The 72089-nt window shown below is 48.8% G+C and overlaps 4 protein-coding genes across 7 annotated transcripts in view; all 4 read right to left on the bottom strand.

Moving 5' to 3' along the window:
* LOC130339673 (disintegrin and metalloproteinase domain-containing protein 15-like) overlaps positions 1-8109 on the bottom strand; it is an 89194-nt gene extending 81085 nt beyond the window's left edge. The window contains exon 1 of the mRNA XM_056554053.1: positions 7912-8109. Within this exon, the coding sequence (XP_056410028.1) occupies positions 7912-7936 (25 nt within the window). The 5' untranslated portion in view covers positions 7937-8109. The remainder of the gene's footprint in view (positions 1-7911) is intronic.
* Positions 8110-17772: 9663 nt separating this feature from the next.
* On the bottom strand, positions 17773-31840 carry ENTREP3 (endosomal transmembrane epsin interactor 3). 4 transcript variants are annotated; one of them, XM_056554059.1, is made up of 13 exons: positions 31082-31840; positions 29984-30923; positions 28080-28136; positions 26467-26577; positions 26266-26391; positions 25790-25897; positions 25552-25712; positions 25376-25475; positions 25214-25298; positions 22114-22659; positions 21894-21962; positions 20711-20955; positions 17773-18394 (listed from the first exon to the last, which is right to left on the bottom strand). In XM_056554059.1, the coding sequence occupies exons 2-13, from the start codon at positions 30200-30202 to the stop codon at positions 18221-18223; spliced, it is 2001 nt and encodes a 666-aa protein (XP_056410034.1). In that variant the 5' UTR covers positions 30203-30923; positions 31082-31840; the 3' UTR covers positions 17773-18220. The 4 variants fall into 4 exon arrangements, with proteins under 4 accessions (XP_056410034.1, XP_056410035.1, XP_056410036.1 ...); XM_056554062.1 differs by lacking the exon at positions 29984-30923 and having other exon boundaries at positions 17787-18394; XM_056554060.1 differs by lacking the exon at positions 28080-28136 and having other exon boundaries at positions 17774-18394; positions 29984-31840.
* A 120-nt stretch (positions 31841-31960) lies between these two features.
* SCAMP3 (secretory carrier membrane protein 3) lies at positions 31961-53761 on the bottom strand. Its single transcript, XM_056554063.1, has 9 exons — positions 53664-53761; positions 40473-40550; positions 37085-37222; positions 36855-36975; positions 36220-36348; positions 35990-36149; positions 33803-33904; positions 32727-32847; positions 31961-32585 (listed from the first exon to the last, which is right to left on the bottom strand). Exons 1-9 carry the CDS (start codon positions 53700-53702, stop codon positions 32442-32444), a joined length of 1032 nt encoding a protein of 343 aa, XP_056410038.1. The 5' UTR covers positions 53703-53761; the 3' UTR covers positions 31961-32441.
* A 5033-nt stretch (positions 53762-58794) lies between these two features.
* Positions 58795-72089, bottom strand: part of LOC130339680 (complexin-3-like) — a 26177-nt gene continuing 12882 nt past the window's right edge. The window contains exons 2-4 of the mRNA XM_056554066.1: positions 70446-70662; positions 59309-59393; positions 58795-59231 (exon numbers count right to left, since the gene is read on the bottom strand). Coding sequence (XP_056410041.1) covers positions 59049-59231; positions 59309-59393; positions 70446-70612 — 435 coding nt within the window. The 5' untranslated portion in view covers positions 70613-70662 and the 3' untranslated portion in view covers positions 58795-59048. The remainder of the gene's footprint in view (positions 59232-59308; positions 59394-70445; positions 70663-72089) is intronic.

The raw sequence follows: 72089 nt of genomic DNA on the forward strand, positions 1-72089 counted from the left end.
CTCACCCATCATTGATCTCCTGACAGGGGTGGAGTTAACCCATCATTGTGCTGCTGACAGGGGCGGAGCTCACCCATCATTGTGCTTCTGACGGGCGGAGTTTACCCATCATTGTGCTGCTGACAGGGGCGGAGCTTACCCAACATTGTGCTGCTGACAGGGGCGGAGCTCACCCATCATTGGGCTGCTGACAGGGGCAGAGCTCACCCATCATTGTGCTGCTGACAGGGGCAGAGCTCACCCATCATTGTGCTGCTGACAGGGGCAGAGCTCACTCGTCATTGTGCTGCTGACAGGGGCGGAGCTCACCCATCATTCTTCTGCCGTCAGACTCAGGGAAAACGAACTATCTAAACCTTAATCTATAGGTATGTGTGAACCAGTCTCGTCCATCAGTTCTCACCAGTCCTGGTCCATGCTCTGTAGCTGCAGATGAACCTTCTTACAGTCCAGGGGTTGTTGCTCTGAGTCCTTGTAGAGACTGAGAATTGTTAATTTTTAACGTAAATTTGTTTTCCCTTAGTCCTAACAGCAGCACAAGTAGGGGGTTCTGCCTCTGTGAAGCTGACAGGACGGTGGAATTTTTTATTCCGCCCAAGTAATTAAAGGTTTAATTAGCCCCCCATATAAGGCCTCCTCCCTTAGGCCACATTGCTTAATAACAAGTAAAATAAACAAAAAATGACTGGCGGGAAATTTGTGTGCTGCTGTTAGGACTAAGGGAAAACAAATTTACGTTAAAAATGAACGATTCCCTTACATCCTAACCAGCAGCACAAGTGGGGACTTAGCAAGTAACAACACAAATAGGGAGGGACTATGGCAGAGTGGCACTTAGGATTGATTGCCCAAAGGCCAACTCTTCTGATCGTTCGGCATTAACCCTGTAATGACTAATAAATGTATTATGCGTGCCCCAGCACAGATTTGTTCTAGAGGAACAGCTTTTCTTACTGCAAAAGAAGTAGACACTGCCCTAGTGGAATGGGCAGTGACAAAGGCAGGAGGAGTTAACTCCTGGGCTACAAAAGCCTCCCGGATTGCCTCTTTAATCCATCTACTCAGAGAGGGTTTAGAGGCTTTAAGACCTTTGTTCTTCCCTGAAAAGGAAACAAGAAGGTGCTCCGATCTTCTAAATTCTCCAGTTCTTGAGATGTAGATTCTGAGAATTCTTGAAATGTCCAGAGTATGAACAGCAGCTTCCTCGGGAGAGGATGGATTAGGACACAGAACTGGAAGGGATATAACTTGATTTATGTTGGAGAACGTCGGGACCTTAGGAACAAAGGTGGGCAAATATCTCAACAGGACTCTTTCCTGGAGAAAAACCGTATAAGGCTTGAAAGCCGAAAGGGCCTGAAGCTCGCCCATCCTTTTGGCTGAGGTTATGGCCAATAAGAAGGTGACTTTAAGGGACAAATACCTAAAGTCGACTTCTTCCAGAGGTTCAAAGGGGGGCAAGCATAACCCCTTAAGAACAATAGACAAATCCCATTTGGGAATGGGTCTGAGAACTGTAGGTTTAAGTCTTTCAGCTCCCTTAAGGAATCTTCTGATTAGGGGTTCTTGTGATAAAGATCTGCCTAAAAAGGCAGAGAGCGCTGAAACTTGAACCCTTTAAGTGGATGGGCTAACACCCTTGCCAAGGCCATCCTGAAGAAACCGTAAAATTGCAGAAAGAGGAGGATCTGTGTTTACTACCTCTTTCGCAGCACACCATCGAAGGAAAATCTTCTATATCCTAGAATAGACCTTGTTTGTAGACTCTGCTCTAGAGTGTGCAATGGTTCTCAAGACCTCCGCAGGAAGCCCACTACTTAGTAGGGTCCTGTCAATCTCCAGGCTGTCAGATTGAGTCTCCTCAGATCTAGGCAGGAGCCTGTGTTGTGAGACACAAGGTTCTGCATTTGGGGAAGCCTCCAATAACACCCCTGACTCATCCTCATGAGTTGGGTGAACCAGGACCTCTTGGGCCAGAATGGTATGATGACAATCATTGAGGTCTGGTCTTCCCTGACTTTCATCAATACCTTCGGTATCAAGGAAAGTGGAGGTAATATGTAGGCCAGCCTGAACCTCCATGGAATGGACAGAGCGTATATCGCCACTTGATTGTCCTCTTTGTAAAGAGAGCAAAACTTGTTCACCTTGGCGTTCAGACGAGTTGCCATGAGATCTATCTCTGGCATACCCCACCTTAGGGTTATGTTCTTGAAGATGTCTTCGTTCAGGGACCATTCTCCTTGGACTGGAAGCCCGTGACTTAGACGATCTGCCACTATGTTGCGATCCCCCTTGATGTGGACTGCAGAAAGGTGGGTTAGATTGAGCTCTGCCCAAGAGAGAATTAGTCCGGTCTCCTTGAGGAGCACTTGGGACTTTGTGCCACCCTGTCTGTTGATGTAAGCCACCACAGTGGTGTTGTCTGACCGAACTCTTATCGCTTTCCCTAGAATAAGGGGTGTGAAATGGAGAAGAGCTAGACGAACTGCTCTCAGTTCTCTCATGTTGGAAGAGAGAAGTCTCTCCTGAGGGGTCCAAGTACCCTGTACTGGATTCTTGTCCAGATGGGCTCCCCAGCCCAGAAGGGAGGCGTCCGTGGTCAAAGCGATCCACTGAGGTTGAATCATGGACTTCCCATCTGTCAGATTCATCCACCATCTGAGAGATACACGGACTTCGGTCGACAGGGTGCATCTTTTGTCCAACCCTCTGGGGTTGCGATTCCTGACCGTCAAGACTTGATCTTGAAGAGGCCGGAGGTGCCATAGGGCCCAGGGAACTGCCTCTGCAGACGCTGACATATGACCCAACATCTTCATTAGAGTTTTGATGGGAACCTTGCGAGGGACCATCAAAAACTCGGCTGCTCTTATGACTCGATCTTTTCTCTCTGGAGTGAGAGACAGAGTCATCTTAGAATCTTAGAGGAGTTGAGAACAAACCCCAGAAACTTTCTTGAGGTGTATGGGTTGATCTCGGATCTCTCCCAATTTATAAGCCAGCCCAAGCGCTGGAGAAAGTCTAGAGCCAGATGAAGATGAGACTGTAGAACGTCTAGAGTAGCGGCTTTTAGAAGCCAGTCGTCTAGATAAGGAATGACCTTTTAGTCTGAGAGCAGAGACCACCGGAGCCACCACCTTTTGTAAAGGTGTGGGGAGCGGAAGTGATGCCGAAAGGCAGAACAGCAAACTGGAAATGCTTTACCATACCCTTTATGGTGACAGCAACCCTCAAGAATTTCCTGTGAGCAGTAAAAATAGGGACATGAAGGTAAGCATCCTTCAAGTCGATGGTAACCATGAGATCCTAAGGGTCCAGGATACTGACTACTGAGCGAATAGTTTCCATCCTGAACCATCTTTTCCTTATAAACCGGTTTAGAATGCGAAGATCTATGATCATGCGCCAGTCGCCCGATAGTTTTGGCACCAGAAATATTGGGGAATACACTACTGATCCTCTTTGATCGGAGAGAACTTCTTCTAGTGCATGTTTCCCTAAGTACTGGAGGACAGAGTCCTCTAGAATAGTCTGTCTTGGCTGAGGGAGTAACTTTGTTTAAAACAAATTTCCTTGGAGGAGGGGAAATGAAATCGATTTTGTACCCCGACTGAATAACATCTAGAACCCAAGGATCCTGGATTTCTTGCATCCAGGTTGACAGGAACAAACTTAAACGTCCTCCGACTGGAGGGGGATTGGTAGATAGCTTCTCTACCTGAACTTCTGGAGGAGAAGGGAGAGGGGAAACGTTGGTGGACCTTAGAGAAGAGTCATTGCTCGGCCTTACGGTCTTTACCTCGGCTGCGTCCTCCACCACGCTTTTGGTTAGACTGGCGCTTCTGGGATCTGGAAGGGCCCTGGAACTCCCCCCCCCCCCTCCCCCTCTGGCTCTACCTTTGCCACGAAAGGACTGTACAGGCAAACATTTCCCCTTTTTGTCCGCAAAAACCTCCATAATTCAATCTAACTCAGACCCAAAGAGCCAGTTAGGCTCAAAGGGCATCCCACAAAGATTGAATTTAGAAGTGTTGTCCGCTACCCAGGGACACAACCTCAGGGGGGCGCCTGCTTGCGGATGAGAGTGCCATGGACTTGGCAGCAAGTTTAAGGTGCTGTTGGGCTGATTCACATAAGAAATCCATCCTGAGAAGTAGCGTTTTGAAGCTGTCCAGGATATCCTCCCTAGCAATGTTATTTTCAAATTCGGACTGAATGCGTAGCACGCGTTCCTTGACAAAGTCCGTAACTTCACATGAGGCAACAGCCACCGAGGCAGACACTGAGGCCGCATAATAGTTGCGTCTTAGCAGGTAGTCCACTTTCCTGTCAAGGGGGTCCTGGAGGTTACTGCCACAGGAACTAAAACTCTCTTAGAGAGCTTGTTAACCGCCATATCTACCTTTGGCGGAGGAACCCAGGAATCCGACTCAGCTTCTCAGCTTGAACCTCCGGGTGACAACAGCAGGCTTGTCTGGGTGCTTCCACTCGGCTTTCATCAGTTTTTTAAGTGTGTCATCCACTTTGAAAACCCATGGTCCTCTAGAGGGGGATGTTGAGGCTTCCCCTTGATGGATATGAGCAATCTTTGCGTCTTTTCCGCGGAAAAAAGAGGTGGAGAGATTACTTCCTCTACTGACTGTTCCGATTGATCCCTTACGGACATAACGGAATCTTCAACAACCGAAGGAGGACCAGATTCGGTCCTAGGCCTCTTAGGAGCGAGGGAATTTTTGATTTCATTGATAGAATTTCCCATGAATTCTTTCATCCAGATAAACATGTCATGGACCTTTCAGGTTCAGCCGGATTAGCGGGTGGACGACATCCAGGGCATCTGTTGTACTCGTACGAATCAGGCAGCGGAGTACCACAGTCAACGCAAGTCAGATGGCGTTTTTTAGAAGCGGACTTGCGATTACCAGAATGCGGATCACTTGACAGAGGAGTAGACATAGTTCTGGAATTAGAAATAATGGGTTAGAAAAAACATCTAATCCGATCTAGTTGCAGCGCAACCGGAAAAAAAGTACCTATTGTAAAATAGACACGCTCTTTACTATAACCAGATATGACAGGAACCACACAAGCGTAGTCAGTCTAGCTAGGCAGCAAGAGGCCAAATAAAGGCCAATGCTGCCTTAAATAGGGGAGAGGGTGCCAATTTCAAAATAAGCCCCGCCCCCCAGGAAGTTAGAGCACCTGGAAAACTAATTCTCTTAATTCGTTTTAAAACTTTAAAGTTTTACTCTGAGCCCCTTCTACTCCCTGGAAGGGGCCACCACCTAAAATTTCTCATTAAAATTCTAAGTAGAACTATTATAATCAGCGCTAGAAGACGCCGCCTGTTAGAAAAAACTAGCTGCTCCATGATCCCCGAACGAAGTCCTGGGTCATAGAGGAGCCATAAAAAGTTTCAGCCCGGGCAGCACAAAACGCCGCCCAGGCTGACGGAAAAAAGGACGGCAGCTAAGCTGAAGCCCTCAGTATAGAAAAAACAACCCCCTCCCCACAAAAAAGAGAGGGGAAGGGGAATCCATGCAGACTCTGTAAAAAAAAAAAAAAAAAACAGAGCCTGCACCGTCCTGCAAAGCAATGTAGCCTAAGGGAGGAGGCCTTATATGGGGGGGGCTAATTAAACATTTAATTACTTGGGCGGAATTAAAAATTCCACCGTCCTGCCAGCTTCACAAAGGCAGAACACCCCCCACTTGTGCTGCTGGTTAGGACGTAAGGGAATTCAAATTCGTGACACCATCTGTGCGAGAAAAGAAAATTAACTAATTGGGGGATTTATCATTGTTTTTTTGTCTTTATTTTGGTGTAGAACAGTGGTTTCAAACTGTGGCCCTCCAGATGTTGCAAAACGTCAACTCCCAGCATGCCCAGATGTTGTCCTTGTCCTTGTGTCTTCTCTGTGCTATGATAATGTGTGACACTAGATGGCGCTATATGACAGCAAATCTGCTGATCACCATGTCGGCTGCGTAATTCCGGTGAATGCTCGTGGAATCAGAACTGGCACTATTTCCGTAATAATAATCATTATTCTTTATTTTTATAGCACACAGATCCGCAGCGCTGTACACCCAAGTTGGTTCCTGTCCCCATTGGGGCTCACAATCTAAACCTTTCAGTACATTTTTGAAGTAATGGAAGCAAGGCAGGAATAAAACCCTTGAAATCGGCGCTGCTGACTCTTGTAGAAAGGATAAGGCAATGCCAGAAGTAGTAAAAAAAAAAGTCCTCAGCAGGACATTTTATTAAAAAATAAAAAAACGGACAGGATTACGCATTTCGGGAGGATCCCTCCCTTCCTCAGATCAGGGTCTCTGAGGAAGGGAGGGATCCTCCCGAAACGCGTAATCCTGTCCGTTTTTTAATTGTTTAATAAAATGTCCTGCTGAGGACTTTTTTTTTTACTACTTCTTGCATTGCCTTATCCTTTCTACAAGAGTCAGCAGCGCCGATTTCAAGGGTTTTATTCCTGCCTTGCTTCCACTACCTCACTCCAGGACGACTTTGTCTTCTCCTGCAATTCTTTGGCTCAGCAGCAGCTCGCACCATCAGTACCCCGATTTGATCATGGGTTATATGCACATCTATTACTATCACAAGGTGAGCGGCCATCAATAAGCTCCGCGGGGCTGCCCCCCACTCACCACTCTTTTTGCCTCAGGGTAATACACGAGGCGCTGTCCGTCGTTCCTGTCTTTTTTTATCTCCACAGAATTTTTGAAGTAAGTGCTTCTTACCCGACGTATCTAAGCTTGTGATCTACGGCTGTCAGTGGATGCCGACGTTTGCTTTCAGACTTCAGCTGTCCCCCCTTTTGGGTGATTCTCCATCCATGGGCCTCCCGTAGCCCTCCCGACCACTGCTCCCTCTTGATGACGGGCAGGCAGCAGCTCAGCCCCCATAGTCTTCTCCAAATCAGGTCATCTCGATGCCATTTGTTTTTCCATTTTGTGAAAGGCGTCTCCTATCTTGTCAATGAGTCGGTCAAAAAGGCCGTGGCCCTATATAGGCAGGAGACGCACCAAAATTGTGGACCACGATTCTGGTTTGAAAAGGAGTAATAGCTGGTCTAGACAGTGTTCCGATACGACAGAAGGATCGATCCGCCTGATACACTGTGACGAATCTGCTGTGTATTCTGACCCTGCCATCTCCATATATGACCTGTGAAGACCTTTCCCGAGTCGTCTAGACTGTCACTGACCCGGATTGTTGGCTCTGAGTTGACTCTTCCTCTGCCTGTTCTTGGTTTACCGCGCTGACTCTCCTGTGTGTGACCTGGCCAGCTGACTACGCCTCTTAGCCTTACCGCCTAGTGCCACGTACCGGCACCATCGAGTCTACTGGTCCAGCCGCTACCATACAGGGCTGATAATTATTTATTTTTTTAGCTTGGGTCGTTGTGGACATGGCCAAACAAAATATTTATTTATTAATTTTCTTCTTATTATTATATGTTTTAAACATAGCTTATACTATATAGTGCCAATACAAAACATAAAACCTACAACCCAATATAGCAACTTTATTGACACCAATTATAATATTACGACACAGAGAGCCCACCCTTGGGAAATATTATAATTCGTGTCAATAAAGTTGTTGTTTTAGTATTGAGTGTCAGTGGTTTGTAGGTTTTATATTTTATACAAAAATGTAAGTTTTAAGGGGAATTTATAAATTTTTATTTTTTTTTCATTAGCAATCTTCTGCTCGCTCATATAATGGACTGTAGTACCAGTGTATTATGCCTCTGGCATGGCTTTGCACACATATGGCAGGCCCCAAGGGCCTTCAGAACACCCCCAGCTGCTGCGAAAATCCAAAAGCGAAAAAGCACCCTACAATCCTGCTGCCAATGGGGGTCGCAGAGCCAAAAAGCTCACTTACCGAAGTCGTGATTTGATGGCAGCATGTAAGGGGTTAATCTTCCAGGATCAGAGGTTTCTCCTGCCGTCCACTCCAAACGCCTCCACCACTAGGTGGAGCTCTGTGCCTACCAAAGGCAAAGGCTGTCAGCGCATGCTGGGAGTTGTAGTTTTGCAACAACTGGAGGCCCCTGGTTTGGAAACACTGGATGATTCCTACTGTTCAGGATGTCTCATGCTGTATGATCAGTCTATGGATGATCCCTACTGTTCAGGATGTCTCATGCTGTATGATCAGTCTATGGATGATTCCTACTGTTCAGGATGTCTCATGCTGTATGATCAGTCTATAGATGATTCCTACTGTACAGGATGTCTCATGCTGTATGATCAGTCTATGGATGATCTCTACTGTTCAGGATGTCTCATGCTGTATGATCAGTCTATGGATGATCTCTACTGTTCAGGATGTCTCATGCTGTATGATCAGTCTATGGATGATCCCTACTGTTCAGGATGTCTCATGCTGTATGATCAGTCTATGGATGATCCCTACTGTTCAGGATGTCTCATGCTGTATGATCAGTCTATGGATGATCTCTACTGTTCAGGATGTCTCATGCTGTATGATCAGTCTATGGATGATCTCTACTGTACAGGATGTCTCATGCTGTATGATCAGTCTATGGATGATCTCTACTGTTCAGGATGTCTCATGCTGTATGATCAGTCTATGGATGATCTCTACTGTACAGGATGTCTCATGCTGTATGATCAGTCTATGGATGATCCCTACTGTTCAGGATGTCTCATGCTGTATGATCAGTCTATGGATGATCCCTACTGTTCAGGATGTCTCATGCTGTATGATCAGTCTATGGATGATCCCTACTGTTCAGGATGTCTCATGCTGTATGATCAGTCTATGGATGATCCCTACTGTTCAGGATGTCTCATGCTGTATGATCAGTCTATGGATGATCCCTACTGTTCAGGATGTCTCATGCTGTATGATCAGTCTATGGATGATCCCTACTGTTCAGGATGTCTCATGCTGTATGATCAGTCTATGGATGATCCCTACTGTTCAGGATGTCTCATGCTGTATGATCAGTCTATGGATGATCCCTACTGTACAGGATGTCTCATGCTGTATGATCAGTCTATGGATGATCCCTACTGTTCAGGATGTCTCATGCTGTATGATCAGTCTATGGATGATCCCTACTGTACAGGATGTCTCATGCTGTATGATGGGTTGGTCAGTCTATGGATGATCTCTACTGTTCAGGATGTCTCATGCTGTATGATCAGTCTATGGATGATCCCTACTGTTCAGGATGTCTCATGCTGTATGATCAGTCTATGGATGATCCCTACTGTTCAGGATGTCTCATGCTGTATGATCAGTCTATGGATGATTCCTACTGTTCAGGATGTCTCATGCTGTATGATCAGTCTATGGATGATCCCTACTGTTCAGGATGTCTCATGCTGTATGATCAGTCTATGGATGATCCCTACTGTTCAGGATGTCTCATGCTGTATGATCAGTCTATGGATGATCCCTACTGTACAGGATGTCTCATGCTGTATGATCAGTCTATAGATGATTCCTACTGTACAGGATGTCTCATGCTGTATGATCAGTCTATGGATGATCCCTACTGTTCAGGATGTCTCATGCTGTATGATCAGTCTATGGATGATCCCTACTGTTCAGGATGTCTCATGCTGTATGATAGATCAGTCTATGGATGATCCCTACTGTTCAGGATGTCTCATGCTGTATGATCAGTCTATGGATGATCCCTACTGTTCAGGATGTCTCATGCTGTATGATCAGTCTATGGATGATCCCTACTGTTCAGGATGTCTCATGCTGTATGATAGATCAGTCTATGGATGATCCCTACTGTTCAGGATGTCTCATGCTGTATGATCAGTCTATGGATGATCCCTACTGTTCAGGATGTCTCATGCTGTATGATCAGTCTATGGATGATCCCTACTGTTCAGGATGTCTCATGCTGTATGATCAGTCTATGGATGATCCTTACTGTTCAGGATGTCTCATGCTGTATGATCAGTCTATGGATGATCCCTACTGTTCAGGATGTCTCATGCTGTATGATCAGTCTATAGATGATCCCTACTGTTCAGGATGTCTCATGCTGTATTATAGATCAGTCTATGGATGATTCCTACTGTACAGGATGTCTCATGCTGTATGATCAGTCTATGGATGATTCCTACCGTTCAGGATGTCTCATGCTGTATGATCAGTCTATGGATGATCCCTACTGTTCAGGATGTCTCATGCTGTATGATCAGTCTATAGATGATCTCTACTGTTCAGGATGTCTCATGCTGTATGATCAGTCTATGGATGATTCCTACTGTTCAGGATGTCTCATGCTGTATGATCAGTCTATGGATGATCCCTACTGTACAGGATGTCTCATGCTGTATGATCAGTCTATGGATGATCCCTACTGTTCAGGATGTCTCGTGCTGTATGGTCAGTCTATGGATGATCCCTACTGTTCAGGATGTCTCATGCTGTATGATCAGTCTATAGATGATCTCTACTGTTCAGGATGTCTCATGCTGTATGATCAGTCTATGGATGATCCCTACTGTTCAGGATGTCTCATGCTGTATGATCAGTCTATGGATGATCCCTACTGTTCAGGATGTCTCATGCTGTATGATGGGTTGGTCAGTCTATGGATGATCCCTACTGTTCAGGATGTCTCATGCTGTATGATCAGTCTATGGATGATCCCTACTGTTCAGGATGTCTCATGCTGTATGATCAGTCTATGGATGATCCCTACTGTTCAGGATGTCTCATGCTGTATGATCAGTCTATGGATGATCCCTACTGTACAGGATGTCTCATGCTGTATGATCAGTCTATGGATGATCCCTACTGTTCAGGATGTCTCATGCTGTATGATCAGTCTATGGATGATCTCTACCGTTCAGGATGTCTCATGCTGTATGATCAGTCTATGGATGATCCCTACTGTTCAGGATGTCTCATGCTGTATGATCAGTCTATGGATGATCCCTACTGTTCAGGATGTCTCATGCTGTATGATCAGTCTATGGATGATCCCTACTGTACAGGATGTCTCATGCTGTATGATCAGTCTATGGATGATTCCTACTGTTCAGGATGTCTCATGCTGTATGATCAGTCTATGGATGATCCCTACTGTTCAGGATGTCTCATGCTGTATGATCAGTCTATAGATGATCCCTACTGTTCAGGATGTCTCATGCTGTATGATCAGTCTATGGATGATCCCTACTGTTCAGGATGTCTCATGCTGTATGATAGATCAGTCTATGGATGATCCCTACTGTTCAGGATGTCTCATGCTGTATTATAGATCAGTCTATGGATGATCCCTACTGTTCAGGATGTCTCATGCTGTATGATCAGTCTATGGATGATTCCTACTGTTCAGGATGTCTCATGCTGTATGATAGATCAGTCTATGGATGATCCCTACTGTTCAGGATGTCTCATGCTGTATGATCAGTCTATGGATGATTCCTACTGTTCAGGATGTCTCATGCTGTATGATAGATCAGTCTATGGATGATCTCTACTTTACAGGATGTCTCATGCTGTATGATAGATCAGTCTATGGATGATCCCTACTGTTCAGGATGTCTCATGCTGTATGGTCAGTCTATGGATGATCCCTACTGTTCAGGATGTCTCATGCTGTATGATCAGTCTATGGATGATCCCTACTGTTCAGGATGTCTCATGCTGTATGATCAGTCTATGGATGATCCCTACTGTTCAGGATGTCTCATGCTGTATGATGGGTTGGTCAGTCTATGGATGATCCCTACTGTTCAGGATGTCTCATGCTGTATGATCAGTCTATGGATGATCCCTACTGTTCAGGATGTCTCATGCTGTATGATCAGTCTATGGATGATCCCTACTGTTCAGGATGTCTCATGCTGTATGATCAGTCTATGGATGATCCCTACTGTACAGGATGTCTCATGCTGTATGATCAGTCTATGGATGATCCCTACTGTTCAGGATGTCTCATGCTGTATGATCAGTCTATAGATGATCTCTACTGTACAGGATGTCTCATGCTGTATGATCAGTCTATGGATGATCTCTACCGTTCAGGATGTCTCATGCTGTATGATCAGTCTATGGATGATCCCTACTGTTCAGGATGTCTCATGCTGTATGATCAGTCTATGGATGATCCCTACTGTTCAGGATGTCTCATGCTGTATGATCAGTCTATGGATGATCCCTACTGTACAGGATGTCTCATGCTGTATGATCAGTCTATGGATGATTCCTACTGTTCAGGATGTCTCATGCTGTATGATCAGTCTATGGATGATCCCTACTGTTCAGGATGTCTCATGCTGTATGATCAGTCTATAGATGATCCCTACTGTTCAGGATGTCTCATGCTGTATGATCAGTCTATGGATGATCCCTACTGTTCAGGATGTCTCATGCTGTATGATAGATCAGTCTATGGATGATCCCTACTGTTCAGGATGTCTCATGCTGTATTATAGATCAGTCTATGGATGATCCCTACTGTTCAGGATGTCTCATGCTGTATGATCAGTCTATGGATGATTCCTACTGTTCAGGATGTCTCATGCTGTATGATAGATCAGTCTATGGATGATTCCTACTGTTCAGGATGTCTCATGCTGTATTATAGATCAGTCTATGGATGATCCCTACTGTTCAGGATGTCTCATGCTGTATGATCAGTCTATGGATGATTCCTACTGTTCAGGATGTCTCATGCTGTATTATAGATCAGTCTATGGATGATCCCTACTGTTCAGGATGTCTCATGCTGTATGATCAGTCTATGGATGATTCCTACTGTTCAGGATGTCTCATGCTGTATGATAGATCAGTCTATGGATGATCTCTACTTTACAGGATGTCTCATGCTGTATGATAGATCAGTCTATGGATGATCCCTACTGTTCAGGATGTCTCATGCTGTATGGTCAGTCTATGGATGATCCCTACTGTTCAGGATGTCTCATGCTGTATGATCAGTCTATGGATGATCTCTACTGTTCAGGATGTCTCATGCTGTATGATCAGTCTATGGATGATCCCTACTGTTCAGGATGTCTCATGCTGTATGATGGGTTGGTCAGTCTATGGATAATCCCTACTGTTCAGGATGTCTCATGCTGTATGATCAGTCTATGGATGATTCCTACTGTTCAGGATGTCTCATGCTGTATGATCAGTCTATGGATGATCCCAACTGTTCAGGATGTCTCATGCTGTATGATCAGTCTATAGATGATCTCTACTGTTCAGGATGTCTCATGCTGTATGATCAGTCTATGGATGATCCCTACTGTTCAGGATGTCTCATGCTGTATGATCAGTCTATGGATGATCCCTACTGTTCAGGATGTCTCATGCTGTATGATCAGTCTATAGATGATCTCTACTGTACAGGATGTCTCATGCTGTATGATCAGTCTATGGATGATCCCTACTGTTCAGGATGTCTCATGCTGTATGATCAGTCTATGGATGATCCCTACTGTTCAGGATGTCTCATGCTGTATGATCAGTCTATGGATGATCCTTACTGTTCAGGATGTCTCATGCTGTATGATCAGTCTATGGATGATCCCTACTGTTCAGGATGTCTCATGCTGTATGATCAGTCTATGGATGATCCCTACTGTACAGGATGTCTCATGCTGTATTATAGATCAGTCTATGGATGATCCCTACTGTTCAGGATGTCTCATGCTGTATGATAGATCAGTCTATGGATGATCCCTACTGTTCAGGATGTCTCATGCTGTATGGTCAGTCTATGGATGATCCCTACTGTTCAGGATGTCTCATGCTGTATGATCAGTCTATGGATGATCCCTACTGTTCAGGATGTCTCATGCTGTATGATGGGTTGGTCAGTCTATGGATGATCCCTACTGTTCAGGATGTCTCATGCTGTATGATCAGTCTATAGATGATCTCTACTGTTCAGGATGTCTCATGCTGTATGATCAGTCTATGGATGATCCCTACTGTTCAGGATGTCTCATGCTGTATGATCAGTCTATGGATGATCCCTACTGTTCAGGATGTCTCATGCTGTATGATCAGTCTATGGATGATCCCTACTGTACAGGATGTCTCATGCTGTATGATCAGTCTATGGATGATCCCTACTGTTCAGGATGTCTCATGCTGTATGATCAGTCTATAGATGATCTCTACTGTACAGGATGTCTCATGCTGTATGATCAGTCTATGGATGATCTCTACCGTTCAGGATGTCTCATGCTGTATGATCAGTCTATGGATGATCCCTACTGTTCAGGATGTCTCATGCTGTATGATCAGTCTATGGATGATCCCTACTGTTCAGGATGTCTCATGCTGTATGATCAGTCTATGGATGATCCCTACTGTTCAGGATGTCTCATGCTGTATGATCAGTCTATGGATGATCCCTACTGTTCAAGATGTCTCATGCTGTATGATCAGTCTATGGATGATCCCTACTGTTCAGGGTGTCTCATGCTGTATGATCAGTCTATGGATGATCCCTACTGTACAGGATGTCTCATGCTGTATGATCAGTCTATGGATGATCCCTACTGTTCAGGATGTCTCATGCTGTATGATCAGTCTATAGATGATCCCTACTGTTCAGGATGTCTCATGCTGTATGATCAGTCTATGGATGATCCCTACTGTACAGGATGTCTCATGCTGTATGATCAGTCTATGGATGATTCCTACTGTTCAGGATGTCTCATGCTGTATGATAGATCAGTCTATGGATGATTCCTACTGTTCAGGATGTCTCATGCTGTATGATAGATCAGTCTATGGATGATCCCTACTGTTCAGGATGTCTCATGCTGTATGATCAGTCTATGGATGATCCCTACTGTTCAGGATGTCTCATGCTGTATGATCAGTCTATAGATGATCTCTACTGTTCAGGATGTCTCATGCTGTATGATCAGTCTATAGATGATCTCTACTGTTCAGGATGTCTCATGCTGTATGATCAGTCTATGGATGATCCCTACTGTTCAGGATGTCTCATGCTGTATGGTCAGTCTATGGATGATCCCTACTGTTCAGGATGTCATTCTGTATGATCAGTCTATGGATGATTCCTACTGTTCAGGATGTCTCATGCTGTATGATCAGTCTATGGATGATCCCAACTGTTCAGGATGTCTCATGCTGTATGATCAGTCTATAGATGATCTCTACTGTTCAGGATGTCTCATGCTGTATGATCAGTCTATGGATGATCCCTACTGTTCAGGATGTCTCATGCTGTATGGTCAGTCTATGGATGATCCCTACTGTTCAGGATGTCTCATGCTGTATGATCAGTCTATGGATGATCCCTACTGTTCAGGATGTCTCATGCTGTATTATAGATCAGTCTATGGATGATCCCTACTGTTCAGGATGTCTCATGCTGTATGATCAGTCTATAGATGATCTCTACTGTTCAGGATGTCTCATGCTGTATGATCAGTCTATAGATGATCTCTACTGTTCAGGATGTCTCATGCTGTATGATCAGTCTATGGATGATCCCTACTGTTCAGGATGTCTCATGCTGTATGATCAGTCTATGGATGATCCCTACTGTTCAGGATGTCTCATGCTGTATGATGGGTTGGTCAGTCTATGGATGATTCCTACTGTTCAGGATGTCTCATGCTGTATGATCAGTCTATAGATGATCTCTACTGTTCAGGATGTCTCATGCTGTATGATCAGTCTATGGATGATCCCTACTGTTCAGGATGTCTCATGCTGTATGATCAGTCTATGGATGATCCCTACTGTTCAGGATGTCTCATGCTGTATGATCAGTCTATAGATGATCTCTACTGTTCAGGATGTCTCATGCTGTATGATCAGTCTATGGATGATCCCTACTGTTCAGGATGTCTCATGCTGTATGATCAGTCTATGGATGATCCCTACTGTTCAGGATGTCTCATGCTGTATGATCAGTCTATGGATGATCCCTACTGTACAGGATGTCTCATGCTGTATGATCAGTCTATGGATGATCCCTACTGTACAGGATGTCTCATGCTGTATTATAGATCAGTCTATGGATGATCCCTACTGTACAGGATGTCTCATGCTGTATGATCAGTCTATGGATGATCCCTACTGTTCAGGATGTCTCATGCTGTATGATCAGTCTATGGATGATCCCTACTGTTCAGGATGTCTCATGCTGTATGATCAGTCTATAGATGATCCCTACTGTTCAGGATGTCTCATGCTGTATGATCAGTCTATGGATGATCCCTACTGTTCAGGATGTCTCATGCTGTATGATAGATCAGTCTATGGATGATTCCTACTGTTCAGGATGTCTCATGCTGTATGATCAGTCTATAGATGATCCCTACTGTTCAGGATGTCTCATGCTGTATGATCAGTCTATAGATGATCCCTACTGTTCAGGATGTCTCATGCTGTATGATCAGTCTATAGATGATTCCTACTGTACAGGATGTCTCATGCTGTATGATCAGTCTATGGATGATCCCTACTGTTCAGGATGTCTCATGCTGTATGATCAGTCTATGGATGATCCCTACTGTTCAGGATGTCTCATGCTGTATGATCAGTCTATAGATGATCCCTACTGTTCAGGATGTCTCATGCTGTATTATAGATCAGTCTATGGATGATCCCTACTGTTCAGGATGTCTCATGCTGTATGATAGATCAGTCTATGGATGATCCCTACTGTACAGGATGTCTCATGCTGTATGATCAGTCTATGGATGATTCCTACTGTTCAGGATGTCTCATGCTGTATGATAGATCAGTCTATGGATGATTCCTACTGTTCAGGATGTCTCATGCTGTATGATAGATCAGTCTATGGATGATCTCTACTTTACAGGATGTCTCATGCTGTATGATAGATCAGTCTATGGATGATCCCTACTGTTCAGGATGTCTCATGCTGTATGATCAGTCTATGGATGATCCCTACTGTTCAGGATGTCTCATGCTGTATTATAGATCAGTCTATGGATGATCCCTACTGTTCAGGATGTCTCATGCTGTATTATAGATCAGTCTATGGATGATCCCTACTGTTCAGGATGTCTCATGCTGTATGATCAGTCTATGGATGATCCCTACTGTTCAGGATGTCTCATGCTGTATGATCAGTCTATGGATGATCCCTACTGTTCGGGATGTCTCATGCTGTATGATCAGTCTATGGATGATCCCTACTGTTCGGGATGTCTCATGCTGTATGATAGATCAGTCTATGGATGATTCCTACTGTATGATGGGTTGGTCAGTCTATGGAAGACTGGCAGGAGTTGTCTGGCTGGGCCAAACGTTCATGTGTATATGGTGAATGAAGAGACAGCAGTCAGCCAAGTGTTATTGTCGGTGTATCGGAACCATCGGTCATGTCCTCGGCACAGCTATATGGGCACCATCTGTCATGTACCAACACAGGTGTATGAGCACCATCGGTCATGTCCTTGGCACAGCTATATGGGCACCATCTGTCATGTACCAGGCGCAGGTGTATGGGCACCATCTGTCATGTACCCGGCGCAGGTGTATGGGCACCATCTGTCATGTACCCGGCGCAGGTGTATGGGCACCATCTGTCATGTACCCGGCGCAGGTGTATGGGCACCATCTGTCATGTACCCGGCGCAGGTGTATGGGCACCATCTGTCATGTACCCGGCGCAGGTGTATGGGCACCATCTGTCATGTACCCGGCGCAGGTGTATGGGCACCATCTGTCATGTACCCAGCGCAGGTGTATGGGCACCATCTGTCATGTACCCAGCGCAGGTGTATGGGCACCATCTGTCATGTGCCCGGCGCGGCCCGTACACCCAATATACCAAACCACAGACACCAAATCACATTGGATTCTTCAGACGGATTTAGTAAAAACATATTATCCAATCAGTGATGCTGGACACGATAATACTGAATGACTCGGGGCCCGGAACAGCTCGGTGTTAGCCCTTAAAATGCAGAAAGTGTGGACAAGAAATCAACATGCAAAGCAAATGGATGAGAACCCGGAGCCGGTGAATGGGGCCAGACCCTCGGTGGGAACCCCAAAACCAGCGTGAAATCCGGAAGCTTGTGCTGTAAGGTCACTTCTTGTGCTTGGTTTGTAGTAGTCTGCAGGTTGTATGACAGTCACAAGCCGCCATCTTGTATCCTTTATCATTGGTGACATTCGCCTGACAGCTGAAGTCTCTGGGTGAGCTGTCTCTTTACTCAGGACTCTCTTTATATATTCCATACATGCTACGAGGTCTTTCCTTCCCTCTGCGACTGGTGGACAGAAGACGACGTAGAGAAGAAGTGGAGCTGGTATCTCCGCAGCTCTGCAGGGGCGTCCCGACCTGATGTCTCTCACGATCGAAGGAAAGAGGACTCTTCGGAGCCTGCGAATTGACAGAATGACGTGAAACATTCTATAAAGGAGTCAAATGACAAGCATTAAAGGGTTACTCCGCTAGAAAACTACAGTAGTCCCTCAAGTTACGATATTAATTGGTTCCGGGACGACCATTGTATGTTGAAACCATTGTATGTTGAGACCATAACTCTATGGAAACCTGGTAATTGGTTCTGAAGCCACCAAAATGTCATCCAAAAATAGGAAAAAGTGAGAATTAAAGATAAGTAGATAACTAATATAGATAAAGCAAATCCTTATATATAAAAGTAAGAAAGATCTGCTGGGGGCTGTAATCACTGTCTATGTCAGTGTTTCCCAAGCAGGGAGCCTCCAGCTGTTGCAAAACTACAACTCCCAGCATGCCCGGACAGCCTTCGGCTGTCCGGGCATGCTGGGAGTTGTAGTTTTGCAACAGCTGGAGGCTCCCTGCTTGGGAAACACTGGTCTATGTAGAGGAAAGGAGCTTCTTCAGGGTTCTGTACAGTACACAGTCTCCTAAAAAAGTAACGTGGAGTCGCCCTTACCTGGTGTCCAAAGGAGCAGGTAACCCTGGTACAGGTAAAGAGTACAGAACATGTAATACCTCTCTGTACTGTAGGGGACGCTACCAGACACCAGTCAGTGCATACGCTTCAGTAATACAGGTGTTTTACCAGTAAATTGCCCATTCTGATTGGTCAGTTCCTCCAGTTGTGACACGTTTCACAGATCTGGACCGTCCGTAATATTGTATGTTGAGTCTGGTTTCAAGTTACAATGGTCCAGAAAAGATAATTGTATGTTGAAACTATTGTATGTTGAGGCCATTGTAAGTTGAGGGATCACTGTATATATATATCAGGATGTCAGGAACTGTCCAGAGCAGGAGAGGTTTGCTATGGGGATTAGGACAGTTCCTGACATGGACACAGGTGTCAGCCGAGAGCACTGTGGTCAGGCTGGAAAGAACAACACAACTTCCCGTGAAGCATACAGCAGCTGATAAGTACTGGAAGGGTTAAGATTTTTTAATAGAAGTAATTTACAGATCTGTAGAACTTTCTGGCCTGAGTTGATTTGAGAATTATTTTTTTTTTTCCAGGGGAAAGTGAGACAGTGTATAAGGGCTGGAAAAGTAAGTGCGCCCTCCATATTGGTGAAGACATGAACAATCTTGTGACTATTAGGGAAACAAACGAGGAGCAACGTGGTAAGTATATGGAAGTAATATAAGGTCCTGTATAATGACGGATGAAGAGAATCACAAACCTGTATAAAACACCTGAACAATACCAAACGATTGTCACTAAATAATGTCAGTGTTTCTAAACCAGGGTGCCTCCAGCTGTTGCAAAACGACAACTACCAGCATGCCCGGACAGCAGTTGGCTGTCCGGGCACGCTGGGAGTTGTAGTTTGCAACAGCTGGAGCCCCCTCTGGTTGGGAAACACTGTCCTAAGTAATAATAGGCGTGCGGGGGAAACAAAAAACCTGATGCTCACCTAGCCCGGTCCCCATAGGTCAGCCGCAGGTCCCGTTTTACTCGGTGCGGTCCCGCTGTCTTCTCTGTGCTCCCAGCTGGTTCTAGGACCTTTTCCGCTCAGCCAATCAGTGGCCACAGTGGTGTCATGTGTCAGGCCAGTGATTGGCTAAACAAGAAGGTCCTGTAAGTCCCAGAAGACACCGGACCGCACGAAGGAGAACGGGATCTGCGGCAGAACTACGGGGAACATTATGGTTTTTTTTATCTTTTCACCGCGCCCCGGCACAATATTAACGGGGGAGACGTGACATGGAGGTGTGGACATGAAATAGGAGATAGACATTAAATGGGGAGATGGATGTGAAATTGGGGGGGGGGGGGGGGTGTTCACCATTAGTTTATTATATCGCTATCAAAATCGCAATATTTACCTTCATAAATCGCAATCGCACATGTTCCCTAAATCGTGCAGCCCTAATAGCTTCATATCTCAGCTTGTTTCCCCACATTCAATCATGGAGTTAATCATGGGACACAAGTAAAGGATCATAATGAAATCAATGAGACAAAGATGGCTGCACACAGTGTTAGCGAGACCGCCATGTCCAGGGAATTGGACAACTCGCTCAGACTCTTTGTAGTACAGGTGGTACTATATGGCAGACGTACGCCAGGTTTTTTAGGATGTATTTTCTATACACATTTTTGTCTACTGACGACTTTCTGGATTAGATACATTTTTAATAAATTAGGTTTTTAGAAGAACTTTCCCTTTCACCATATTCCCAGGAAGACACACGAGACTCCCATATCCACATATCTGCAGATCACATTACCGGCTTTGAGTTGTCGCCTCCATCCTTGAGACTCCGCCGAGATCTATTCAGGAACCTGGCCACGAGCACCCGGGTATTACGCCCTCCCTTCAGGTCTCCCAAGGACAGGGCTCCGCTTCTGGAAAGTCGCTGAACAGTTTTGGGGGTAAAATGGATCCTGCTCTTTCCATCTGAATTAGTGCGAAGTAGTTTTGGCGAGCCAGGCGGGTGCAGTCTGTGGAAAGCGGCGGCTTCATCATAGAGTCCTGCAGCAGAGGAGCCATATGTCACATGACAATAATATTGCTTACGTAATGTAGTGGATATCACAGCGATCACAAGGGAAGGTCAGATATGCCTAGTGATATCTATTGAAGTGAGGCTGCGGTCAAACCTATAAAATGCCCAACATTTGACGTATACGCACTGAAATGGAAAAATCATCTCTTACATTTTTCATGTAAGCATTAAAACTTTTTATACATTTTGCACCTATCCATACAGCACCTGCTGTGCACCAAATATTATGGGAAGGGCCTTGGTCTATATTCCAATATCCCTGAAACCCCCAACCATTGAAAACACGTATGTTTGCATACCATTTTTGAAGATAAAACTTAAAGGGGTGCTCCACCCCTAGAAAACTTATCCCCTATCCTAAGCTTAGGGGATAAGATGTCTGATCGCCGGGGTCCCGCCGTTAGGTAGCCCCCACTATGTCCCTGCTGCACCCGGCGTTCGTGTAGAGCATCGGGTGCAGCCCCAGAGGCCCGTGACGTCAGGGCCATGCCCGCTCAATTCAAGTCTATGGGAGGGGGTGTGACAGCCGTCAAGCCCCCTCCCATAGACTTGCATTGAGGGTGCGTGGCCGTGACATCACGAGCCTCCACCCTGCATCTCCGTGCACCGGATGTCTGAGGTGTCACAGCCAAGATTGTGGGAGGGGTGGGGGGCCAGCGGCAGGACCCCCACGATCAGACATCTTATCCCCTATCCTTTGAATAGGGGATAAGATGTCTAGGGGTGAAGTACCCCTATAAAGGAGACAACTTTTGACAATGTTTGCTCCATTAAGGTCTTTGAGTACATTGAGGGATAGGTTTGCGGTATAGCCCTACAACATCCTTGTGAACCTACTAACAAGCCCAGTGTTTTCTGGGCCGTCTGCACCAATAATTCATCAATAATTCCCCCTTCCCCTGACCTGTGTTCCCCGATGAAATTGAAATGTTGTCCTCATCTAGGACCTTGGTGTAACCTGGGAGCCCAAAATCTGTGAAATAAAATATGAAGACAAATAGATTATAATGTGACAATACTGCGACCGGCGTAGGATGACATTGTGTTGTCGTTACTATAGGGCAGGATAGTAAAATGCTGATAAGGACACGTCAGTATGCCGGAAGAATGCCGACTGAGCTCACCTGTACTGAACTGTGAGGAGATTCCTGGATCACTGTGTGAGCGGATGACGAGCCGCGGAGTGACGTTTAGAGACAAGGCCTTCGGCCGGGTGTTCTCGCTGTACCTGCGGTGTGGACAGTCTGGAGTCTGGCATGGAGAGCTGTGATGGAGGGGACACCCGGACCCTCTGTTTACGTCTTGCTCATGCAGAACCTTCCCTTTTACACGTAACTCCGGGAAGCAAGGACCAACAGTGCGCCCAATGGTTTCCAGCCTGTTACAGCTTCTTGTGGCTCCACTTGCAACTTGAGGAGGCTCGGCGCAATCACTTGGGGTAGAACAGGAGAAAGAGCGCCCCCCTTTAACACGAGGAACAGCCACGTCCTCAAAAGGCCCCTGCAGGCTAATAGTAGGGCTCTGCTGGTGATGTCCACACTGGTCGCAGTCAGAACTTAGACAGTAGTCGGCTCGGCTACGCTTGATGAAGCGATACTGAATGTAACCCACAGATCCGGGGGAGCCCTGCATCTCCAGCAAGATGGAGTCTTCAGATGGGCTGCTGTCCTCTGCAACAAAGACATTGTGTTCAGATACAGAGGAGTAGACATCTGCTCTGCCAACCTGAGGCTTCATCTGCAAACCACATAATATTATAGGAATTGAAAGCATTTCATTCATTCTCTGAATTGGGCATGGCGGCTCAGTGGTTAGCGCTGTTGACTTGCACCTACTCTCAAGACAAACCAATATTTTGTAATTGAGCCCCAATGGTGGACAGAGACGGATTTCAGCACTGTGGAATATGTGGACACTACATGAATAAAGGAATTGTTATGAACCCCCCCCTAACTCACCATGACCACCATAGCTGCTCACCTATCTGATAACTCACCATGACAACCATAGCTGCTCAACTATCTTTGATAACTCACCATGACCACCATAGCTGCTCACCTATCTGATAACTCACCATGACAACCATAGCTGCTCACCTATCTTTGATAACTCACCATGACCACCATAGCTGCTCACCTATCTGATAACTCACCATGACCACCATAGCTGCTCACCTATCTGATAACTCACCATGACCACCATAGCTGCTCACCTATCTGATAACTCACCATGACCACCATAGCTGCTCACCTATCTTTGATAACTCACCATGACCACCATAGCTGCTCACCTATCTTTGATAACTCACCATGACCACCATAGCTGCTCACCTATCTGATAACTCACCATGACCACCATAGCTGCTCACCTATCTGATAACTCACCATGACCACCATAGCTGCTCACCTATCTGATAACTCACCATGACCACCATAGCTGCTCACCTATCTTTGATAACTCACCATGACCACCATAGCTGCTCACCTATCTGATAACTCACCATGACCACCATAGCTGCTCACCTATCTTTGATAACTCACCATGACCACCATAGCTGCTCACCTATCTGATAACTCACCATGACCACCATAGCTGCTCACCTATCTGATAACTCACCATGACCACCATAGCTGCTCACCTATCTTTGATAACTCACCATGACCACCATAGCTGCTCACCTATCTGATAACTCACCATGACCACCATAGCTGCTCACCTATCTGATAACTCACCATGACCACCATAGCTGCTCACCTATCGGATAACTCACCATGACCACCATAGCTGCTCACCTATCTTTGATAACTCACCATGACCACCATAGCTGCTCACCTATCTGATAACTCACCATGACAACCATAGCTGCTCACCTATCTTTGATAACTCACCATGACCACCATAGCTGCTCACCTATCTTTGATAACTCACCATGACAACCATAGCTGCTCACCTATCTTTGATAACTCACCATGACCACCATAGCTGCTCACCTATCTTTGATAACTCACCATGACCACCATAGCTGCTCACCTATCTTTGATAACTCACCATGACCACCATAGCTGCTCACCTATCTGATAACTCACCATGACAACCATAGCTGCTCACCTATCTTTGATAACTCACCATGACCACCATAGCTGCTCACCTATCTTTGATAACTCACCATGACAACCATAGCTGCTCACCTATCTTTGATAACTCACCATGACCACCATAGCTGCTCACCTATCTTTGATAACTCACCATGACCACCATAGCTGCTCACCTATCTGATAACTCACCATGACCACCATAGCTGCTCACCTATCTGATAACTCACCATGACCACCATAGCTGCTCACCTATCTTTAATAACTCACCATGACCACCATAGCTGCTCACCTATCTGATAACTCACCATGACCACCATAGCTGCTCACCTATCTTTGATAACTCACCATGACCACCATAGCTGCTCACCTATCTGATAACTCACCATGACCACCATAGCTGCTCACCTATCTGATAACTCACCATGACCACCATAGCTGCTCACCTATCTTTGATAACTCACCATGACCACCATAGCTGCTCACCTATCTGATAACTCACCATGACCACCATAGCTGCTCACCTATCTGATAACTCACCATGACCACCATAGCTGCTCACCTATCGGATAACTCACCATGACCACCATAGCTGCTCACCTATCTTTGATAACTCACCATGACCACCATAGCTGCTCACCTATCTGATAACTCACCATGACCACCATAGCTGCTCACCTATCTTTGATAACTCACCATGACCACCATAGCTGCTCACCTATCTTTGATAACTCACCATGACCACCATAGCTGCTCACTTATCTGATAACTCACCATGACCACCATAGCTGCTCACCTATCTTTGATAACTCACCATGACCACCATAGCTGCTCACCTATCTTTGATAACTCACCATGACCACCATAGCTGCTCACCTATCTTTGATAACTCACCATGACCACCATAGCTGCTCACCTATCTTTGATAACTCACCATGACCACCATAGCTGCTCACTTATCTGATAACTCACCATGACCACCATAGCTGCTCACCTATCTTTGATAACTCACCATGACCACCATAGCTTCTCACCTATCTTTGATAACTCACCATGACCACCATAGCTGCTCACCTATCTTTGATAACTCACCATGACCACCATAGCTGCTCACCTATCTTTGATAACTCACCATTGCCACTTTGGCCCGTGGAGTTGATTCTGTCGGATACACTGGGATATGAGACTTCATTCGCTTGGGCATCATATAATGTGGCCTATAAAGAGGAAACAAATCAGAAAATCAATCCCAACCTATCACGCCACAGGACCCCCAGTGACCTCAGCACCTTACCTGACTATCCTCTCTTAGCCCCATCACACTCTCATATGATGGAGGGAATTCTACTGGATAAAGAGGGATCGGGCTGTCCATGGATCCATTATATGTAATACTGTAGACATAAATTGACAAAATGCTTATCTCTATGGGTTATATCTTATTCCTGGCACCAACTAGGGGTGGCGTACCTCTGTGCATCGGTCTCTGAGCTACAGGTGTATTCTGGTGGGTAATATGGCGGTGGAGGAACAGGGGGCACAAACTCCTCACACTCCATCATGCGCTGCAGGATAGAGTCTTGGGGTGAGAAGCACTCCAGGTTGACGGAAGTGGATCTCTGTGGGGCCAACTGGGGGGCATAAAGACAGATGTGACATTGCTGACAGGGCAGGCGCCTTCATCTGACACACATGGGGCAGAACTTACTACATGGGTGACATCCAATGAGAATATCTGAATGCAGCAGATGACAGCGGACAAGGTGCAGATGATGGTGGAAAAGATGGTGAGGCCACAGACACTGAATAACAAGTCCTAGGACACAGAGAGTGGTCAGTAAGAAGAGAACATACCCCAAATGTGGCCGGCGGCAGAGGACTTGCCCACAGCAATAAAAGCCATGATAGCCAGGTGTTAGAACCCAAGGTAGGAAAGCAAAACATGAAGATTGTATTAGAAAAGCAAGAGAAATCAGTAGGATCCAACTGAAAATGATCGTCAAAGCGGCTAGGACCGAAGTGAAAGGTCTTATCTACTGCAACCTTCACCAATGGATTCATGGGTCACATGACGTCTATAAAGCTTTACCAAAAAAAACTTAAGAAAGTACTTCTGTCTTCTGTAAAACCTCTACAAAACATGCAGGCCCAGACCGTCCCATGTAGACTCACCCATTCACTTACCTTTAGGGCAATGCGGATACTGTCACATTGGTGGTTGGGGTACAGGGTCAGTCTCTCCAGTTCTCTGCAGTCAGGCAGCGCCTCCTGCTGGCCAATTGGGTGGCAGCAAATACACCAGTTGTTTTCCTGAAGAGAGTGTATGAAATAAGAGCCTCATCCGAGGACTCCGGATATAAGGAGTAGAGCAGAACATACACTCACCTTCTTACAAGAGTTAAAGGATCTGACCAGCTGCCCATTCTGACAGGTGAGGATGGAGCCAGCAAGGCTGAGCATTACACTTAGGGCACTGACCAGGGTGAAGGCCGTGACCTGAAAGAAGGATTGTGCATCACTGTCATCATGCTCCTCATCCTTCCATCATTGTATTCTATAGCTGCCATATCCTTGTCTAAACATTTGGATCCACCTGCCGTATCCATCTCACCATTTCCTGCATACAACTTACGAGCAACCATGTCTATCACCTCCTAGTTGTAGCCTACCTGTATACACCTGTTTACCAAGGAAGAAAGGATATGCCAGGCAGCTCTCCCATGCCACCTTTTCCAGGTAGCTTTCCCTTTAAGGGGAACTCCGGATCTTAAGCTTTGTTTTATAGTACACCATGGGGTAGATTTATCAAAGGATTTAGACTGCTTTTTCCTGTCTAAATTTGTCACACAGAAAGTCGCAGTCTATGTGCGACTTTTTTGCGACTTTTGCTTTACAGGATTTTTAGAACATGATGCATTCTAGTCTACTTTAGACAGAAAAATGCATTGGGGCTGAATTTATCAAAAGCGACTTTTCGGCGACAAGTCGCATTGGCTGAAAGTACGCAGAAATGTCAGACCATGTTGTAGCAAGTTTAAATACAGTCTAAAGTATAGGTCCCAAAGTCTGTGCGCAGAATTTATCAAGAGCTGTGCGCCTTTTGATAAAATAAGCGCACAATAGACCAGCCTAACCCTCTGTAGTTTGGTCTATATTGATGCGGGACATAGACAGCTTTGATAAAACTCCCCCCATCTCTCCTTTTTCACAGTGCAGTCGTGTTCGATACGCGCCCTCCATGCACTCTCTTTGGGAGATCCAGAGATACACGAGCGCTGTACTCATGCATGTGACTCTCCTATAGAGATGATTTGAGGGAGCATTGTCGACCACCACTCCGTGCATGAGGAGAGCTGGACAACATGCAGGAAATTGCTGGGGTCCCAGCGGTCAGACCCCCTGTGATCAGACACTTATTCCCGAATCCTGTGGATAAGGGATACAAAGTTAAGTACCGGATTTCCCCTTTAATGTGTTTCCTTCCAACTAGGAGTCTAAAAACATGACTTGGAATGTATGCCAAGCCAGAAATCTCTTAACAAGCAAAGAATATCCATCTGTAGACATGTTTCTGGATTATTGCCCCTCATCAGTACAATGCAGGAGCTGTACGGCCGTTGAGAGGCCTATCATCATAGGACCAAAAGGGGTAATGTTTCTCCTGGAAAAAGTGGCTTGAGAGCTGCATTGCACATCCTTTCCTCTACAAATTCCCATTGGAACATGAATGGCCTATAAGTCTCCACACTCCTCAACATTACCCCCTTCTTATCCACCAGTCATGCCTTATTGTTTTTTTTTCCCCTCCATAGAAAATATTGTGGACAAACTTCTCCACACTCCCTTTGTTCTGTCTTATGTTAGATGATTCCTCAAAGAGAATTACAAGAAAATCAAGGCTATTAACCTTAGTAAATCTCCTTGTCTTGTCTATCTAGAATTTCTCATCCATGCTTTTGTGAGGCAACCTGAGCTGCAGTCTCCCACTCCATACTTACCACCAGGGTGATCGGCTTTTTCCATGAGATGCAGCCAATAAGGCCGGAAACAGCCAACTGAGCAGCAAGAAGAGAAAGAGGACGAGTAGAAGGAAGGACAGAATGTGAATGACGGAAAGGAGAGAATGGGATGAGCACCATGACCAGAGCGAGGTGAGCAGGTACAAGCCAGAGGGTAGGAATAGGAAATGGACCACAAAACAGATGAGAAGAGGTGTGATGGAATTGATAGAGGGAATGATAGATGAAGGTTCAAGATACGGACGGGAGGTGAAACAAAAAAAAGAAGGAAATGGGACGTCAGAATTCATGGAGTTTTCTATTTTGTAATTCTTTGTACAATAAAGGGTTATTTACAGGTCTCTATACATCGGGAACACTGGGCCCTCTTCTCCTGTGTTGGTATATTTGTGTCTTAGTGACGTGGAGTAGCTTCTAAGTTACAGCAAATATCGGAAACCAGACCCACATACGGCTCGTCATGGCTGGGAAAGACCAATTCAGGTGTCTTTCGGAGAAATTACAGGCATGTACAGTATGTTTTCTGAAGAAAAAGACCACTTTCCATATATAACGTCTGTAAAACTGAACAGGCCCTGCAGGTCAATATAACAAAACTATGGTCATGTACGTACTTAATAGTGGGCCAAATCGGCCTCCGCCATAACTATACTGTGTAAAAACCTCATAAGATTTTCGAACGAAAACCTGCCAGACTCTCCACAACCATAAGATCTTCCTGTCATGGTCAAAACACATTACATAACCAGAGAATGACAATTCTTTCACATTAGTCTATATATTGGCTGTTACTATTGTTCAGAATGGTAATACGTGATCAATAACACCGTGAGTAGGACAAGCAATCTATCTGAAAACATTGTTTCCAAGCAGACTGAGGTAAAAAAAAAAAATCTTTCCTGATAAGGGTGGGTTCACACTACGATTTGACGATATCCGGTGACCATATCGTCAAATCGTAGTGTGAACCCACCCTAAGACTGATCGCTTTACTATTTTACGAAAATTTCTATCCCAGCCAACTACATTTAACTGATCTTTTTGGTTAAACTCGTCCATTCTTAACATATATGGGCACCTTAACTCATCCCTCCTGCCTTCCGCTTCTGAAAGTGGCCATACACATTAGATAGAAGTTGGTTGATGTGAACAACCACTGAACCAATTATCGTCTGATGGACAATGGTTTCACAGGCTCAGCCGGACACATTTTACTCTGTACTGACTCTTCACACCAGCCACACGTGATCAATGGCACCAGGTGAAGGATGAACAATCCTTATAAGACTCTTCTTCCCTGAAAGATCTTTAATCTGTCTATTGGAAAAAAAATTGGTCCAACACTACTGTCCATTAGACAGTTGGTTGTCTAAAACATTCATTCATTGCTAAATTTCACCCGACAAATGATAATTTTGGTTGAAATTATTTTTTATGGACTTTAATGTTGTGTGTATGGTCATCTTTCTGAAGCTTAGACCTGTCCTTACCAGACTCCACATATCCTTCCATTACCTGTCCTAACGCTTTACTTTGTCCTAACACATTGATTCTTAACATCTGTAAGGACTCCTCACAACCCAACTTAACTAAGCTCTCTTTAGCCAACTGCCCCCCATCTTGGTTTCCTGTAGTTGTCCCAACACTCAGAGTTTGTGCCCAACATGTCCTAACTCCTCTCAATATGTATATCTTTTCAATAAATCATTCAAGACAGAGAAAAAAAAATAGAAAAATAAAGCTGTCAAATAGCCAAAAAATAACAACATTTCATTATTTCTAGAGAATGAGACCCCAATATTGGTGAAGCCCAACCATGGTGTCATGTTAATGGTGAGTACAGAAAGCAGGTAAGGTCAGAATACAACCAGAACTACACTTACAGAGAATCCAGCCCACGACGGACAAGAGTGTTTGATTTTTGTGTTTGTGGTGATAGAGGCCGTGACCAGACTGAATGTGACTATCAGGACCCCCAGAATCACCTGCACAAACCCCAGAGCTAGCAGCACATGTGTCCAAGCCCGGTGGAGCCTCAACTGGGACAGGCTGCGGGATGTCCGTCCAGTAAGGGAAAAACTGGAATCTGTTGGAGAAGGCATCTCTACACAGGGCCCCAATGACGGGGCTCATCAGGAGTCCCCAAAGACTATCGTAACAGGGGGTTCAAGAGTTACCGAGTGTGTGCGTCAATAAGATGCCTGATGTCTGCAGTGCACAATCCCCACAGGACGCAGAGAGGAATTAACCCTTAATGTTCAGCTGAACTGCACAAACTCAATCTCAGTGTATTCATTTCAAAGAGCATTAAAGGTTTACAGGATTTAATTTAAGAAAGTTTAGCGGCAAACACTGAGCATGGTCACCCGAGATCCCAGCAGAGTCGGCCACGTAGAAGACTTGGCAAGAATCAGGGCCGAGCAATGCAGAATGGAGAGCAGCTCTTCAGGCAACAGACCCCGGTCAAGGTCAATGCACAACACTTCTCAAAACCAGAAAATAAGGAACCAAATGCCATCTAAATAATTAGATACATTCCAGGACAAATCCCTTCAGTCTTCACAGATATATGAAACCTGAAGCCAAACTCCATTATATGACCCCAGAGAGAACATGACCAAGCTTGGGTTGTCAGCGCTGGGCAGATTCAATGATGGTGAGGTGGTGGGCACGGAGCCAGGTAAACATCACTGCAGACACTGGTGGAATGACGGACACTAGAGATGATTGTGGATGGCTGAAAGATGCTGCGGACTGGAGAGATGTGATGCAAAAACGAAGGGTTAAAAGCTCCACACGTTCACCGGATAAGGTGCTCAGGATCTAGGACAGAACCAGAGAAGTGATGACATAAATCGAAGACCTTGGAACCCCAGAAATATCTGATCACAACGTGACGCCAGGCTTTGGTCAAGCGCACGCCATCGAGGGCCATCCACTACCAGCCAGGCCATCTCCATGCCAGACGATGAAAGTTGTACCTGGCAGAGGATGAGAGTCACACTGGTCAGCAGTACAAAAGAGTGTCAGAGCGCCAGACTGGGATGTCTATAGACAAAATCCTAAGAACCCCCGTCAGCTGACAACAGGGACCCCAAATGTGACCCTCTAAATCCGCACATGAAATATTCTGTCTTCTCCGGAACCTGCTCAGCATCCTTACAGCTGCAGCACTGAACAGCTCCCCTCCCTCTACTCTGCAAAGCAGGCTGGGAAATGTAGTCTGCAGGGGGATGGGGATCTGTGACGTCACTGACTTAAAGGCACAGTAAACATTAACCTTTCACTTGCTGTACTCATCAGGCTGGTCTCCCAAACAAGACCACAGGACCCAATGGGAATCCGGGATGCTTGTATAGACGAGTAGAAGACATGTCTCTTTTTTGCATAATAGGGTTAGAGTTCTTATATAGGACAATTAGACTTGAAATTCTAGGCTGAAGAGCTAGCAGTCATTAGCATGCTCGGTGGTGCTGGATTTATGCAGAAATACCAGTGCTATTACAGTTCTGCTCCCTTCCCCCTCCCATGTCCCTGCGGAGCGGCGCTCTAATGGAACCTTTTATCTGGATCCTGTAGGTCTGCTCGGGTTTCAGTCAGCAGAAAGGAAATGAATGTCAAACTCATCTTTTATTAATGCCTCATATTCCTAAACAGCTACTGCGCCAAAGCAGCGCCGGCACCAGCTCCTCCCTGCAGATCGTGAAGGACTCTGCCCAGGAGACGTATCATACTGGGAAATACGTTCTTCTCCATGGGGGTCCTCTCGCCATCAGCCACGCATATTTTGGAAAAACACATTTTAATTTTACCACCCACAAAGCTCAGCAACCCGGCATGAAAGAAAAACAAAGACGACATAGACTTAATAAAATTGTTTAATTTGGCATCGGCTGCTCAACAGATCTGACCCTTCGGCAACATGACCTGGGCTGGGATCAGTCTAAGGCTACATGCATTACCCCTTTAACAGAACACACATGTAAACGTGAGGCATGCACACCCCCCTCCCGACAACACAGGGACACCCGGCATTAACTGATAAGAGCCCTTCACAGGCAGAGAAGGGTTAATCCTGAGTGGGACGATGTTCTGGCCTGGTAGTTGGGGTCACCCCCCACTCATGACAACCAGACGTGGCCTGGTGCTGACACTTGTCACTCGCACACGACCCCCGTACAGTGTCACACTCACAGCTCTGACAACATTGTGTTAATACAGACACACAAGCATTAATGAAGAGCGGCAGCTCAATGTCTGTCAGCTCCGGAACGAGCTGCCGCAATACAGTCCGATAGTGCAGGGATGTGAGGATAGATGGCGCTCCAGTCACATTCCATCTTAAGGCTTGAATGCATTTTGTGCAGCGCCTGCCGCTACGTTAGTCGCCGCTGTGCGCACGGCAGAGTTAGAGAACACACCAGCGGCAAACTCTTCCTGGGCCTTCTGGAAACTGGCACCAGTCCGGCGATAAATGGAGTGGATCTGAGGGAGAAATCAGAGGCGTAAATACAGAGAAGCCAGAAATCTCAGGTGCCTGAGACGATGACCGCATAAGATTCAATATAAACATACAGACCCCCTCCTGCCCATTCTCATGGCGATACCCCCGTCTCCCCTACTCACCCTCTTCAGCATGACGATGCCCATGGTGGCGGTTGCCGTGAGGAGCAGCGCCACTATCATCATAAACACGGAGGCCGCGGTGTGACCTTCCTTCAAGGCACTGAAAGCAGTGACCCAGCCGCTATAGAGAGGAAAATACAGCTCGGTCAGACATAAAGACGCACGTACAGATGATGTGAGGGGTCTGTGCATATAGAAACAATATCCCCAAGAGATATGGGACCCCACAGTGTCAGCACACTGAATTGATGTGGGACAGGAAACCCAACACAGATGGGCCTTTCTGAGGAGATTGAGCTTATTCCCTTCTCTTGGTTCAGAGCACATGCACACTCTTCATAGGTGAGCGTGCTTGTGTATAGGGTATCAAGAGAGATGGCTGTCAGCTTACCATGTATACAGTATGACAGAGAGTGACTGCTAAGCGCGCATGTGTATTGAGGGGGATCAGGAGTGAGAGCTGTTGGTTGAGCAGAGTGTGCATGTGTATAGGATGATAAGGAGAGACGGCAGTCAGCTAAGCTGAGCGTGCATGTGTACTGGAAGGGGATAAGGAGCTGTTGGTAGAGCAGAGTGTGCATGTGTATAGGATGATAGGGAGAGACGGATTCAAGCAAGCTGAGAGTGCATGTGTACTACGGGGGTCAGGTGCAAGAGCTGTTGGTTGAGCAGAGTGTGCATGTGTATAGGATGATAGGGAGAGATGGATTCAGGCAAGCTGAGCGTGCATGTGTATTAAGGGGGTCAGGAGTGGGAGCTGTTGGTTGAGCAGAGTGTGCATGTGTATAGGATGATAGGGAGAGACAGCAGTCAGCTAAGTTGAGCGTGCATGTATATAGTGTGTCAGGGAGGAATAGCTGTCAGCTGAGTGTGCATGTCTAGGGGGGGGGGGGGGAGATCAATGAGAGCTGTTGGCCAATCTGAGCGTACATGTGTTTGGGGTGATCGGGAGAGATGACGTAAGGCCAGGCTATGATTGCCTACAGTAACTTGTGGCCTCTGCATGAAGAAACATCACCCAGAAGACCTAACTACAGTAATAAAACCCAAACCCAGCATCACATGACCGTCCGTACCTGAAGCCCCATCCAGGGATTCCCACCGCCTCCAGCACATACATTATGTCTTGAACAAAGTAGATGAAGAAGAAGACAAAAAAATTGAAGGAGCTGTCACTCCTAAGGAGAGAACAAGAGGTTAGAGCAGGCGGTCGGCGACCAAATCATCACCTCCGAGGAAACCTCTGGATCAGCGTATGGAAGTAAATGAGTATTATTGGCAGCCATGTTATTATAGAATAGAGAACAGAGCAGAATTATATTGGTCATTACATCATCCATACACCGGTGGCACCAGAAATGTCTCACAGGTTTCTCTCCAGAACGCCAACCTATCAGAAGAATGGGGGTCCTCTTCACCCAGTCAGCACTGCACATACAGATCTCCTCACTGAAGACCATGGTGGTCGTAGTAGAAAAACTCACCCCAAACACAATAGAGAAAGCTTCCTGCGCAGACCGCCACCTCATATACAGGACCCCATTCTTCTGACATACAGGGGCCCAGAGATGGCAGCACAGGGCACCCAACATTCCTTCTCAGCCATCCCTGCTCCAGAGCGGTGTGCCTTCTGACCTCTGACAAATACATGTGACCCTCCACATATAGACATCAAGATGGTTGGAGGACTGGCATCGAGTGCCACAGGCTGCACCCTCCTGGATTATAGATACAGAAGGCTATATCTGGGGTATTTACAGGGGTGATCCAGTCTCCAAGTCTAGAGCAGCAGGTGGAGACCCAACAGCCTCCACATGTAGAGGAGGAGGCCGAGAGCTGATTGACTCCATGTCCAGAGAAGAAGGAGCCAGAGTCAACCCTTTCCATGTCTGGAGGAGGAGGTGGCTGTGAGGTGACAGAATGTCCAGAGAAGGAGCCAGAGAGCCAACCATCTCCATGTCTAGAGGAGGAGGAGGCCGAGAGCTGACAGACTCCATATCCAGAGAAGAAGGAGCCAGAGAGCCAACATCTCCACGTCTAGAGGAGGAGGCCGAGAGCTGACAGACTCCATATCCAGAGGAGAAGGAGCCAGAGAGCCAACCATCTCCACGTCTAGAGGAGGAGGCAGAGAGCTGACATACTCCATATCCAGAGGAGGAGCAAGAGAGCCAACATCTCCATATCTAGAGGAGGAGGAGGCCAAGAGCTGAGAGATTCCATATCCAGAGAAGAAGGAGCCAGAGAGCCAACCATCTCCACATCTAGAGGAGGAGGAGGAGGCCGAGAGCTGACATACTCCATATCCAGAGGAGGAGGAGCCAGAGAGTCAACCATCTCCATGTCTAGAGGAAGAGGCCGAGAGCTGATTGACTCCATGTCTAGAGGAGAATGAAAAGATTCTAAAGGATCCAAATCTAGAGAAGGCTGAGAGCTGACAGGATCCACATCTAGAGAAGGCGGCTGACAGGATCCACATCTAGAGAAGGCGGCTGACAGGATCCACCTCTAGAGAAGGCGGCTGACAGGATCCACCTCTAGAGAAGGCGGCTGACAGGATCCACATCTAGAGAAGGCGGCTGACAGGATCCACCTCTAGAGAAGGCGGCTGACAGGATCCACCTCTAGAGAAGGCGGCTGACAGGATCCACATCTAGAGAAGGCGGCTGACAGGATCCACATCTAGAGAAGGCGGCTGACAGGATCCACATCTAGAGAAGGCGGCTGACAGGATCCACATCTAGAGAAGATGGCTGACAGGATCCACATCTAGAGAAGATGGCTGACAGGATCCACATCTAGAGAAGATGGCTGACAGGATCCACATCTAGAGAAGATGGCTGACAGGATCCACATCTAGAGAAGATGGCTGACAGGATCCACATCTAGAGAAGATGGCTGACAGGATCCACATCTAGAGAAGATGGCTGACAGGATCCACATCTAGAGAAGATGGCTGACAGGATCCACATCTAGAGAAGATGGCTGACAGGATCCACATCTAGAGAAGATGGCTGACAGGATCCACATCTAGAGAAGATGGCTGACAGGATCCACATCTAGAGAAGATGACAGCGCTGACAGGATCCACATCTAGAGAAGATGGCTGACAGGATCCACATCTAGAGAAGACGGCTGACAGGATCCACATCTAGAGAAGCAGGTAACATTTGACCGATGTGTCACCAGTAAAGAACCGGTCATCAGCTCTGGAAGTTGTTTGTTGGGCGCCTCTACCAACCCAGTAATAACTGCGGACATCTTACCTGAAGGCCTTGTACAGCGGTCTGTACCAGCAAATAAAAGAGCACGGTGTAAAGAGGATAGCCCAGAGGATGGACATGCCAAAACCAGAGGCCCCGTTTCCATCTACACAGAACAAGGCCAGACAGGCCAGGAAGTTCAGCAGCAGAGTCCCGGCACTGACTGCAATAAGAGGGAAAAGATTAATGACAAAGTCATGGCGCTGCCATACACTGGAGGTCTGTACACGCACCAAGCCACAGGTAATACATGATGGACACCGTCTTCTGGAACTCCTGTGGTATGTCCACACTTATGTCCTGATAGAAACAAGGCTTCACCGGGCAAAACGATGGCAGCGGCGGCCAGTTATTCTGTCTTGCTAGGACGGCAAAAGAAAGACAAAATTCATTTACAGATCAACCTAAATATAGGAGGCAATATATACCCAGAACCCCAATCTATGGCGTCCACAGCTCTCCAGAGCCCTGAGCTTATACACTGGCCTCCATCTACCTAACCCAGGATACCCCCCCCCCCTCCGAACCCTATATCCTGACCTCATACACTGACCTCCATCTACCTAATCCAGAATACCCCCCCCCCCCCCTGAACCCTATATTTTTGGCTCATACACTGACCTCCATCTACCTAACCCAGGATACCTGCCCGCCCCCCCCGAACCCTATATCCTGAGCTCATACACTGGCCTCCATCTACCTAACCCAGGATACCCCCCCCCCCCCTGAACCCTATATCCTCAGCTCATACACTGACCTCCATCTACCTAACCCAGAATACCTGCCCCCCCCAACCCTATATCCTGAGCTCATACACTGGCCTCCATCTACCTAGCCCAGGATATCCCCTGAACCCTTTAGCTCATACAGGCGCCTCCACTAAGCGCAGCGTTCTGGAGCTCTCGTTCTCTTCGGTCTAGTTCTTCCGCCTTTCGGTTAAGCTCCTCCTGGCGCCTTAATAAATCTGCAGTCGCTGCAGCTGTAGATTCCTTTAAGGAAATAAAATGCAAAACAAGAACAAATCGCAGAAGTACTAAACCAAAAATAAACCAAAAAAATATCTGAGAACCAATATCATGGAGACAAGTGGATCTCTACCTGTGTTCCGTAGGAGCCGTAGTTTTTGGGTTCGGTGGGGCTTTGTTTCTTGACAGCTGGAGTGACAGTCGGCTGGAGTGTGGCGGCAGGCAAAGAGGCGGCTGGTTGGACCGACGGCTCATGGTAAGGTGGAGGTACCTAAAACCACAAAAAAAAAAAAAAAGGCTCCATACGTTATACAGTAAAAGGGAAAAGTTTAGAAGCAACTTATGTTTCCATGGTTTTTCTTGTAGATTTTTACTTTTGCTTTGATGAGAGCTTAACACCTCCCCACCCCCATAGATCACCCCCTCTCCCGATCACAGACTGTAATGTATTGACATTGTTTCTTTTATAATGAGGGATGGAGCGGAATGTTAGTGTAGCATGTGGTATAGTGTATAGTGTAGGGAACCTGTGCTGTAAATTGTATGACTTCAATACCTTTACACACCCTTCTGTCCATCAGGTTCATGCGGTAGTCCCCTTGATTGCTTTTCTCGCAGTCTTGAAGGCGTTCTCTCCATTAGTGTCACCTGGATTGGTTCTCTCACAGTCTTGAAGGTGTTCTCTCCATTAGTGTCACCTGGATTGGTTCTCTCGCAGTCTTGAAGGTGTTCTCTCCATTAGTGTCACTTGGATTGGTTCTCTCGCAGTGTTGAAGGTGTTCTCTCCATTAGTGTCACTTGGATTGGTTCTCTCGCAGTCTTGAAGATGTTCTCTCCATTAGTGTCACTTGGATTGGTTCTCTCGCAGTCTTGAAGGCGTTCTCTCCATTAGTGTCACCTGGATTGGTTCTCTCGCAGTCTTGAAGGCGCTCTCCATTAGTGTCACCTGGATTGGTTCTCTCGCAGTCTTGAAGGCGTTCTCTCCATTAGTGGCACCTGGATTGGTCCTCTAGCAGTCTTGAAGGCGTTCTCTCCATTAGTGTCACCTGGATTGGTCCTCTAGCAGTCTTGAAGGCGTTCTCTTCATTAGTGTCACCTGGATTGGTTCTCTCGCAGTCTTGAAGGCGTTCTCTCCATTAGTGTCACCTGGATTGGTTCTCTCGCAGTCTTGAAGGCGCTCTCTCCATCACCTGGATTGGTTCTCTAGCAGTCTTGAAGGCGTTCTCTCCATTAGTGTCACCTGGATTGGTTCTCTAGCAGTCTTGAAGGCGTTCTCTCCATTAGTGTCACCTGGATTGGTTCTCTCGCAGTCTTGAAGGCGTTCTCTTCATTAGTGGCACCTGGATTGGTCCTCTAGCAGTCTTGAAGGCGTTCTCTCCATTAGTGTCACCTGGATTGGTTCTCTAGCAGTCTTGAAGGCGTTCTCTTCATTAGTGGCACCTGGATTGGTTCTCTCGCAGTCTTGAAGGCGCTCTCCATTAGTGTCACCTGGATTGGTTCTCTCGCAGTCTTGAAGGCGCTCTCTCCATCACCTGGATTGGTTCTCTAGCAGTCTTGAAGGCGTTCTCTCCATTAGTGTCACCTGGATTGGTTCTCTAGCAGTCTTGAAGGCATTCTCTTCATTAGTGTCACCTGGATTGGTTCTCTAGCAGTCTTAAAGGCGTTCTCTCCATTAGTGTCACCTGGATTGGTTCTCTCGCAGTCTTGAAGGTGTTCTCTCCATTAGTGTCACCTGTATTTGTTTTCTAGCAGTCTTGAAGGCGTTCTCTCCATTAGTGTCACCTGGATTGGTTTTCTCGCAGTCTTGAAGGCGTTCTCTCCATTAGTGTCACCTGGATTGGTTCTCTAGCAGTCTTGAAGGCGTTCTCTCCATTAGTGTCACCTGGATTGGTTCTCTAGCAGTGTTGAAGGTGTTCTCTCCATTAGTGTCACTTGGATTGGTTCTCTCGCAGTCTTGAAGGTGTTCTCTCCATTAGTGTCACCTGTATTTGTTTTCTAGCAGTCTTGAAGGCGTTCTCTCCATTAGTGTCACCTGGATTGGTTTTCTCGCAGTCTTGAAGGCGTTCTCTCCATTAGTGTCACCTGGATTGGTTCTCTCGCAGTCTTGAAGGCGTTCTCTCCATTAGTGTCACCTGGATTGGTTCTCTAGCAGTCTTGAAGGTGTTCTCTCCATTAGTGTCACTTGGATTGGTTCTCTCGCAGTGTTGAAGGTGTTCTCTCCATTAGTGTCACTTGGATTGGTTCTCTCGCAGTCTTGAAGATGTTCTCTCCATTAGTGTCACTTGGATTGGTTCTCTTGCAGTCTTGAAGGCGTTCTCTCCATTAGTGTCACCTGGATTGGTTCTCTCGCAGTCTTGAAGGTGTTCTCTCCATTAGTGTCACCTGGATTGGTTCTCTCGCAGTGTTGAAGGTGTTCTCTCCATTAGTGTCAATTGGATTGGTTCTCTCGCAGTCTTGAAGATGTTCTCTCCATTAGTGTCACTTGGATTGGTTCTCTCGCAGTCTTGAAGGTGTTCTCTCCATTAGTGTCACCTGGATTGGTTCTCTAGCAGTCTTGAAGGCGCTCTCTCCATTAGTGTCACATGGATTGGTTTTCAGTATACGCCTTGTCAGGAGTTAGTCTGTCTCAGCCATCGTTGTGTTGAGCAGAGGTTGGCGCACAGTTTTATACAGGGTTTAGAAAACACAGAGGTTATAAAGTCCGTCCCTCAGAAGGTCACTGATGTATTTCAAATACCAGGATAGAAAAATACCAAGGGCGGCGTCTGTCATAGGCGATTCCTACAAACCAAATCAGCGCCAAGAACCAATTCTAACCTCTCTAGTTGTCCTTCATGACCGCACTACAGGAGAATACCAAAAACTACTGCAGGGTGGGACGACTGCTTGGAATCTCTTCACCAATAATCTAACCAGGTGGTAATAATCAGTGAAGGTATGTAGGGAAGATCAAGTGGCGGCTCTGTATATATATATGTCTGATGGAGGTGCCATTTCCTTCAGCCCAGCAGAGAGAGACTGCTCGAGTACCGCGCGCGTCCAGACTTTTTGGGAGGGATTTGTTCAGTACGGAGGATGAATTATAAAAAGGTACCTGAAGGTCTTTATACGACACAATGGTCTGCCATGAACCTTGTGAGTGACCGCAGACTTATAATTGTTCGGTCTGAACCATTTGGTTTTCTCACCAGGAACAGTCGAGCACAAAGTCCCTGATCTGACTGGGAAACCGGAAGCATCATCTTTATTTCCATGATGTTCTCTAAAATACTCTAAAGGTCATGTGATGGAGGATCTGACGCTGCAAACTTCTGTGCAGGATAGAAAGACGATTATATCTAAACCCTCTGTTCACTCCTGCAGGAAACCGTAAATCCTGCCTCCACACTGCCGGCCGCTGCACGACAGCCTCCCAACGGCACGCGCCCTGCATACGGCACACACACCCCGCGTACGGCACGCGCCCTGCGTACGGTATATTATCTGTGCATTATTTCCATACATAAACTTAAGGTTCTCACCCCCATGTTGTCGAATGGATTGTAGACATCTAATGTGGCGTACTGAGCAGTGGGGCGATGCTCCATCACCGCCGGATCCTGGAGAAATAAGACAGGTGGAACCAATAATACATCTACAGGAGGAGGGGGTCCGGTAATATATCTACAGGAGGGGGGGTCCGGTAATCTATCTACAGGAGGGGGGGGGGCTGGAAATCTATCTACAGGAGGGGGGGGGGGGTCTGGAAATATATCTACAGGGGGGCAGGGGGGGGGGTCTGGAAATATATCTACAGGAGGGGGGGGTCTGGAAATATATCTACAGGAGGGGGGGGGGTCTGGAAATATATCTACAGGAGGGGGGGTCTGCAAATATATCTACAGGAGGGGGGGGTCCGGTAATATATGTACAGGGGGGGGGTCCGGTAATATATGTACAGGGGGGAGGTCCGGTAATATATGTACAGGGGGGGGGGTCCGGTAATATATGTACAGGGGGGGTCCGGTAATATATGTACAGGGGGGGGGGGCGGTAACATATGTACAGGGGGGGGGGCGGTAATATATGTACAGGGGGGGTCCGGTAATATATGTACAGGTGGGGGGGGTCCGGTAATATATGTACAGGTGGGGGGGGTCCGGTAATATATGTACAGGTGGGGGGGGTCCGGTAATATATGTACAGGTGGGGGGGGTCCGGTAATATATGTACAGGTGGGGGGGGTCCGGTAATATATGTACAGGTGGGGGGGGGTCCGGTAATATATGTACAGGGGGGGGTTCGGTAATATATGTACAGGGGGGGGGGGCGGTAACATATGTACAGGGGGGGGGGGCGGTAATATATGTACAGGGGGGGTCCGGTAATATATGTACAGGTGGGGGGGGGTCCGGTAATATATGTACAGGGGGGGGGTCCGGTAATATATGTACAGGTGGGGGGGGTCCGGTAATATATGTACAGGGAGGGGTTCGGTAATATATGTACAGGGGGGGTTCGGTAATATATGTACAGGGGGGGTTCGGTAATATATGTACAGGGGGGGGGGCGGTAATATATGTACAGGGGGGGGTCCGGTAATATATGTACAGGTGGGGGGGGTCCGGTAATATATGTACAGGGGGGGGTCCAGTAATATATGTACAGGGGGGGGGGGCGGTAATATATGTACAGGGGGGGGGCGGTAATATATGTACAGGGGGGGGGGGGGTCCGGTAATATATGTACAGGTGGGGGGGGTCCGGTAATATATGTACAGGTGGGGGGGGTCCGGTAATATATGTACAGGGGGGGGGTCCGGTAATATATGTACAGGTGGGGGGGGGTCCGGTAATATATGTACAGGGGGGGGGTCCGGTAATATATGTACAGGGGGGGGTCCGGTTATATATGTACAGGGGGGGTCCGGTAATATATGTACAGGGGGGGGGGGGGTCCGGTAATATATGTACAGGGGGGGGGGCGGTAATATATGTACAGGGGGGGGTCCGGTAATATATGTACAGGGGGGGGGGTCCGGTAATATATGTACAGGGGGGGGGGTCCGGTAATATATGTACAGGGGGGGGGGGTCCGGTAATATATGTACAGGGGGCGGTAATATATGTACAGGGGGGGGGGGCGGTAATATATGTACAGGGGGGGGTCCGGTAATATATGTACAGGTGGGGGGGGGGTCCGGTAATATATGTACAGGGGGGGGTCCGGTAATATATGTACAGGGGGGGGGGTCCGGTAATATATGTACAGGGGGGGGCGGTAATATATGTACAGGGGGGGGGTCCGGTAATATATGTACAGGTGGGGGGGGGTCCGGTAATATATGTACAGGGGGGGGGCGGTAATATATGTACAGGGGGGGGTCCGGTAATATATGTACAGGGGGGGTCCGGTAATATATGTACAGGGGGGGGGTCCGGTAATATATGTACAGGGGGGGGGGTCCGGTAATATATGTACAGGGGGGGGGTCCGGTAATATATGTACAGGGGGGGGGGTCCGGTAATATATGTACAGGGGGGGGGGTCCGGTAATATATGTACAGGGGGGGGGGTCCGGTAATATATGTACAGGGGGGGGGCGGTAATATATGTACAGGGGGGGGGGGTCCGGTAATATATGTACAGGGGGGGGGCGGTAATATATGTACAGGGGGGGGTCCGGTAATATATGTACAGGGGGGGGGTCCGGTAATATATGTACAGGGGGGGGGTCCGGTGATATATGTACAGGGGGGGGGGCGGTAATATATGTACAGGGGGGGGTCCGGTAATATATGTACAGGGGGGGGTCCGGTAATATATGTACAGGGGGGGGGGGTCCGGTAATATATGTACAGGGGGGGGGGGTCCGGTAATATATGTACAGGGGGGGGCGGTAATATATGTACAGGGGGGGGTCCGGTAATATATGTACAGGGGGGGGGGGGTCCGGTAATATATGTACAGGGGGGGGGGGTCCGGTAATATATGTACAGGGGGGGGTCCGGTAATATATGTACAGGGGGGGGGTCCGGTAATATATGTACAGGGGGGGGGTCCGGTAATATATGTACAGGGGGGGGGGGTCCGGTAATATATGTACAGGGGGGGGGTCCGGTAATATATGTACAGGGGGGGGTCCGGTAATATATGTACAGGGGGGGGGTCCGGTAACATATGTACAGGGGGGGGGTCCGGTAACATATGTACAGGGGGGGGGTCCGGTAACATATGTACAGGGGGGGGGGTTCGGTAATATATGTACAGGGGGGGGGGCGGTAATATATGTACAGGGGGGGGGTCCGGTAATATATGTACAGGGGGGGGGCGGTAATATATGTACAGGGGGGGGGGTCCGGTAATATATGTACAGGTGGGGGGTCCGGTAATATATCTCCAGGAGGAGGGGGGTCCGGTAATATACCTACAGGGGGGGGGGTCCGGTAATATATCTACAGGAGGAGGGGGGGGGGGGTCCGGTAATATATCTACAGGAGGAGGGGGGGGGGCGGTAATATATCTACAGGAGGAGGGGGGGGGGGTAATATATCTACAGGAGGAGGGGGGGGGGTCCGGTAATATATCTACAGGAGGGGGGCGGGTCCGGTAATATATCTACAGGAGGAGGGGGGGGGGGTCCGGTAATATATCTACAGGAGGAGGGGGGGGGGCGGTAATATATCTACAGGAGGAGGGGGGGGTCCGGTAATATATCTACAGGAGGAGGGGGGGGGGGCGGTAATATATCTACAGGAGGAGGGGGGGGTCCGGTAATATATCTACAGGAGGAGGGGGGGGGGGGGTCCGGTAATATATCTACAGGAGGAGGGGGGGGGGTCCGGTAATATATCTACAGGAGGAGGGGGGGGGGTCCGGTAATATATCTACAGGAGGAGGGGGGGGGGGGCGGTAATATATCTACAGGAGGAGGGGGGGGGGGCGGTAATATATCTACAGGAGGAGGGGGGGGGGGGTCCGGTAATATATCTACAGGAGGGGGGGGGGGGTCCGGTAATATATCTAACAGGAGGAGGGGGGGGGTCCGGTAATATATCTACAGGAGGAGGGGGGGGGGTCCGGTAATATATGTACAGGTGGGGGGGGTCCGGTAATATATGTACAGGGGGGGGGTCCGGTAATATATGTACAGGTGGGGGGGGGGGTCCGGTAATATATGTACAGGGGGGGGGGGTCCGGTAATATATGTACAGGTGGGGGGGGGTCCGGTAATATATGTACAGGGGGGGGGGGGTCCGGTAATATATGTACAGGGGGGGGTCCGGTAATATATGTACAGGGGGGGGGTCCGGTAATATATGTACAGGGGGGGGGTCCGGTGATATATGTACAGGGGGGGGGTCCGGTGATATATGTACAGGGGGGGGGGGGGTCCGGTAATATATGTACAGGGGGGGGGGGGGGTCCGGTAATATATGTACAGGGGGGGGTCCGGTAATATATGTACAGGGGGGGGGTCCGGTAATATATGTACAGGGGGGGGGTCCGGTAATATATGTACAGGGGGGGGTCCGGTAATATATGTACAGGGGGGGGTCCGGTAATATATGTACAGGGGGGGGGGCGGTAATATATGTACAGGGGGGGGGCGGTAATATATGTACAGGTGGGGGGGGCGGTAATATATGTACAGGGGGGGGGTCCGGTAATATATGTACAGGGGGGGGGTCCGGTAATATATGTACAGGGGGGGGGGTCCGGTAATATATGTACAGGGGGGGGTCCGGTAATATATGTACAGGGGGGGGTCCGGTAATATATGTACAGGGGGGGGTCCGGTAATATATGTACAGGGGGGGGTCCGGTAATATATGTACAGGGGGGGGGGTCCGGTAATATATGTACAGGGGGGGGGTCCGGTAATATATGTACAGGGGGGGGGGGGGGGGTCCGGTAATATATGTACAGGGGGGGGGGGGGGGGTCCGGTAATATATGTACAGGGGGGGGGGGGGGGGTCCGGTAATATATGTACAGGGGGGGGGGGGCCGGTAATATATGTAGGGGGGGGGGGGGCGGTAATATATGTACAGGGGGGGGGGGGTCCGGTAATATATGTACAGGGGGGGGGGGGGTCCGGTAATATATGTACAGGGGGGGGGGGTCCGGTAATATATGTACAGGGGGGGGGGTCCGGTAATATATGTACAGGTGGGGGGGGGGGGTCCGGTAATATATGTACAGGTGGGGGGGGGGGTCCGGTAATATATCTCCAGGGGGGGGTCCGGTAATATATGTACAGGTGGGGGGGGGGGGTCCGGTAATATATGTACAGGTGGGGGGGGTCCGGTAATATATGTACAGGTGGGGGGGGGGGGGTCCGGTAATATATCTCCAGGGGGGGGGTCCGGTAATATATGTACAGGTGGGGGGGGGTCCGGTAATATATGTACAGGGGGGGGGGGGGGCGGTAATATATGTACAGGGGGGGGGCGGTAATATATGTACAGGGGGGGGGGCCGGTAATATATGTACAGGGGGGGGGTCCGGTTATATATGTACAGGGGGGGGTCCGGTTATATATGTACAGGGGGGGGGGTCCGGTAATATATGTACAGGGGGGGGTCCGGTTATATATGTACAGGTGGGGGTCCGGTAATATATGTACAGGGGGGGGGTCCGGTAATATATGTACAGGGGGGGGGTCCGGTAATATATGTACAGGGGGGGGGGTCCGGTAATATATGTACAGGGGGGGGTCCGGTAATATATGTACAGGGGGGGGTCCGGTAATATATGTACAGGGGGGGGGGTCCGGTAATATATGTACAGGGGGGGGGTCCGGTAATATATGTACAGGGGGGGGGGTCCGGTAATATATGTACAGGGGGGGGGGTCCGGTAATATATGTACAGGGGGGGGGGTCCGGTAATATATGTACAGGGGGGGGGGGTCCGGTAATATATGTACAGGGGGGGGGGGTCCGGTAATATATCTACAGGGGGGGGGGGTCCGGTAATATATCTACAGGGGGGGGGGTCCGGTTATATATGTACAGGGGGGGGTCCGGTAATATATGTACGGGGGGGGGGTCCGGTAATATATGTACAGGGGGGGGGGTCCGGTAATATATGTACAGGGGGGGGGGTCCGGTAATATATGTACAGGGGGGGGGGTCCGGTAATATATGTACAGGGGGGGGGTCCGGTAATATATGTACAGGGGGGGGTCCGGTAATATATGTACAGGGGGGGGGGCGATAATATATGTACAGGGGGGGGGGCGATAATATATGTACAGGGGGGGGGCGGTAATATATGTACAGGGGGGGGGGCGGTAATATATGTACAGGGGGGGTCCGGTTATATATGTACAGGGGGGGGGGTCCGGTTATATATGTACAGGGGGGGGTCCGGTTATATATGTACAGGGGGGGGTCCGGTTATATATGTACAGGGGGGGGTCCGGTTATATATGTACAGGGGGGGGTCCGGTTATATATGTACAGGTGGGGGGTCCGGTAATATATGTACAGGGGGGGGTCCGGTAATATATGTACAGGGGGGGTCCGGTAATATATGTACAGGGGGGGGTCCGGTAATATATGTACAGGGGGGGGTCCGGTAATATATGTACAGGGGGGGGTCCGGTAATATATGTACAGGGGGGGGGCGGTAATATATGTACAGGGGGGGGTCCGGTAATATATGTACAGGGGGGGGTCCGGTAATATATGTACAGGGGGGGGTCCGGTAATATATGTACAGGGGGGGGTCCGGTAATATATGTACAGGGGGGGGTCCGGTAATATATGTACAGGGGGGGGTCCGGTAATATATGTACAGGGGGGGGTCCGGTAATATATGTACAGGGGGGGGTCCGGTAATATATGTACAGGGGGGGGTCCGGTTATATATGTACAGGGGGGGGTCCGGTAATATATGTACAGGGGGGGTCCGGTAATATATGTACAGGGGGGGTCCGGTAATATATGTACAGGGGGGGGGGGTCCGGTAATATATGTACAGGGGGGGGTCCGGTAATATATGTACAGGGGGGGTCCGGTAATATATGTACAGGGGGGGTCCGGTAATATATGTACAGGGGGGGGGTCCGGTAATATATGTACAGGGGGGGGTCCGGTAATATATGTACAGGGGGGGGGGCGATAATATATGTACAGGGGGGGGGCGATAATATATGTACAGGGGGGGGGCGGTAATATATGTACAGGGGGGGGGCGGTAATATATGTACAGGGGGGGTCCGGTTATATATGTACAGGGGGGGGGTCCGGTTATATATGTACAGGGGGGGGTCCGGTTATATATGTACAGGGGGGGGTCCGGTTATATATGTACAGGGGGGGGTCCGGTTATATATGTACAGGGGGGGGTCCGGTTATATATGTACAGGTGGGGGGTCCGGTAATATATGTACAGGGGGGGGTCCGGTAATATATGTACAGGGGGGGTCCGGTAATATATGTACAGGGGGGGGTCCGGTAATATATGTACAGGGGGGGGTCCGGTAATATATGTACAGGGGGGGGTCCGGTAATATATGTACAGGGGGGGGGCGGTAATATATGTACAGGGGGGGGTCCGGTAATATATGTACAGGGGGGGGGTCCGGTAATATATGTACAGGGGGGGGTCCGGTAATATATGTACAGGGGGGGGTCCGGTAATATATGTACAGGGGGGGGGTCCGGTAATATATGTACAGGGGGGGGTCCGGTAATATATGTACAGGGGGGGGTCCGGTAATATATGTACAGGGGGGGGTCCGGTAATATATGTACAGGGGGGGGTCCGGTTATATATGTACAGGGGGGGGGTCCGGTAATATATGTACAGGGGGGGTCCGGTAATATATGTACAGGGGGGGTCCGGTAATATATGTACAGGGGGGGGGGGTCCGGTAATATATGTACAGGGGGGGGTCCGGTAATATATGTACAGGGGGGGTCCGGTAATATATGTACAGGGGGGGGGTCCGGTAATATATGTACAGGGGGGGGTCCGGTAATATATGTACAGGGGGGGGTCCGGTAATATATGTACAGGGGGGGGTCCGGTAATATATGTACAGGGGGGGGTCCGGTAATATATGTACAGGGGGGGGTCCGGTAATATATGTACAGGGGGGGGTCCGGTAATATATGTACAGGGGGGGGTCCGGTAATATATGTACAGGGGGGGGTCCGGTAATATATGTACAGGGGGGGGGTCCGGTAATATATGTACAGGGGGGGGGTCCGGTAATATATGTACAGGGGGGGGCGGTAATATATGTACAGGGGGGGGCAGTAATATATGTACAGGGGGGGGGGTCCGGTAATATATGTACAGGGGGGGGGGGGTCCGGTAATATATGTACAGGGGGGGGCGGTAATATATGTACAGGGGGGGGTCCGGTAATATATGTACAGGGGGGGGGCAGTAATATATGTACAGGGGGGGGGGGTCCGGTAATATATGTACAGGGGGGGGGTCCGGTAATATATGTACAGGGGGGGGTCCGGTAATATATGTACAGGGGGGGGTCCGGTAATATATGTACAGGGGGGGGGTCCGGTAATATATGTACAGGGGGGGTCCGGTAATATATGTACAGGGGGGGGTCCGGTAATATATGTACAGGGGGGGTCCGGTAATATATGTACAGGGGGGGGTCCGGTAATATATGTACAGGGGGGGGTCCGGTAATATATGTACAGGGGGGGTCCGGTAATATATGTACAGGGGGGGGGGGGGGGTCCGGTAATATATGTACAGGGGGGGGGTCCGGTAATATATGTACAGGGGGGGGGGGGTCCGGTAATATATGTACAGGGGGGGGGGGGGTCCGGTAATATATGTACAGGGGGGGGGGGGTCCGGTAATATATGTACAGGGGGGGGTCCGGTAATATATGTACAGGGGGGGGGTCCGGTAATATATGTACAGGGGGGGGGTCCGGTAATATATGTACAGGGGGGGGGTCCGGTAATATATGTACAGGGGGGGGTCCGGTAATATATGTACAGGGGGGGGTCCGGTAATATATGTACAGGGGGGGGTCCGGTAATATATGTACAGGGGGGGGTCCGGTAATATATGTACAGGGGGGGGGGCGGTAATATATGTACAGGGGGGGGGGCGGTAATATATGTACAGGTGGGGGGGGGCGGTAATATATGTACAGGTGGGGGGGGGCGGTAATATATGTACAGGGGGGGGTCCGGTAATATATGTACAGGGGGGGGTCCGGTAATATATGTACAGGGGGGGGGGGTCCGGTAATATATGTACAGGGGGGGGGTCCGGTAATATATGTACAGGGGGGGGGTCCGGTAATATATGTACAGGGGGGGGTCCGGTAATATATGTACAGGGGGGGGTCCGGTAATATATGTACAGGGGGGGGGTCCGGTAATATATGTACAGGGAGGGGTCCGGTAATATATGTACAGGGGGGGGTCCGGTAATATATGTACAGGGGGGGGGGGGGGTCCGGTAATATATGTACAGGGGGGGGGGGGGGTCCGGTAATATATGTACAGGGGGGGGGGTCCGGTAATATATGTAGGGGGGGGGGGGGGCGGTAATATATGTACAGGGGGGGGGGTCCGGTAATATATGTACAGGGGGGGGGGGGGTCCGGTAATATATGTACAGGGGGGGGGGGTCCGGTAATATATGTACAGGGGGGGGGTCCGGTAATATATGTACAGGTGGGGGGGGGGGTCCGGTAATATATGTACAGGTGGGGGGGGGGGTCCGGTAATATATCTCCAGGGGGGGGGTCCGGTAATATATGTACAGGTGGGGGGGGGGGTCCGGTAATATATGTACAGGTGGGGGGGGTCCGGTAATATATGTACAGGGGGGGGGGGTCCGGTAATATATGTACAGGGGGGGGGGTCCGGTAATATATGTACAGGGGGGGTCCGGTAATATATGTACAGGTGGGGGGGGTCCGGTAATATATGTACAGGTGGGGGGGGGGGGGGGTCCGGTAATATATCTCCAGGGGGGGGGGTCCGGTAATATATGTACAGGTGGGGGGGGGGTCCGGTAATATATGTACAGGTGGGGGGGGGGGTCCGGTAATATATGTACAGGGGGGGGGGGGGCGGTAATATATGTACAGGGGGGGGGCGGTAATATATGTACAGGGGGGGGGCCGGTAATATATGTACAGGGGGGGGGTCCGGTTATATATGTACAGGGGGGGGTCCGGTTATATATGTACAGGGGGGGGGTCCGGTTATATATGTACAGGGGGGGGGTCCGGTTATATATGTACAGGTGGGGGGGTCCGGTAATATATGTACAGGTGGGGGGGGTCCGGTAATATATGTACAGGTGGGGGGGGTCCGGTAATATATGTACAGGTGGGGGGGGTCCGGTTATATATGTACAGGTGGGGGGTCCGGTAATATATGTACAGGGGGGGGTCCGGTAATATATGTACAGGGGGGGGGGTCCGGTAATATATGTACAGGGGGGGGGGTCCGGTAATATATGTACAGGGGGGGGGTCCGGTAATATATGTACAGGGGGGGGGGTCCGGTAATATATGTACAGGGGGGGGGTCCGGTAATATATGTACAGGGGGGGGGTCCGGTAATATATGTACAGGGGGGGGTCCGGTAATATATGTACAGGGGGGGGGGGTCCGGTAATATATGTACAGGGGGGGGGGGTCCGGTAATATATCTACAGGGGGGGGTCCGGTAATATATGTACAGGGGGGGGGTCCGGTTATATATGTACAGGGGGGGGTCCGGTAATATATGTACGGGGGGGGGGTCCGGTAATATATGTACAGGGGGGGGGGGGTCCGGTAATATATGTACAGGGGGGGGGTCCGGTAATATATGTACAGGGGGGGGGTCCGGTAATATATGTACAGGGGGGGGTCCGGTAATATATGTACAGGGGGGGGTCCGGTAATATATGTACAGGGGGGGGGCGATAATATATGTACAGGGGGGGGGCGGTAATATATGTACAGGGGGGGGGCGGTAATATATGTACAGGGGGGGTCCGGTTATATATGTACAGGGGGGGGTCCGGTTATATATGTACAGGGGGGGGTCCGGTTATATATGTACAGGGGGGGGTCCGGTTATATATGTACAGGGGGGGGTCCGGTTATATATGTACAGGGGGGGGTCCGGTTATATATGTACAGGTGGGGGGTCCGGTAATATATGTACAGGGGGGGGGTCCGGTAATATATGTACAGGGGGGTCCGGTAATATATGTACAGGGGGGGGTCCGGTAATATATGTACAGGGGGGGTCCGGTAATATATGTACAGGGGGGGGGTCCGGTAATATATGTACAGGGGGGGGGCGGTAATATATGTACAGGGGGGGGTCCGGTAATATATGTACGGGGGGGGGGGTCCGGTAATATATGTACAGGGGGGGGGGGTCCGGTAATATATGTACAGGGGGGGGGTCCGGTAATATATGTACAGGGGGGGGGTCCGGTAATATATGTACAGGGGGGGGGTCCGGTAATATATGTACAGGGGGGGGTCCGGTAATATATGTACAGGGGGGGGGGCGATAATATATGTACAGGGGGGGGGCGGTAATATATGTACAGGGGGGGGCGGTAATATATGTACAGGGGGGGGTCCGGTTATATATGTACAGGGGGGGGTCCGGTTATATATGTACAGGGGGGGGTCCGGTTATATATGTACAGGGGGGGGTCCGGTTATATATGTACAGGGGGGGGTCCGGTTATATATGTACAGGGGGGGGTCCGGTTATATATGTACAGGTGGGGGGTCCGGTAATATATGTACAGGGGGGGGTCCGGTAATATATGTACAGGGGGGGTCCGGTAATATATGTACAGGGGGGGGTCCGGTAATATATGTACAGGGGGGGTCCGGTAATATATGTACAGGGGGGGGTCCGGTAATATATGTACAGGGGGGGGGCGGTAATATATGTACAGGGGGGGGTCCGGTAATATATGTACAGGGGGGGGTCCGGTAATATATGTACAGGGGGGGGTCCGGTAATATATGTACAGGGGGGGGTCCGGTAATATATGTACAGGGGGGGGTCCGGTAATATATGTACAGGGGGGGGTCCGGTAATATATGTACAGGGGGGGGTCCGGTAATATATGTACAGGGGGGGGGTCCGGTTATATATGTACAGGGGGGGGTCCGGTAATATATGTACAGGGGGGGTCCGGTAATATATGTACAGGGGGGGTCCGGTAATATATGTACAGGGGGGGGGGTCCGGTAATATATGTACAGGGGGGGGGTCCGGTAATATATGTACAGGGGGGGTCCGGTAATATATGTACAGGGGGGGGTCCGGTAATATATGTACAGGGGGGGGTCCGGTAATATATGTACAGGGGGGGTCCGGTAATATATGTACAGGGGGGGGTCCGGTAATATATGTACAGTGGGGGGTCCGGTAATATATGTACAGGGGGGGGTCCGGTAATATATGTACAGGGGGGGGTCCGGTAATATATGTACAGGGGGGGGTCCGGTAATATATCTACAGGGGGGGGTCCGGTAATATATGTACAGGGGGGGGTCCGGTAATATATGTACAGGGGGGGGGTCCGGTAATATATGTACAGGGGGGGGTCCGGTAATATATGTACAGGGGGGGGGCGGTAATATATGTACAGGGGGGGGCAGTAATATATGTACAGGGGGGGGGGTCCGGTAATATATGTACAGGGGGGGGGGTCCGGTAATATATGTACAGGGGGGGGGGTCCGGTAATATATGTACAGGGGGGGGGCGGTAATATATGTACAGGGGGGGGTCCGGTAATATATGTACAGGGGGGGGCAGTAATATATGTACAGGGGGGGGGGTCCGGTAATATATGTACAGGGGGGGGCAGTAATATATGTACAGGGGGGGGTCCGGTAATATATGTACAGGGGGGGGTCCGGTAATATATGTACAGGGGGGGTCCGGTAATATATGTACAGGGGGGGGTCCGGTAATATATGTACAGGGGGGGGTCCGGTAATATATGTACAGGGGGGGGCGGTAATATATGTACAGGGGGGGGTCCGGTAATATATGTACAGGGGGGGGTCCGGTAATATATGTACAGGGGGGGGCGGTAATATATGTACAGGGGGGGGTCCGGTAATATATGTACAGGGGGGGGTCCGGTAATATATGTACAGGGGGGGGTCCGGTAATATATGTACAGGGGGGGGTCCGGTAATATATGTACAGGGGGGGTCCGGTAATATATGTACAGGGGGGGTCCGGTAATATATGTACAGGGGGGGGTCCGGTAATATATGTACAGGGGGGGGTCCGGTAATATATGTACAGGGGGGGTCCGGTAATATATGTACAGGGGGGGGGGGGGGGTCCGGTAATATATGTACAGGGGGGGGGTCCGGTAATATATGTACAGGGGGGGGGGGTCCGGTAATATATGTACAGGGGGGGGGGGGTCCGGTAATATATGTACAGGGGGGGGGGGTCCGGTAATATATGTACAGGGGGGGGGGGGTCCGGTAATATATGTACAGGGGGGGGGTCCGGTAATATATGTACAGGGGGGGGTCCGGTAATATATGTACAGGGGGGGGTCCGGTAATATATGTACAGGGGGGGGTCCGGTAATATATGTACAGGGGGGGGGTCCGGTAATATATGTACAGAGGGGGGGGGGGTCCGGTAATATATCTACAGAGGGGGGGGGGGGGGGGGTTAGAGAACGCGGGGTTTCCCCCTCCTCCCCGCACGGGGCCGCCGGTTCTCACCTGGAAGGGGTTGTCGCTGTCGCTGTACGGCGCCGCCATGTCTCCGCTCCGCTCTGATTGGATGAGATTCTACCCGGAAGTGGCGCAGAGACCGGTCACATGCTAATCCCGTGATCCGGGTGCTTGTCACGTGACCCGCCTGACAGCCGCAACTGCTGCGCCTAGTGACGTCATCTCTCCTCATTTACATGTATTCTAATAACCTGCACAGTGCATGACCCGCCCCCTCATTTACATATATTCTTATAACCTCATGTACAGTATAATAACACCACCCCTCATTTACATATATTCTAATATCCCCCTGTTATAGTATAATAACTCCCCCTCATTTACATATATTATAATATCCCCCTGTTATGGTATAATAACTCCACCCCTCATTTACATATATTCTAATATCCCCTTGTTATAGTATAACTCCACCCCTCATTTACATATATTCTAATATCCCCCTGTTATAGTATAATAACTCCCCCCCCCCTCATTTACCTATATTCTAATATCCCCGTTATAGTAGAATAACTCCACCCCTCATTTACATATATTCTAATATCCCCGTTAAAGTATAATAACTTCACCCCTCATTTACCTATATTCTAATATCCCCGTTATTGTATAATAACTCCACCCCTCATTTACATATATTCTAATATCCCCTGTTATAGTATAACTCCACCCCTCATTTACATATATTTTAATATCCCCCTGTTATAGTATAACTCCACCCCTCATTTACCTATATTCTAATATCCCCGTTATAGTATAATAACTCCACCCCCATTTACATATATTCTAATATCCCCTGTTATAGTATAACTCCACCCATCATTTACATATATTTTAATATCCACCTGTTCTAGTATAACTCCACCCCTCATTTACATATATTTTAATATCCACCTGTTATAGTATAACTCCACCCCTCATTTACCTATATTCTAATATCCCCGTTATAGTATAACTCCACCCCTCATTTACATATATTTTAATATCCACCTGTTATAGTATAACTCCACCCCTCATTTACCTATATTCTAATATCCCCGTTATAGTATAACTCCACCCCTCATTTACATATATTTTAATAACTTCCTGTTCAGTGTATAATCACGCCCCCTCATTTACATATATTCCAATAAGTCCACCCTCATTTACATATATTTTAATATCCCCTGTTATAGTATAACTCCACCCCTCATTTACATATATTTTAATATCCACCTGTTATAGTATAACTCCACCCCTCATTTACATATATTCTAATATCCCCCTGTTATAGTATAATTCCACCACTTATTTACATATATTTTAATCACTTCCTGTACAGTGTATAATCACGTCCCCTCATTTACATATTTTCTAATAAGCCCACCCCTCATTTACATATATTCTAATATCCCCCTGTTATAGTATAATAACTCCACCACTTATTTACATATATTTTAATCACTTCCTGTACAGTGTATAATCACGTCCCCTCATTTACATATTTTCTAATAAGCCCACCCCTCATTTACATATATTCTAATATCCCCCTGTTATAGTATAATAACTCCACCACTTATTTACATATATTTTAATCACTTCCTGTACAGTGTATAATCACGCCCCCTCATTTACTTACACCCTGTGAACAGAGGACACAGCAGACAGAGATCAGATCAGATTTTATATGTACTGGGCCCAAGAGCTGACAGTCTACACGACTACAAGAACCAGGAGGAGCAGGATGAGCAGTGCTGGAGCTCCTCCTTATATAGATAAGGGTTTATAGTCTACAGTAACCAGGAGGAGCAGGATGAGCAGTGCTGGAGCTCCTCCTTATATAGATAAGGGTTTACAGCCTACAGTAACCAGGAGGAGCTGGATGAGCAGTGCTGGAGCTCCTCCTTATATAGATATGGGTTTACAGCCTACAGTAACCAGGAGGAGCTGGATGAGCAGTGCTGGAGCTCCTCCTTATATAGATAAGGGTTTACAGCCTACAGTAACCAGGAGGAGCAGGATGAGCAGTGCTGGAGCTCCTTCTTATATAGATAAGGGTTTACAGCCTACAGTAACCAGGAGGAGCAGGATGAGCGGTGCTGGAGTTCCTCCTTATATAGATAAGGGTTTACAGTCTACAGTAACCAGGAGGAGCAGGATGAGATGTGCTGGAGCTCCTCCTTATATAGGTAAGGGTTTATAGTCTACAGTAACCAGGAGGAGCAGGATGAGCAGTGCTGGAGTTCCTCCTTATATAGATAAGGGTTTACAGTCTACAGTAACCAGGAGGAGCAGGATGAGCTGTGCTGGAGCTCCTCCTTATATAGGTAAGGGTTTATAGTCTACAGTAACCAGGAGGAGCAGGATGAGCAGTGCTGGAGCTCCTCCCTATATAGATAAGGGTTTACAGTCTACAGTAACCAGGAGGAGCAGGATGAGCTGTGCTGGAGCTCCTCCTTATATAGGTAAGGGTTTATAGTCTACAGTAACCAGGAGGAGCAGGATGAGCAGTGCTGGAGCTCCTCCTTATATAGATAAGGGTTTACAGTCTACAGTAACCAGGAGGAGCAGGATGAGCAGTGCTGGAGTTCCTCCTTATATAGGTAAGGGTTTATAGTCTACAGTAACCAGGAGGAGCAGTGCTGGAGCTCCTCCCTATATAGATAAGGGTTTACAGCCTACAGTAACCAGGAGGAGCTGGATGAGCAGTGCTGGAGCTCCTTCTTATATAGATAAGGGTTTACAGTCTACAGTAACCAAGAGGAGCAGGATGAGCAGTGCTGGAGCTCCTTCTTATATAGATAAGGGTTTACAGTCTACAGTAACCAGGAGGAGCAGGATGAGCAGTGCTGGAGCTCCTCCTTATATAGATAAGGGTTTACAGTCTACAGTAACCAGGAGGAGCAGTGCTGGAGCTCCTCCCTATATAGATAAGGGTTTATAGTCTACAGTAACCAGGAGGAGCAGGATGAGCAGTGCTGGAGCTCCTTCTTATATAGATAAGGGTTTACAGTCTACAGTAACCAAGAGGAGCAGGATGAGCAGTGCTGGAGCTCCTTCTTATATAGATAAGGGTTTATAGTCTACAGTAACCAGGAGGAGCAGGATGAGCAGTGCTGGAGCTCCTTCTTATATAGATAAGGGTTTACAGTCTACAGTAACCAGGAGGAGCAGGATGAGCAGTGCTGGAGCTCCTCCTTATATAGATAAGGGTTTACAGTCTACAGTAACCAGGAGGAGCAGTGCTGGAGCTCCTCCCTATATAGATAAGGGTTTATAGTCTACAGTAACCAGGAGGAGCAGGATGAGCAGTGCTGGAGCTCCTCCTTATATAGATAAGGGTTTACAGTCTACAGTAACCAGGAGGAGCAGGATGAGCAGTGCTGGAGCTCCTTCTGATATAGATAGGGGTTTACAGTCTAGAAGAACCAGGAGGAGCAGGATGAGCAGTGCTGGAGTTCCTCCTTATATAGATAAGGGTTTACAGTCTACAGTAACCTGGAGGAGCAGGATGAGCAGTGCTGGAGCTCCTTCTTATATAGATAAGGGTTTACAGTCTACAGTAACCAGGAGGAGCAGGATGAGCAGTGCTGGAGCTCCTACTTATATAGATAAGGGTTTACAGTCTACAGTAACCAGGAGGAGCAGGATGAGCAGTGCTGGAGCTCCTCCCTATATAGATAAGGGTTTACAGTCTACAGTAACCAGGAGGAGCAGGATGAGCAGTGCTGGAGCTCCTTCTGATATAGATAAGGGTTTATAGTCTAGAGTAACCAGGAGGAGCAGGATGAGCAGTGCTGGAGCTCCTTCTGATATAGATAGGGGTTTACAGTCTAGAAGAAGCAGGAGGAGCAGGATGAGCAGTGCTGGAGCTCCTCCTTATATAGATAAGGGTTTACAGTCTACAGTAACCAGGAGGAGCAGGAGGAGCAGTGCTGGAGCTCCTCCCTATATAGATAAGGGTTTATAGTCTACAGTAACCAGGAGGAGCAGGATGAGCAGTGCTGGAGCTCCTCCTTATATAGATAAGGGTTTACAGTCTACAGTAACCAGGAGGAGCAGGATGAGCAGTGCTGGAGTTCCTCCTTATATAGATAAGGGTTTACAGTCTACAGTAACCAGGAGGAGCAGGATGAGCTGTGCTGGAGCTCCTCCTTATATAGGTAAGGGTTTATAGTCTACAGTAACCAGGAGGAGCAGGATGAGCAGTGCTGGAGCTCCTTCTTATATAGATAAGGGTTTACAGTCTACAGTAACCAAGAGGAGCAGGATGAGCAGTGCTGGAGCTCCTTCTTATATAGATAAGGGTTTACAGTCTACAGTAACCAGGAGGAGCAGAATGAGCAGTGCTGGAGCTCCTCCTTATATAGATAAGGGTTTACAGTCTACAGTAACCAGGAGGAGCAGGAGGAGCAGTGCTGGAGCTCCTCCCTATATAGATAAGGGTTTATAGTCTACAGTAACCAGGAGGAGCAGGAGGAGCAGTGCTGGAGCTCCTCCTTATATAGATAAGGGTTTACAGTCTACAGTAACCAGGAGGAGCAGGATGAGCAGTGCTGGAGTTCCTCCTTATATAGATAAGGGTTTACAGTCTACAGTAACCAGGAGGAGCAGGATGAGCTGTGCTGGAGCTCCTCCTTATATAGGTAAGGGTTTATAGTCTACAGTAACCAGGAGGAGCAGGATGAGCAGTGCTGGAGCTCCTTCTTATATAGATAAGGGTTTACAGTCTACAGTAACCAGGAGGAGCAGGATGAGCAGTGCTGGAGCTCCTCCCTATATAGATAAGGGTTTACAGTCTACAGTAACCAGGAGGAGCAGGATGAGCAGTGCTGGAGCTCCTTCTGATATAGATAAGGGTTTATAGTCTACAGTAACCAGGATGAGCAGGATGAGCAGTGCTGGAGCTCCTTCTGATATAGATAAGGGTTTACAGTCTACAGTAACCAGGAGGAGCAGGATGAGCAGTGCTGGAGCTCCTCCTTATATAGATAAGGGTTTACAGTCTAGAAGAACCAGGAGGAGCAGGAGGAGCAGTGCTGGAGCTCCTTCTGATATAGATAAGGGTTTATAGTCTACAGTAACCGGGAGAAGCAGGATGAGCAGTGCTGGAGCTCCTTCTGATATAGATAAGGGTTTATAGTCTACAGTAACCGGGAGAAGCAGGATGAGCAGTGCTGGAGCTCCTTCTGATATAGATAGGGGTTAACAGTCTAGAAGAACCAGGAGGAGCAGGATGAGCAGTGCCGGAGCTCCTTCTGATATAGAAAGGGGTTTACAGTCTAGAAGAACCAGGAGGAGCAGGATGAGCAGTGCTGGAGCTCCTTGTTTATGATGTGATTCTTGTGACATTTGCCCTCCTCGGTCCCCTAGTATGTATTCTTGCCCCCTGTAGTGTCACATGACCAGGCATCGGGCCCCTGGCTCCACTGTAGTTTGGGCACTTTTCCTCAGGTTGGCCAGGAGATCAGTGATGGAGAAGTCCTCAGAGTTGTCCTCCTCCTGTCGCACTACGGCGCGCAGATTCCGGGAGAGGCGGACATGGTCTCCAGCCTTCACCTGCTCCTGGTCCTGGACGTTCTAGTGGAGGAAATACAAGAAGTCAGAGGGTGACATTCCCCATTGTGGCCCTCACCGGGGCCCCAGAACACACTTACTGCAGCCAGATGATATTTCTCCCTGAAGTGCTGCCTCATCAGCGCCCTCTCTGCCTTCTGCTGGGAGTACAAAGAATCCCTCCTCCTGTACCAGACAAAATGGTGGAAACATGGCGGGAAATGTAACTATGGGATGTGGTGGTTGCTATGGGATGGTTACTATGGGATGTGGTGATGACTATGGGATGTGGTGATGACTATGGGATGTGGTGGGATGATGTGGTGATGACTATGGGATGTGGTGATGACTATGGGATGTGGTGGGATGATGTGGTGATGACTATGGGATGTGGTGGTGACTATGGGATGTGGTGGTGGGATGTGGTGGTGACTATGGGATGTGGTGGTGGGATGTGGTGATGACTATGGGATGTGGTGGTGACTATGGGATGTGGTGGTGGGTTGTGGTGGTGACTATGGGATGTGGTGGTGACTATGGGATGTGGTGGTGGGATGTGGTGGTGACTATGGGATGTGGTGGTGACTATGGGATGTGGTGATGACTATGGGATTTGGTGATGACTATGGGATGTGGTGATGACTATGGGATGTGGTGGTGACTATGGGATGTGGTGGTGACTATGGGATGTGGTGGTGACTATGGGATGTGGTGGGATGATGTGTTGATGACTATGGGATGTGGTGGTGGGTTGTGGTGGTGACTATGGGATGTGGTGGTGACTATGGGATTTGGTGATGACTATGGGATGTGGTGATGACTATGGGATGTGGTGATGACTATGGGATGTGGTGATGACTATGGGATGTGGTGGTGACTATGGGATGTGGTGATGACTATGGGATGTGGTGGTGACTATGGGATGTGGTGGTGACTATGGGATGTGGTGGTGACTATGGGATGTGGTGGGATGATGTGTTGATGACTATGGGATGTGGTGGTGACTATGGGATGTGGTGGTGACTATGGGATGTGGTGGGATGATGTGTTGATGACTATGGGATGTGGTGGTGGGTTGTGGTGGTGATTATGGGATGTGGTGGTGGTGGTGATTATGGGATGTGGTGATGACTATGGGATGTGGTGGTGGGTTGTGGTGGTGACTATGGGATGTGGTGGTGACTATGGGATGTGGTGGTGACTATGGGATGTGGTGATGACTATGGGATGTGGTGGTGACTATGGGATGTGGTGATGAATATGGGATGTGGTGGTGACTATGGGATGTGGTGGTGACTATGGGATGTGGTGATGACTATGGGATGTGGTGATGACTATGGGATTTGGTGATGACTATGGGATGTGGTGGTGACTATGGGATGTGGTGGTGACTATGGGATGTGGTGGTGACTATGGGATGTGGTGGGATGATGTGTTGATGACTATGGGATGTGGTGATGACTATGGGATGTGGTGGTGACTATGGGATGTGGTGGTGACTATGGGATTTGGTGATGACTATGGGATGTGGTGATGACTATGGGATGTGGTGATGACTATGGGATGTGGTGATGACTATGGGATGTGGTGGTGACTATGGGATGTGGTGATGACTATGGGATGTGGTGGTGACTATGGGATGTGGTGGTGACTATGGGATGTGGTGGTGACTATGGGATGTGGTGGGATGATGTGTTGATGACTATGGGATGTGGTGGTGGGTTGTGGTGGTGACTATGGGTTGTGGTGATGAATATGAGATGTGGTGGTGACTATGGGATGTGGTGGGATGATGTGTTGATGACTATGGGATGTGGTGGTGGGTTGTGGTGGTGACTATGGGTTGTGGTGGTGACTATGGGATGTGGTGATGAATATGAGATGTGGTGGTGACTATGGGTTGTGGTGGTGACTATGGGATGTGGTGGTGACTATGGGATGTGGTGGTGACTATGGGATGTGGTGGTGGGTTGTGGTGGTGATTATGGGATGTGGTGGTGGTGGTGATTATGGGATGTGGTGATGACTATGGGATGTGGTGGTGGGTTGAGGTGATGACTATGGGATGTGGTGATGACTATGGGATGTGGTGGTGACTATGGGATGTAGTGATGACTATGGGATGTGGTGGTGGGCTGTGGTGATGACTATGGGATGTGGTGGTGGTGATTATGGGATGTGGTGGTGACTATGGGATGTGGTGGTGACTATGGGATGTGGTGGGATGATGTGTTGATGACTATGGGATGTGGTGATGACTATGGGATGTGGTGGTGACTATGGGATGTGGTGGTGACTATGGGATTTGGTGATGACTATGGGATGTGGTGATGACTATGGGATGTGGTGATGACTATGGGATGTGGTGATGACTATGGGATGTGGTGGTGACTATGGGATGTGGTGATGACTATGGGATGTGGTGGTGACTATGGGATGTGGTGGTGACTATGGGATGTGGTGGTGACTATGGGATGTGGTGGGATGATGTGTTGATGACTATGGGATGTGGTGGTGGGTTGTGGTGGTGACTATGGGTTGTGGTGATGAATATGAGATGTGGTGGTGACTATGGGATGTGGTGGGATGATGTGTTGATGACTATGGGATGTGGTGGTGGGTTGTGGTGGTGACTATGGGTTGTGGTGGTGACTATGGGATGTGGTGATGAATATGAGATGTGGTGGTGACTATGGGTTGTGGTGGTGACTATGGGATGTGGTGGTGACTATGGGATGTGGTGGTGACTATGGGATGTGGTGGTGGGTTGTGGTGGTGATTATGGGATGTGGTGGTGGTGGTGATTATGGGATGTGGTGATGACTATGGGATGTGGTGGTGGGTTGAGGTGATGACTATGGGATGTGGTGATGACTATGGGATGTGGTGGTGACTATGGGATGTAGTGATGACTATGGGATGTGGTGGTGGGCTGTGGTGATGACTATGGGATGTGGTGGTGGTGATTATGGGATGTGGTGGTGGGATGATGTGGTGATGACTATGGGATGTGGTGGGATGATGTGGTGATGACTATGGGATGTGGTGGTGACTATGGGATGTGGTGATGACTATGGGTTGTGGTGGTGACTATGGGATGTGGTGGTGGTGGTGATTATGGGATGTGGTGATGACTATGGGATGTGGTGGTGGGTTGAGGTGATGACTATGGGATGTGGTGATGACTATGGGATGTGGTGGTGGTGATTATGGGATGTGGTGGGGATGATGTGGTGGTGGTGACTATGGGATGTGGTGGTGGTGATTATGGGATGTGGTGGGGATGATGTGGTGGTGACTATGGGATGTGGTGGTGATGACTATGGGATGTGGTGGTGGTGGTGATTATGGGATGTGGTGGGGATGATGTGGTGATGACTATGGGATGTGGTGGTGATGACTATGGGATGTGGTGGGGATGATGTGGTGATGACTATGGGATGTGGTGGTGGTGATTATGGGATGTGGTGGGGATGATGTGGTGGTGGTGGTGACTATGGGATGTGGTGGTGGTGATTATGGGATGTGGTGGGGATGTGGTGGTGATGACTATGGGATGTGGTGGGGATGATGTGGTGATGACTATGGGATGTGGTGGTGATGACTATGGGATGTGGTGGGGATGATGTGGTGGTGGTGACTATGGGATGTGGTGGTGGTGATTATGGGATGTGGTGGGGATGATGTGGTGGTGGTGACTATGGGATGTGGTTGTGGTGATTATGGGATGTGGTGGGGATGATGTGGTGGTGACTATGGGATGTGGTGGTGATGACTATGGGATGTGGTGGGGATGATGTGGTGATGACTATGGGATGTGGTGGTGGTGATTATGGCATGTGGTGGGGATGATGTGGTGATTATGGGATGTGGTGGGGATGATGTGGTGATGACTATGGGATGTGGTGGTGGTGATTATGGGATGTGGTGGGGATGATGTGGTGATGACTATGGGATGTGGTGGGGATGATGTGGTGATTATGGCATGTGGTGGGGATGATGTGGTGGTGATTATGGGATGTGGTGGGGATGATGTGGTGGGGATGATGTGGTGATGACTATGGGATGTGGTGGGGATGATGTGGTGATTATGGGATGTGGTGGGGATGATGTGGTGATTATGGGATGTGGTGGGATGATGTGGTGATTATGGGATGTGGTGGGGATAATGTGGTGATGACTATGGGATGTGGTGGGGATGATGTGGTGATGACTATGGGATGTGGTGATTATGGGATGATGTGGTGATGACTAAGGGATGTGGTGGGGATGATGTGGTGGTGGCATGATGTGGTGATGACTATGGGATGTGGTGGTGATGACTATGGGATGTGGTGGGGATGATGTGGTGATGACTATGGGATGTGGTGGGGATGATGTGGTGATGACTATGGGATGTGGTGGTGGTGATTATGGGATGTGGTGGGGATGATGTGGTGATGACTATGGGATGTGGTGGGGATGATGTGGTGATTATGGGATGTGGTGATTATGGGATGTGGTGGGATGATGTGGTGATTATGGGATGTGGTGGGATCATGTGGTGATGACTATGGGATGTGGTGGGGATGATGTGGTGATGACTATGGGATGTGGTGGTGGTGATTATGGGATGTGGTGGGAATGATGTGGTGATGACTATGGGATGTGGTGGGGATGATGTGGTGGTGGTGATTATGGGATGTGGTGGGGATGATGGGGTGATGATTATGGGATGTGGTGGGGATGATGTGGTGATGACTATGGGATGTGGTGGGGATGATGTGGTGATGACTATGGGATGTGGTGGGGATGATGTGGTGATGACTATGGGATGTGGTGGGGATGATGTGGTGGTGGGATGATGTGGTGATGACTATGGGATGTGGTGGGGATTATGGGATGTGGTGGGGATGATGTGGTGGTGATGACTATGGGATGTGGCGGGGATGATGTGGTGATGACTATGGGATGTGGTGGTGGTGATTATGGGATGTGGTGGGGATGATGTGGTGATGACTATGGGATGTGGTGGGGATGATGTGGTGATGATTATGGGATGATGTGGTGATGACTAAGGGATGTGGTGGGGATGATGTGGTGGTGGGATGATGTGGTGATGACTATGGGATGTGGTGGGGATGATGTGGTGATGACTATGGGATGTGGCGGGGATGATGTGGTGGTGGGATGATGTGGTGATGACTATGGGATGTGGTGGGGATGATGTGGTGATGACTATGGGATGTGGTGGGGATGATGTGGTGATGACTATAGGATGTGGTGGGGATGATGTGGTGGTGGGATGATGTGGTGATGACTATGGGATGTGGTGGTGGGATGATGTCGTGATGACTATGGGATGTGGTGGGGATTATGGGATGTGGTGGGGATGATGATGTGGTGATGACTATGGGATGTGGAGGGGATGATGTGGTGGTGGGATCATGTGGTGATGACTATGGGATGTGGTGGGGATGATGTGGTGATGACTATGGGATGTGGTGGTGATTATGGGATGTGGTGGGGATGATGTGGTGATGACTATGAGTTGTGGTGGTGGGATGATGTGGTGATGACTATGGGATGTGGTGGTGGGATGATGTGGTGATGACTATGGGATGTGGCAGGGATGATGTGGTGGTGGGATGATGTGGTGATGACTATGGGATGTGGTGGTGATTATGGGATGTGGTGGGGATTATCGGATGTGGTGGGGATGATGTGGTGATGACTATGGGATGTGGTGGGGATGATGTGGTGATGACTATGGGATGTGGTGGGGATGATGTGGTGATGACTATGGGATGTGGTGGGGATGATGTGGTGGTGGGATGATGTGGTGATGACTATGGGATGTGGTGGGGATTATGGGATGTGGTGGGGATGATGTGGTGGTGATGACTATGGGATGTGGCGGGGATGATGTGGTGATGACTATGGGATGTGGTGGTGGTGATTATGGGATGTGGTGGGGATGATGTGGTGATGACTATGGGATGTGGTGGGGATGATGTGGTGATGATTATGGGATGATGTGGTGATGACTAAGGGATGTGGTGGGGATGATGTGGTGGTGGGATGATGTGGTGATGACTATGGGATGTGGTGGGGATGATGTGGTGATGACTATGGGATGTGGCGGGGATGATGTGGTGGTGGGATGATGTGGTGATGACTATGGGATGTGGTGGGGATGATGTGGTGATGACTATGGGATGTGGTGGGGATGATGTGGTGATGACTATAGGATGTGGTGGGGATGATGTGGTGATGACTATGGGATGTGGTGGGGATTATGGGATGTGGTGGGGATGATGATGTAGTGATGACTATGGGATGTGGAGGGGATGATGTGGTGGTGGGATCATGTGGTGATGACTATGGGATGTGGTGGGGATGATGTGGTGATGACTATGGGATGTGGTGGGGATTATGGGATGTGGTGGGGATGATGATGTAGTGATGACTATGGGATGTGGAGGGGATGATGTGGTGGTGGGATCATGTGGTGATGACTATGGGATGTGGTGGGGATGATGTGGTGATGACTATGGGATGTGGTGGTGATTATGGGATGTGGTGGGGATGATGTGGTGATGACTATGGGATGTGGTGGTGGGATGATGTGGTGATGACTATGGGATGTGGCGGGGATGATGTGGTGGTGGGATGATGTGGTGATGACTATGGGATGTGGTGGTGATTATGGGATGTGGTGGTGATTATGGGATGTGGTGGGGATGATGTGGTGATGACTATGGGATGTGGTGGGGATGATGTGGTGATGACTATGGGATGTGGTGGTGATTATGGGATGTGGTGGGGATGATGTGGTGATGACTATGAGTTGTGGTGGTGGGATGATGTGGTGATGACTATGGGATGTGGTGGGGATTATGGGATGTGGTGGGGATGATGTGGTGATGACTATGGGATGTGGTGGTGGGATGATGTGGTGATGACTATGGGATGTGGTGGGGATTATGGGATGTGGTGGGGATGATGTGGTGATGACTATGGGATGTGGTGGGGATGATGTGGTGATGACTATGGGATGTGGTGGTGATTATGGGATGTGGTGGTGATTATGGGATGTGGTGGTGGGATGATGTGGTGATGACTATGGGATGTGGTGGTGGGTTGTGGTGGTGACTATGGGATGTGGTGGTGACTATGGGATGTGGTGATGAATATGGGATGTGGTGGTGGGTTGTGGTGGTGACTATGGGATGTGGTGGTGACTATGGGATGTGGTGGTGACTATGGGATGTGGTGGTGGGTTGTGGTGGTGATTATGGGATGTGGTGGTGACTATGGCATGTGGTGGTGGGTTGTGGTGGTGATTATGGGATGTGGTGGTGACTATGGGATGTGGTGGTGGGTTGTGGTGGTGATTATGGGATGTGGTGGTGGTGGTGATTATGGGATGTGGTGATGACTATGGGATGTGGTGGTGGGTTGAGGTGATGACTATGGGATGTGGTGATGACTATGGGATGTGGTGGTGACTATGGGATGTAGTGATGACTATGGGATGTGGTGGTGGGCTGTGGTGATGACTATGGGATGTGGTGGTGGTGATTATGGGATGTGGTGGTGGGATGATGTGGTGATGACTATGGGATGTGGTGGGATGATGTGGTGATGACTATGGGATGTGGTGGTGGGTTGTGGTGGTGACTATGGGATGTGGTGGTGACTATGGGATGTGGTGATGACTATGGGTTGTGGTGGTGACTATGGGATGTGGTGGTGGTGGTGATTATGGGATGTGGTGATGACTATGGGATGTGGTGGTGGGTTGAGGTGATGACTATGGGATGTGGTGATGACTATGGGATGTGGTGGTGGTGATTATGGGATGTGGTGGGGATGATGTGGTGGTGGTGACTATGGGATGTGGTGGTGGTGATTATGGGATGTGGTGGGGATGATGTGGTGGTGACTATGGGATGTGGTGGTGATGACTATGGGATGTGGTGGTGGTGGTGATTATGGGATGTGGTGGGGATGATGTGGTGATGACTATGGGATGTGGTGGTGATGACTATGGGATGTGGTGGGGATGATGTGGTGATGACTATGGGATGTGGTGGTGGTGATTATGGGATGTGGTGGGGATGATGTGGTGGTGGTGGTGACTATGGGATGTGGTGGTGGTGATTATGGGATGTGGTGGGGATGATGTGGTGATGACTATGGGATGTGGTGGTGATGACTATGGGATGTGGTGGGGATGATGTGGTGATGACTATGGGATGTGGTGGTGGTGGTGATTATGGGATGTGGTGGGGATGTGGTGGTGATGACTATGGGATGTGGTGGGGATGATGTGGTGATGACTATGGGATGTGGTGGTGATGACTATGGGATGTGGTGGGGATGATGTGGTGGTGGTGACTATGGGATGTGGTGGTGGTGATTATGGGATGTGGTGGGGATGATGTGGTGGTGGTGACTATGGGATGTGGTTGTGGTGATTATGGGATGTGGTGGGGATGATGTGGTGGTGACTATGGGATGTGGTGGTGATGACTATGGGATGTGGTGGGGATGATGTGGTGATGACTATGGGATGTGGTGGTGGTGATTATGGCATGTGGTGGGGATGATGTGGTGATGACTATGGGATGTGGTGGTGGTGATTATGGGATGTGGTGGGGATGATGTGGTGATGACTATGGGATGTGGTGGGGATGATGTGGTGATTATGGCATGTGGTGGGGATGATGTGGTGGTGATTATGGGATGTGGTGGGGATGATGTGGTGGGGATGATGTGGTGATGACTATGGGATGTGGTGGGGATGATGTGGTGATTATGGGATGTGGTGGGGATGATGTGGTGATTATGGGATGTGGTGGGATGATGTGGTGATTATGGGATGTGGTGGGGATAATGTGGTGATGACTATGGGATGTGGTGGGGATGATGTGGTGATGACTATGGGATGTGGTGATTATGGGATGATGTGGTGATGACTATGGGATGTGGTGGTGGTGATTATGGGATGTGGTGGGGATGATGTGGTGATGACTATGGGATGTGGTGGGGATGATGTGGTGATTATGGCATGTGGTGGGGATGATGTGGTGGTGATTATGGGATGTGGTGGGGATGATGTGGTGGGGATGATGTGGTGATGACTATGGGATGTGGTGGGGATGATGTGGTGATTATGGGATGTGGTGGGGATGATGTGGTGATTATGGGATGTGGTGGGGATAATGTGGTGATGACTATGGGATGTGGTGGGGATGATGTGGTGATGACTATGGGATGTGGTGATTATGGGATGATGTGGTGATGACTATGGGATGTGGTGGGGATGATGTGGTGGTGGCATGATGTGGTGATGACTATGGGATGTGGTGGTGGTGATTATGGGATGTGGTGGGGATGATGTGGTGATGACTATGGGATGTGGTGGTGGTGATTATGGGATGTGGTGGGGATGATGTGGTGATGACTATGGGATGTGGTGGGGATGATGTGGTGGTGGGATGATGTGGTGATGACTATGGGATGTGGTGGGGATGATGGGGTGATGATTATGGGATGATGTGGTGATGACTAAGGGATGTGGTGGGGATGATGTGGTGGTGGGATGATGTGGTGATGACTATGGGATGTGGTGGGGATGATGTGGTGGTGGTGATTATGGGATGTGGTGGGGATGATGGGGTGATGATTATGGGATGATGTGGTGATGACTAAGGGATGTGGTGGGGATGATGTGGTGGGGATGATGTGGTGGTGGGATGATGTGGTGATGACTATGGGATGTGGTGGTGGGATGATGTGGTGATGACTATGGGATGTGGTGGGGATGATGTGGTGATGACTATGGGATGTGGTGGGGATGATGTGGTGATGACTATGGGATGTGGTGGGGATGATGTGGTGGTGGGATGATGTGGTGATGACTATGGGATGTGGTGGGGATTATGGGATGTGGTGGGGATGATGTGGTGGTGATGACTATGGGATGTGGCGGGGATGATGTGGTGATGACTATGGGATGTGGTGGTGGTGATTATGGGATGTGGTGGGGATGATGTGGTGATGACTATGGGATGTGGTGGGGATGATGTGGTGATGATTATGGGATGATGTGGTGATGACTAAGGGATGTGGTGGGGATGATGTGGTGGTGGGATGATGTGGTGATGACTATGGGATGTGGTGGGGATGATGTGGTGATGACTATGGGATGTGGCGGGGATGATGTGGTGGTGGGATTATGTGGTGATGACTATGGGATGTGGTGGGGATGATGTGGTGATGACTATAGGATGTGGTGGGGATGATGTGGTGGTGGGATGATGTCGTGATGACTATGGGATGTGGTGGGGATTATGGGATGTGGTGGGGATGATGATGTGGTGATGACTATGGGATGTGGAGGGGATGATGTGGTGGTGGGATCATGTGGTGATGACTATGGGATGTGGTGGGGATGATGTGGTGATGACTATGGGATGTGGTGGTGATTATGGGATGTGGTGGGGATGATGTGGTGATGACTATGAGTTGTGGTGGTGGGATGATGTGGTGATCACTATGGGATGTGGTGGTGGGATGATGTGGTGATGACTATGGGATGTGGCGGGGATGATGTGGTGGTGGGATGATGTGGTGATGACTATGGGATGTGGTGGTGGGGATGATGTGGTGGTGGGATGATGTGGTGATGACTATGGGATGTGGTGGGGATGATGTGGTGGTGGGATGATGTGGTGATGACTATGGGATGTGGTGGGGATGATGTGGTGATGACTATGGGATGTGGTGGTGATTATGGGATGTGGTGGGGATGATGTGGTGATGACTATGAGTTGTGGTGGTGGGATGATGTGGTGATGACTATGGGATGTGGTGGTGGGATGATGTGGTGATGACTATGGGATGTGGTGGGGATTATGGGATGTGGTGGGGATGATGTGGTGATGACTATGAGTTGTGGTGGTGGGATGATGTGGTGATGACTATGGGATGTGGTGGGGATTATGGGATGTGGTGGGGATGATGTGGTGATGACTATGGGATGTGGTGGTGATTATGGGATGTGGTGGTGATTATGGGATGTGGTGGTGGGATGATGTGGTGATGACTATGGGATGTGGTGGGGATGACTATGGGATGTGGTGGTGGGATGATGTGGTGATGACTATGGGATGTGGTGGTGATTATGGGATGTGGTGGTGGGATGTGGTGATGACTATGAGTTGTGGTGACTGCAGGATGTAGTCTTACCTGCCTGGCTGTAATACTCTGCGGTGCTGCTCCTCTGAGCTCCATCGTCTCATCATATTTACTTTGGGCTCTGGCTGGGGCCACCGTTCCTGGGGGGGGCCACTAGATATGCAGCATGACATACTCTTCACGGGGCCCCCCAAAAGCGATTTGGCAACAGAGGCCATGATTAGAGATCTCTCAGAACACAAATCATTGCAGTAATTGAATATAAAACCTGAAACAACAAGATGAGCAGGGAGATCTGGTGAGGATAATACCCCTGATGGGCATCACAGACCCGGCACCAGAACGTGGTCAGGAGAGGGTGTATGACAATTCTACAAACCTTCCCTTGTAGATTTAATCTGTGTATTAGATAAGGAAGAATTAAACAGTGTGAACACAGCCTAAAAACTCTCCTTCCCTCTGTATAACTAAACCTTCTCATCTGATCATGTGATCGGAGAGCATTATGGGACACGTAGACGATGGGTTTATAGCCAAGATGGCGGACAGAAGCGTCCAATGAACAGTCTTAATCCACCCACAATGTGTTATGGGAACATTCACACGTATGCGTTGCGGATTTGACTGGTTAGTGTTGCGGTGTTCTAACAGTTCACTCTCCCGGGTTGGCACCTCTTCCCTCAGCTCCTTATGCCAGGACCTGCCCCAGGGCTTCACCTTCATAGGACTATTTGCTCCTGGAGATTAAAGCGTCATTCACACTTGTGTATCTTGGAAAACTCTTTAAATGCCAAAGCCCAGAAGACAAACAAATCTTTACAGACGCTCTCCAAAAGGGTTTAACTTTACTGATCCAAACGCCCCCATGTGAGGTGCCACGTGTAACCCTGGGAGGTGACGTCCTCTGCTCCCCACAAGGTACTGAGCCATATCGGCAGAAGCTGCTCTGACTGATAGCACTTGGGGTCCAGACTACGTGAAGCCATATTGGGGGCCTAAAGCTTAGATCATGGAGTCCAGTTATGGTTGGACTCTAACATGTTTAGATTCATACCGTATCCTCTCTATGAGACACAAGATTCACGTCAGAAGGGGTTCAGCTCCGGCAGCAGGGGGCGCACTAACAGGAGAAATCAGCAGGGGGCGCACTAACAGGAGAAATCAGCAGGGGGCGCACTAACAGGAGAAATCAGCAGGGGGCGCACTAACAGGAGAAATCAGCAGGGGGCGCACTAACAGGAGAAATCAGCAGGGGGCGCACTAACAGGAGAAATCAGCAGGGGGCGCACTAACAGGAGAAATCAGCAGGGGGCGCACTAACAGGAGAAATCAGCAGGGGGCGCACTAACAGGAGAAATCAGCAGGGGGCGCACTAACAGGAGAAATCAGCAGGGGGCGCACTAACAGGAGAAATCAGCAGGGGGCGCACTAACAGGAGAAATCAGCAGGGGGCGCACTAACAGGAGAAATCAGCAGGGGGCGCACTAACAGGAGAAATCAGCAGGGGGCGCACTAACAGGAGAAATCAGCAGGGGGCGCACTAACAGGAGAAATCAGCAGGAACCAGAAATCACGTGAATTGTTTCCTGTCCAGAAGAGAGTCTCATCCTCCGTATAAAAGTGCAGGGGCCAAAACCAGTACAAGAGCCACAAGGAAAACAGATCTGTTCCTGGGGATCAGCACTAGGGCAGGTA

This window comes from Hyla sarda, unplaced genomic scaffold (assembly GCF_029499605.1).
Source record: "Hyla sarda isolate aHylSar1 unplaced genomic scaffold, aHylSar1.hap1 scaffold_55, whole genome shotgun sequence".
Lineage (NCBI taxonomy): Eukaryota > Metazoa > Chordata > Amphibia > Anura > Hylidae > Hyla > Hyla sarda.

What these genes read in the sequence shown, in the direction of transcription:
- SCAMP3 (XM_056554063.1), bottom strand. Translation starts at nt 53,702, where the DNA reads ATGGCGGCGCCGTACAGCGACAGCGACAACCCCTTCCAG. An exon ending in CATGTATTACCTGTGGCTTG is followed by an intron (nt 36,150 to 36,219) that starts GTGCGTGTACAG and finishes CTCTTATTGCAG; the next exon opens with TCAGTGCCGGGACTCTGCTG. An exon ending in GCATCGTCATGCTGAAGAGG is followed by an intron (nt 32,586 to 32,726) that starts GTGAGTAGGGGA and finishes TTTCTCCCTCAG; the next exon opens with ATCCACTCCATTTATCGCCG.
- ENTREP3 (XM_056554059.1), bottom strand. Translation starts at nt 30,202, where the DNA reads ATGCCTTCTCCAACAGATTCCAGTTTTTCCCTTACTGGACGGACATCC. An exon ending in GTATCCGCATTGCCCTAAAG is followed by an intron (nt 25,898 to 26,265) that starts GTAAGTGAATGG and finishes TCTGTGTCCTAG; the next exon opens with GACTTGTTATTCAGTGTCTG. An exon ending in GGCTAAGAGAGGATAGTCAG is followed by an intron (nt 25,299 to 25,375) that starts GTAAGGTGCTGA and finishes TCCTCTTTATAG; the next exon opens with GCCACATTATATGATGCCCA.